General features: G+C 37.3%; 2 protein-coding genes across 2 annotated transcripts; one reads left to right on the forward strand and one right to left on the reverse strand.

Moving 5' to 3' along the window:
- Window positions 1-3,173: 3,173 nt before the first annotated feature.
- ERCC5 (ERCC excision repair 5, endonuclease) lies at window positions 3,174-24,655 on the reverse strand. The gene is made up of 16 exons (XM_039335734.1): window positions 24,503-24,655; window positions 23,118-23,236; window positions 22,468-22,643; window positions 21,466-21,581; window positions 21,277-21,369; window positions 21,085-21,145; window positions 17,185-17,328; window positions 15,271-15,478; window positions 14,212-15,108; window positions 13,539-13,786; window positions 12,805-12,924; window positions 9,058-9,271; window positions 7,756-7,900; window positions 7,455-7,655; window positions 6,889-6,973; window positions 3,174-5,446 (listed from the first exon to the last, which is right to left on the reverse strand). Exons 2-16 carry the CDS (start codon window positions 23,203-23,205, stop codon window positions 4,895-4,897), a joined length of 3,348 nt encoding a protein of 1,115 aa, XP_039191668.1. The 5' UTR covers window positions 23,206-23,236; window positions 24,503-24,655; the 3' UTR covers window positions 3,174-4,894.
- A 3,749-nt stretch (window positions 24,656-28,404) lies between these two features.
- Window positions 28,405-60,532, forward strand: IPO5 (importin 5). The gene is made up of 26 exons (XM_039335735.1): window positions 28,405-28,608; window positions 33,625-33,705; window positions 35,625-35,817; window positions 36,778-36,880; window positions 37,542-37,638; window positions 38,049-38,153; window positions 39,793-39,915; window positions 40,011-40,131; window positions 43,083-43,170; window positions 44,323-44,429; window positions 45,112-45,236; window positions 45,322-45,411; window positions 45,491-45,664; window positions 45,780-45,998; window positions 46,223-46,306; window positions 47,434-47,566; window positions 47,649-47,770; window positions 48,168-48,264; window positions 48,932-49,104; window positions 50,667-50,778; window positions 52,134-52,189; window positions 53,165-53,287; window positions 54,254-54,473; window positions 56,928-57,156; window positions 58,367-58,508; window positions 59,824-60,532. Exons 1-26 carry the CDS (start codon window positions 28,516-28,518, stop codon window positions 59,908-59,910), a joined length of 3,297 nt encoding a protein of 1,098 aa, XP_039191669.1. The 5' UTR covers window positions 28,405-28,515; the 3' UTR covers window positions 59,911-60,532.
- Window positions 60,533-60,948: the final 416 nt, after the last annotated feature.

Here is a 60,948-nt window from a genome sequence, read left to right on the forward strand (position 1 = left end):
GACAAACAAGCCAGTCAGACGCTGGCCTCAAATTAGCAAAATCATACTGCAGTCTTACTGTGTATCCCAAGTTGATGAAGACCAACTCCATAGGGTTTAATTCTGAGTTGATACCTAGTTTTAGAAAATGGTATTTTAATGTCTCGTATCCCACAGCCAGATACACCATACCGGGTGAAAGTCTTTGCAGAAATACGATTCTTTTCTTATTTTAGAACTTACAAGGCAGGTCCTGAGTGAAACTGAAGTTAAAGCATCTCACAGTCCAGATATCATTTTTCCCAAGAAGATTTGAGATGACACCAACATACAAGAACAATTTAAACTGCCAAGTTTTAAACTGTTCAGAAAAAATGAATACCTACATCAGCCTTTCTCTGCCTCGTGTCATCTTTCAGAACTACCAAACAATATGGCTTTGGTACAATAGTTGGGAGTTTCTGAGAATTGTCATCTATATGGCATCAAGTTGGAGAAGGTAGGAGTAAAAAAAAAGTTAGAATGAAAAAAAAAGTTAGAATCAAGAAACTGGATGGTATGGTATGGTTGTATTAAGCAATATCTGAGAGAACAGGGCAATCATAGAACTGGGATAAAATGAGATACCTCTAATTTTCCCTACCTGTTGTACACCAGCTGTATTAATTCCATCACTCTCAAGATTCATGTTGGCTAGAAGTTATAAAAGCTGGTAAAAATGGACTATAACATCCCTCCATTTCTCTTCCAACTTCATAAACCAAACTGAACAAAGAAAGTTAGAGAAACATGAACAGAGAAATTCACTAGCCTTTTCTTCTTCTCCTCAGAGGCAATTCTGGTTTGTTCATATCAAATAAGCTGAAATGTCACACAAACGTTTTATAATGCTCCAGATCAAAATACCACATTTTGTGATCATAGGGATGAAAACAACTAAAAGTTAACATATCTTATATCCTGTGAGATAATCAGTGTTTCTGTCCATTGTATCTTTAACACTTTATTGTAGTCACGAAGCAGGAAGTCAAGCTGTACAGTATTCCAAATTCACGTCCCATTTACTCCCAACTGTTTGTTCACCAAAGTTAAGCAAAGCCAGGTTGATAATTCTTGATCCCATTATTTGCTTGTGGTACACAACACAGCCTATTCAATAACTAAAACCACTTTTCTATGTCACTCAGTAGAATAAAAAAGGAGGTATATCACTTCATAGCTACTATTGTATCTTTTCTTCTCATTTAATAATTTTGCAAGTAAAGGTAGTCCTTGAGTATGAATCTAATGGAGCCTGTCAATTACATTCGCAACCCGAGAATTCGTTGGAGTGAATCAAAAGGAACGTGAAAATTTCCTGCTTTCACCCACACATTTACTAATCTTTTTTTTAAAGCAAGTTTTATTGTTTTTTTTTTAATTTTTACATCAAAATGCTTGAGAAACAACGTGGTGGTGGGGAAATCAATCATCCAAAACCAGAATCATACATATATAACTCAGGTTAATTCTTTAAAAGTTCCCTCTCTGTTTCCCTCCTATAGTATAACATATTCAAATTAATGCATTTCTAAATAAAATTCAATCAATCAAAACAATCATCAATAACATTTCATCTATAAAAATCCAAATCCTGTTTTTAAGCTTTACTAATTTAGAGTTACCATATTTCAATTTAGCTTTAAATAAACATATTGTTAACACTTCGGGTATCCCTCGTTTCCCTTTTTTCCTAATATAATCGATATATCTAACATGTATATATTATTCCAACTGTAACATTCTTGTATTTTCCACATATATTCTATTTCTTAATCTAATAATTCATTTATTAATACCATTTTTTTCTTTTGTCACAAATGCCTCTTATCCTCCTTCCATTATGAAATGGTTATCCTACCTAAAATAAAAATATTACTCAGAAAATACATTTCTACTCTGTTTTAAATATATATTCTATCAATCAATCTATGTCCATAAAAAAACTTTTTAACCCATTAGGTAAAGTTTAAATCCCCTCCAAATAATTATCATATATAAGACAAGCATATCATTACAAAATATATTTTCTTAATGAATTCACATACTCCATTAATTATTAAATCAGTCAGGATCTCTAAAGCCTTTTTAACCCATTAAGTGAAATTTTAAATCACATTTTTAAATCTAACTCTGGCTTTCTTTCTGTGCCAAACCGGTTTCCATAATAAAGCTTCTATATCATTGAATCTCAATGTTTGGATAGGAGTATTTATTGACACTTCTGTCTGGTCAAGTTTCTCTTCCTCTTCTTCCAGTATCATCTGGGTGGTGTGATCAGTTTTATTCCATGTTGTAGTTACTAGTTGATTATCACATATTCGCTAATCTAATGCTCAGGTGCATGAGATATCTCAGGATAGGGAAGGCCATGGGGGCAGGTCCTCCCCCAACCCACTGAGAGATTCCATGCTCTTCCCACCCCTTGAGGTTGCAAGCTGCTAGGCACTTTCCTTCCCACCTAGTCATTAACCATTAACTTACTTTTGGCATGTTTCAGAGCTCTGCGCTGCCCACACTCGCCTCCTGAGCGGCCTTGGATGCCAGAGCCCTTATGCAGTCAGGCGGAGAAGTGCCAGGCTGGTCCCTCGCCTTCCCTCCTGAGCCCCAGCCTCTCTCACAAGCAGGCACAGCACTGCCCCACCACTTGCTAGAGTGCTGAACCCGCCCGGATTTCACAAATTGCACCGCTGAGGAGCTGGAGAGCTTGGCGTGCCATCACCCTGCTCCCCTTGCTTAAAAATTGCCAACAAACCTGCTTTTGGGGTGAGAAAAAAGTTAAGATCTCGCAAAGTTGGAAAGGCTGATTGTATTTTTTTTTTTTTTTAGCCCCATGAACCTTTTTAATTTCCCTGCACATATCTGCCATTTGGGAGCCAGCTTTTCCATTTCTCCAGCAAAAGAAAAGCATCTTGAGCTGCAGGGAGAAATGGCACGGAGCTGGAAAGCAGGTTTGTTGGCAATTTTTAAGGAGTGTTTTTAGCAAGCGAGGGGAGCAGGGCAGTGGCATGCCAAACTCTCCAGCTCTGCAGTGATGCAATTTGTGAAATCCAGGCAGATTCAATACTCCAGCATGGCAGAACAGGACAGGGCCCATTTGTGAGAGAGGCTAGGGCTCAGCAAGAAAAGACCTACCGGACTGATTTTTATTTTTATTTTTTTTGCTACAATAGACTAACAGAGTTAACCTAAGACAGTAGAACATACTCCTACGATTTGCTTTCTCATTCTTCTATGGAAGGAATTGTATTTTCAGTTGGTGGCATGCAGAGGGATACAGAATTCTTGTAGCTATTACATCCAGAAACCTAATTCAGTATACCTTATTATGGGAATATAAAGTTTAGCAATATTAACAAAAATCTGACAAGCTAGAACGGAACATTTATTTCATTCTATTGTAAATCATTTCCCACAACTGTTAAGACTTTACAACATGACATGACATCACATAAGAAAAATGATCAAGTATTACTATAGCATTTTCAGGAATATTTTGAGAATGAATTGTCTATTCCGATAATCAACGCTAAAATAATATACCACCATTAAAAGATCTGATGACAACCAATTTGGTCTAGTGGCTAAGGCATCAGGCTAGAAACTGGGAGCCTGTGAATTCTAATCCTACCTTGCAATGATCTTGGGCAAGGTCACTTTCTCTCAACCCTAGAAAGAAGGCACTGGCGAACCACTTCTTAAAAACCTTGCCAAGAAGGAATTTATAAAGCAGTCTCTGAAAATCAGACATGATTGAATGGAAAGGGGGAAAAAATCTGATAACCAATTTTCTCTGAGAATAATACTGACCAAATATATTTATTTCATTGATATTGTTGCATATTGATCATTCTCTTTGAATTCTGCACTCATTTAATCACTCTTTAACTTGTTCACTTTGGGAATCAAACCTCCCTTGATTTAAAAACTCTAATAAATGGTCTTAATTATATGTAACACATTTTGAAACTCAGATCTCTAAATTTTATCCTGGGAATCTCATTAGGCTATATATACTCTTTTTTATTTTTTTGCTGCCAATCATTTAGTGTATTTTCATCCATTTTTATTGGGATCTTTTAGATCAAAAAGATTGACACAGCAAGCTTCATAATTTAACTATACAGAAAATGAAATTTAAATCTGATCTAAACTTTGAGTCTATTCTTTGCTTTTCTTCAATTTATTTATGCCCCTTGTTTGATATCTCATTTCCATTTCATTTAATATCCACTTGTAGCAAGATCAAAATGATTAACTCTCCTCTTTCCATCAAAGTTTCCTTGCACCGCAAAATGCACAAACTGATGTTTAATATAAGTGGCATGGCAAGATACGAAGGAAATTCAGTTGTCCCACTTATTTCCTACTAATGAACTACAAAAGCTCTGAACAGTAGGTCACTTGTGCGGTTTTGATTGTTTTTTTTGTTTTTTGAAGTGTGAAGCTTAATGTCAATTAGCAGCACCATAAATTGAATTCATTTTCCTTCTGAAAACAATACAGGTCACAAATTATCTCAGATAATTCTCAAAGCTAACAAACTTTAGCAGACACTTTCTTGAGGAGAAAACAGATGTTTACCTTTTTTTAAAAAAAAGGTTTTTTTTAAACATTCATATCATGCTGTTAAGTATGTGAACAGTAACAATATATACAAAATTGATAAAGAAAGTGGAAAATACCTTTCTAATGAAAAGAATATTATGCATTTTATAAGATAATGCAGTGCTTCTTAATCTTAGCAGCTTGAAGAGGCATGGACTTCAAGTCCTAGAACTCCCCAGCCAGCCTTGAAGTCCACATGTCTTCAGGTTGCCAAGGTTGAGAAACACAGAGATGATTTTTAAAGCCCCATATATGTTTCTAGCTAGCATTATTTCTTCCACCTTCTCCTTAAACTCTTGCCTCGGGCTTTTTTGCCCTCAAACACTGGCCTGGCTGTCACCATCTGCATTTCCTCCTCTGCACTGGCACTGCTACTCTCTGCTTCACTTTGTGCAGATGCAACTTCTAGAGTTGTTTTGTGACTTGCCACTTTTGTTTCGAGCATCTTTGCATCCTCCCCTCTTCTGTGCTTTCTGGAAACTTCCTTCTCCAAATCATCAGCTGAAGACTCGCTGGATGCCTCCGAGAGCAGAACCTCTCCTATGAAGCCACCACACAGAAAGCTCGGTTGCTCAGATGGTGGACATTTTTTCCGTTTGCTTCCTCGTCTCTGGCATCCAGCCCTTCCTTTATTGAATGCTTGCCCTTTCCTCTGTTTCAATTCTTCTTCTAGGACAGCAGTTGCCTCCTGGACTTCACTGTCTTCTTCTTCCTTCTCTTTTCTCCTCATGCAAGTCACAGCTCGGCGAAGCCTCTGACTCTTGATGGCTTGTTTTTCATGTTGTGCCTGTCTGAAGAATGAGTCAATACGCAGTTGAGTCTACAAAAGAAAGAAAAGTACCCCTGTGAGATTCAGTAAGGGTTACCAAGAATACTACCTGCAGCAAAGAAAACATGCAACAAAATTCACATCCTTGACAAGAGAATATTTGTTCAGAGCTCCAGCTGGTTGTGCCTAGTCCCGATACATTTAAGATAGAGTAGGGAATATCTGACCCTCCAGCTTATGCTGGACTAGAATTCTAAGTGCCTCATCTAGCACTGACAATGGTGAGAAATATTAGGAAAAGAATTTCCACACCACTTGGATTGTCACATTCTCTACCATCTCAAAGTGCTTTATGGAGGTCAAGCAGGCCAATTCACCCCAAGTCTACCTTTGGCTTCCATTAGGGTTGCCCCAATTTTCTAATATCCCACTCTAGTCTTTTAGTAGCCCTACTGTTGGTACAGAGGGATTCAATTGAAATGAATTACAGATTCATGTCCTGTAGATGTTTTGACTCCACTACAGGCTGCAATGGGTAGTTGCTCTTAGAGGTACCTGCACAACTTTCCCAGAGCTTAATATCAGACTGCTTTCAAAGGGGGATAGCAACCTATTTAGATAACTTTTAATAAGCATCCATTTAGTACAAGATGTCGTTTGTACTGCTATTATGTCACTAAAATATTAACTCTTGATGGCTTCATGTTTACTTTATGCTTCCTGTCAGAATTTACTTGGAAAACGTATGAATTATAAATTATTAGAAAAAAGCATGCAGCAACAACCAACAACTTATACAATTGCTAAGACTGCTATATTTTTATGCTTTTTCTACAGATATATTTGCCTAAATTTGACTCTAACAAAGTCTTGGATATAGAAAATCAGATTCCCTTCATCCATAACGTTTTTTGCAATTTCTAATCAGCTACTACATGACTGAAGTCTGGTATTTTGACAATGAACCCTACATCTAATCAATTCTAAATGTTGGGATTACAAACATTGTGCATTCAAAACATGACTCTGCCATTTCCTGTGGTTGCTTTTAATCTCTGAATGAAAGGGAATATTCTGGGGAAAGTAATCTGCTTTATTCCAGGACACTGACCCATGAAAGCAAGTGGCCTAGATATAACTTTTGTCTACTCAGTATTAAGATTCAGTACTGCTCTTTTCAGACTGTATATAAAATAAGAGTTCTGAAATTGTGAAACACATAGCTTACTTCTTTACTATATTTTCATTTATCCAACCAATTTTTATATCAAATTCTAATTAATCATTTGCTTTTTAAAATTTTATTTTCAGAGATGCTACATTCGCACAACTGATATACAATAACTTAAATATTGATTATATATTTTATGGAAGGGAGAAATATATCCTTTATTCATTATTGCACATACATAGATAGTTTTATAAGCTTACGACAAACCTTATTTGGACACTTCAAGTCCATCAAAACCACTGTCAAAAAAAGATTTCAATACCTGTTGAATATTCAGTTGTTTGAGAACAGGAAAGAGAACTTCGTCAGTTTTTAATTTAGTCCATCCAAAATGACTTTGGCAAAATATGCAAACAGTTAAGGACCATAAGCAAACACTCCCAAAAGATTTCTAAAGATGTGTCTGAATTAGACATTCTGAATTTTAATCTTACATTACTTTTACATGCAAAAACTGTACTCCCAAATTATTTCATACTGACAACTGCATCAGGCAAGTAAACAATGATCACTTTTTTTAAACCAATAAAAAACAAACATGGGATTTAATACACTGAGCTTCCTAGTTTTATTTATATAGGGTAGAGACTCTGCATCAACCAAAAAATACAGCTAATATATAAGGAAGTGCTACTAGTTAGTATTCAGAAAAATTAAATTTGCTCTCACCAGATAAGTAATTTACTAACTATAGAATCTAAATTCTTCCACGCAAAGAAGGAAACAAGAAACCACTATACTGAAGCACAGTTCACCTATGCAAATGTTTGCACTAGAATATCTTTCTTTTTAACAGTTTGTTAAGGGAACAAATGGGGGAAAGGATATTCTCTAATTTGTTCCACATCAGGTCTTCCCCAAGTAAAGGATCCCTTTGACTCATCCACCACAGGGTGCAAATAAGCTTCCGCCACAGAAGGATTTGGGAAACCAGTAGCAATTTCTATGTTCCGCAGTTTTTTCTTCACTTTAGTATCATATGGATTGGGACGTATTTTCTTATTCTTTTGAGCCTCAGCCCACCATTCTCTAAAAAAGAAGAGAGAGAAAAAGAGGCATATTTAGAAAATGATCTTGACTTAGGCTTTGGAAAGGAAAAACGAAAGCCCCCAAAGTGAAAGCTGCCTACATGAGTTTCAAGAGAGGCTCTAGTTCTCGACCAGGGAACTCATTCAAAATCTCCATTGCAGTTACATAGCCAACATTAGGGATGCCCTCAGTGTAGTCGCTGCCCAGGAGATAGGCCAGATTAATCAACTTGTTTCGATCCAAGCCTGAGGAAAAAAAGGAAGTGATCATCTGCAAGTTTCTTATCATGTAGCAGAAAAAGAGGATTTGTTTATTTCGTTCTTTCAGAGATTCAAACAAAGTAACTGGAGGCAGAGTACAACAAAAACAAACAATAAACAAAGGAAACTAATTATACAATGTTAAAAAAAACAACCCAGTATAGAAAATATAAAATGATGACCAAAAGGGATAACCAGTCAACTAAAACAGGACTGTGCTCAACTGAACCAAAATATCTGGGGGTGGGGGTGGGGGGAGAAGCCAGGTTATAGCCACTTACAGCAAGCAGAATTGGGGCCTGGTATATATTGGGGAAAGAGATTGTTCCAGGGGCAACTACAAATCCTATGCACATGTCCTAGGTACCATAATTGCGGGACAAGGTTTAAAAGGCACACGTTCCATAAGCCATAATGTTTAAAAGGGGAAAGCTGGAGCACACCCACCCAATGAGAATATTGTTGAGGGAGGGGGAACATGCTTATATTTTGATACATGGAAATTAGCATTGGGAACGTCAGCAAAAACTTCAAAGTAGGTTAAACGAAGCAGGAATAGCATACTTTAGAAATATTTAGGGTAAACCAAGAAGAGATGTTACTCTGTTATTCTTTACAAATAAATGGTTTCTAATCCTGAATATATAAAAGTGAGAGATCACTTTAAAATAGTATGTTGAAGCTGTTTAATCATACAGAGTGAATAAAGGCCAAACCACAAAGAAGTATATGGAGGAAGGATTAATAAGTCAAGAGGGAAGGGCAGACTAAAAAAGTTGTGTTGAACTGATAAGATCATGAAAGAGAGAGAAATAAGAATCTAAAGAACAAAAGGGAATGTATCACACAGTGACAGATAAAAATGAAAGCAAGAATTTTTTGTGGCGCAGAATGGTATGAAGAGGAATAGTTATTCGTTTGGCGTAAAGTAGATCTAGCCTCTTCTTTTTCCTTCTCTTATGATTCAATTTGTTTGATTTTCTATTTCTTGTTCATTTTTCTTCCCCTTTGTTTTGTTTGGTTGTTTGTTTACCTCAAAAGAGAATAGTGTAATGAGTACATAAGTTTACAAGTGAAATTAAGTTATATATTTGGAAAAAGATAAAAGAAGCCAAGATTCAATGTTTCATATAATCAATTACCTAGCTGATTTTGGAAGTCCACATACTGATAATATTCGACGTACTTGCTTTGACTGAAGAAGTTTTTGTACACATGACGTCCTCCAAACAACCAAATATCACTGTCATCTGTGATTGTCCCAGACGTTTGATCAGTAAGATCCAAGACAGCACACTGAGCTTCTGCTTCCATTGGAGCCTCAATGTATGGAATGCCAAAGAGGCGCAGAAGTTCCTGTGAACAAGCACAGGAAAAACAATTCCAAAATTAGGTGGTGGTAAAATCTGCTAAGGGTCAGTTAATCCATCTCATTTGCTAATTCATTTCTTGGAAATGAATATATGGACTTGGAGAAGATACATCTTTAAAACTGCTCTTAGAAGTGACATTTGGACATTATTTCTATAATCAGTCAGCTACATTCACCAGTACAAGCAATAATTAGCATATATGGATCAGATACGGTTTTTGTCAGATGACTAAGAGCAATAAAGGCTCCCATTCTCTTTTATTTTGCTTCATCTTATTCTAAATCTTCTAGCACAAAAGTTAGGGTCTAATAATAGAATCTAATTGGCAGATAATATATTTGTTTTTGTTAAAAACCTAAAAGAAGCATGAGTCAGCTACAATTTGTAATTGTTATGCTAATACTGATAGTTACAGGAACAATTTGTAGCATTCTTGATGAATTTATACACCTAGGACAGGGGTGTCAAACTCAATTTCACTGAGGGCCGCATCAGCATTGCGGTTGCCCTTGGGGGGCCTGGTGGGTGTGGCCAGGGTAGGTGTGGCTACTGGGTGGGCGTGGATGGAGTGGGTGTGCCTAATGGGTGGGTGTGGATGGAGTGGGTGTGGCCTATTGGGTGGGCATGGCCAGCTCAACATCATTCGTGTCAAGGGTGCCTGTGGGGGCCTGGGCAGGAGTGGGACAGATCTGAGGGTCTCTGGCAGAAGGGGGTGGGACTAGGGCAAGTGCCAAGGCATGGTCCACTGGAGGAGGCTCACTGTTCCTCTCAGGCCATGCGGGGGAGGGGCTGGATGGTGGTGTGGGTTGCCCGGAGCCCTGGGCAGCAGAGGTCAAATGCCTAGCCTGGCCCTCGAGCAACCGCGGCACCAAGCCCAGCCCCACTTCCCCAGGGGGCGCCCAGCTGCACTTACCTCCTCCTCAAGGCTGCTACTGCTGTGCTTGCTCTCCTTACCCAGGTTGCTCATGATGGGTATGAGGGCAAAGTCAGAGGGAGGCCCATTCCCTCTCCATGGGAGTAGACCTGGCTTTGTATCCAAAGCTTCCTTAGCAATAGGATGGGAGACCTCCAGGATAGGCCAGGAGGAGGGGGCAAGGGGATGGTGAAAGGGCAGCAGGGCAGGACTAAGGCAGAAGTTCCCTCAGACCCTTCATCTCCTTCTTTCCTTCCTTCCTTCCTAAGTACAGAGTGGTGGGAAAATATTTGAGATGAGAGAGGGAGAAAAATAGGCAAGAAACGCAGCTGGGGAGGTGTCACCCTTCATGAGGAATGAAGAAATGCACCATCACCTGGAAGTAGCCAGCACATGGCCCTCACTACTTCACATATCTGGCTTGGTGGGCTCTGGGAGAGGGGATGCCATGAGCAGTGTGAGAGTCAACATTACCTGCGCAATGCCTCCAGCCTGCCCGGTTTTGGCAGGCAGCGGGGTGCTCTCCTCACAGCGCCGAGAAGTTGAGCCGGGCGGTGCAAAGCTTATCAGCTTTGCACCTTTTTGCCTGCTGAAACTGGGCAGACTGGGGGCTAAGCAGCATTGCACTTCTCATCAGATTCGTGCCCCGGCTCAACTCTTGGTGCTGTGAGGAGAGCACCCTGCTGCCTGCCGAAACTCCTCCCCCGCCCATCAAGCCAGATAGGTGAAGTAGGTGAGGGCCATTTGCTGGCCACTTCCAGGCGATGGCGCATTTGTTCATTCCTCACAAAGGGTGACACCTCCCCAGCATGCACCCAGAGGGCGGGGGCGACGCGGCAGGGGCTGGTTCCTCACTGTTTCCAGACAGCCTTGTGGAGCTAAGACTGAATGTGTTTCAACATAGATGGCCACCACAAAATTGTACATTGGCTCCCAGCCAGCCGGGCCAGTGCCAAGGCAGAGGGCCGTTCCCTCACTGTTTCCAGGATGGCTTCGCGGGTCACATGAAACCACTTTGTGGGCCGCATCCGGCCCCCGGGCCTTGTGTTTGACATGTCTGACCTAGGAGTAATTATTATTAAAATTGGCACCAAGTAAAAAATAAAAAACTACTTTCATGTAGTGGTTAAGGCATCAGATTAGAAATCAGGAGACTGTGAGTTCTAGTTCTGCCTTAAGCATACAGCTAGCTGGGTGACTGTGGGCCAGTCACTGTTTTTTAGCCCTAAGAAAGAAATAATGGCAAGCTACAGTACTTCTGAAATCTTTGCAGAGAAATGCAGACTTGTCCATGCAGTTGCCAGGAGTCAATACTGACTCTAAGATACATCCCCCCCCCCCAAAAAAAAATAACTGTGACTCTCTACAGTTAAAGATTCAAATGATATTAAAGTCAGCATTTTTTATTAGTACTGCTTGATAGAATTGTGATATATGCTTATTTTCATTTCCAAAATTCTCAATTCCATCATCATGTTTTATTTTCTTTAACACAAAGAATGATAAGCAAAATACATTCAAATCTGAAATATTGTTTTGATGGATTTCATTTAAGATAACTCATATTATTAGGAATTCAAATATTTCTCAATTCTGGTCTCAACTGTGTCGACACTGGATTTTCTATCAAATAAGGTTATACTATTATATCCCAGTATTAAAAAAGTAGCATCAACTATTTCAAATTGATGCTTAATATTTATTTGGGAAATCTAGAAATGTGAGAAAGATGGCTAAATTTCCACTTCCTTTCTCTCTTCCTATTTGTTTTTTGAACAGGAAGATTAGTTTGTTCAATATGAGGAATGGAACTGATCTCTAGATTGAAAACTATACATAATTTATAGAATTAGACATTTAATTCTTGAGTCTCTGATCCTATTACCACTGAATACAATTTGCAAAATGAATTGGAAACAAATTCCAACTACTTGAAGTGAATTAAGATTAATCGTTCCTTCATAAAGCATCTAGATATTATCAATTAAAGAAATAAACAATGCTTAAAAATAGTACAACCTACTGAGTTTAGAATTAAAGGAATATTTTCAGTATTATGTACAACTTAACATTAACATATTATACATGATACATTGTTTTAAAAGCTTAATCAAATTCAATGGAATTTTTTGATCCTTTTACATTTCAAAGGTCCAAGTATGTTAAAAGGGAAAACTGGACATGAGAAAAACCTAATGCTACTATGTCCCAAAGGTGTTTTTTTCCAAAAGGAACTGGATTGTTTTTTAATTTGAAAACGTTTCGCTTCTTATCCAAGAAGCTTCTTCAATTCTGAACCACTACTACTACACCTACCAAGGTGCTTTCAGGTTGAAAGGATTAGCCAGTGACATCACCCGTGCCCAGGCGATTCTGAACTGAAAAAAGCACCTGTGGGATAACCATGACCTGGATGATTGAGAATCTTCATAGATACTACTGCTACTATGACAAACCACACTGTTCAGGCACTTCACCTCCCATCTAAAATACAGATTTCTCTAGACAGTCTTGCCCAATCAATATTCTCATTTTCCTCTTCTATATAAGAGACTGTCTCCATCAACCACTGAGAACAAATGAAATAGATCATAAACACAAACCTGACTTTCTAAGAACATCTGCCCTGTCACGGTGGCAGCGGTACGTTCCTGCTGCTGTTTCTGAGCCTGAAGGGCTGTTTGTTCAACAGACAAGTTTGTTTCCAAGACTTCCAAATCCTCCTACAAAGATACAAATCAAAACACTGTTAAATCTAAAGTACTTAGGTCTGTTAAATGTCTTCATTTAAGCCTCTTATAGGTATAATTAGAATCCAAATTTCTCAATTCCTCCCAAAGGACCTCATAAAATTTCTATCTTAAATCTAGAACAGCGGTTCTCAACCTTTGGGTCGCGACCCCATTTGGGGTCGAACGACCATTTTACGGGGGTCGCCAAACAACGCGATCCGCCATTTTTTCCCCTCAGGGGGCACCGCCGCGCATGCGCACCGCGCATGGGGGCGCCACCGCGCATGCGCGCCGCGTCCTTATGATCGGGGGTCACCGTATAAAAAGGTTGAGAACCACTGATCTAGAAGATATGCCATAGATAGTAATATTATGTGCCACCAGAATCCAGAATTTTCATCTTTAAACCCATAAACACACACACACTTTTCCAATGTTCATCAACATGAACATTTATCCCTATATATTTATCCCTATATATTTCTAAGTTATTTCATTCTTCATTATTTCCATGTGTCTCCACAAAATTTCCAAAATAAAAATGGTTCATAGCTCATAGTTCTGCCTTGTTATTCTTCAAATATAGGTGGTTGCAAAATAATTACCATACTAATATTTTGCCATTCATTAATTTCAGTTTTCTCTGTGCTTTCCATTCCAGAATTTTGTTGCATAGCAAGCTCTGCATCTTCACCATTTTTTGATTTATTCTCTGTAGCACCCTCACTCTCTTCTCTCATTTCCAATGAAGTTTCAGCCACCGCTCCAACCTCCTCTTCAGCGGAGGCAAGCGATGTCTCAGATGTCCCATCTTGTTCACCACTTGGTTCAGTCTCTACTTCAATGAAACTTCCTACAAATATATATTGCATTACATATATAGACATAACATATAAATAGTGTATAACCAGTTTAGTTGCATTACATTAGATGCCTTCTAGCCATCGCTTGCTACAATATTCTTTGCATTTTACCACTACTAAGTAAACAAACTTTGGCTGTAGTTATAATGTACACATCTTCCTATCTGTATTTTACTTCAGCTTTACCTTTTTTATGAAACTAAAACATTTTCCAAAGCATAAAATAAGAAGCCAACTTAAAAAATGAAAAATGCATGCCTTCCTAAACTGAACAATGAGTTTAAAACCAATGTCTGAATTAGCTGAACATGCATATTCACAAGCCAATGTGCCAGGAAAGTTCGTAGAATTTCTTTGCTTTTATATACTTTTAAAATCATTCCAGTAATCTAATGTTAAGTTAAAACTGACATACCATCAGAATCACTTTCTTCAGACTGTGATTGATGTTCCAAACACTCTTCACGTTTAGGAGTATCTAAAGCAAACAAAAATTCATTCTGTGTACTGGATATGTTTTTTTCTGAATGGCTAGCCAATTCCTTTAAACACTGAAGTCTTCCAGTTTGGGCTAACTGTGCAAATCCTGAATGACTTGAGCTAACTGAAGGAATTGGAGACAAAGAAATTTCTGGCTGCTTTATCCTGCTGTTTGGACTCTGACATTGTCCAGGACTTACATCTGTTTGAGAAATCCTAGTTTCCACACTTTTTTCTTCATTTTCTGCCCCAGACAAAAGTCTTTTTTGCACAACAGGAATGCATGGGCTTTTTTTAATATTTCCACTTTCCAATTTCTGTACCGGTAAAAGTTGTTTTTCATTCTGATCTTCAGGAACTTGGTCTCCTTCATCTGAACTGCTGGCAAGATGGTCCTTCATGGACTTTCTCTGTCCTTGAGTAATAGTAGTCCTATTGATAATCTCCTCCTCCTCCTCCTCCTCCTCCTCCTCCTCCTCCTCCTCCTCCTCACATAATGCCTGCTGAATAGCCTTGATTGTTCGTGGAGACATGTTACCTCTGCCTACACTGGGCATGGACTCACACTTGTCTAAATTAGGGCGGTTCTTGTTTCCATCTTCCAACTCATCTTCTGAACTGCTTCCCAACATAGCAGCCTGGATAGCAAGCATTGTTCTGGGAGAAGGGGGTGTTGAGTAAGTACTACTGGTTGATTCCATTGAAAGGTCACATGAGACTGGCTTAACTTGCAGGTTGTTAATATTTTTGCTAGGTTTTAAATCTTTTGGCATTGTAGAAGAATGGATTGCAGATGCCACATAACTAGAAGTATCTCCTTTGGACTTTGTACCTGAAAGAGAAAAGGCATAAACAAAGGAATTGTATTCATAAGTTAAAAGAGACTCAGTAAAATTCAAATATAATTTTTAAAAACATTAATTAAAACTAAGTTACAGTAATCAGTTATTGCGGATCTCAATATTACTCTGAATCTGGAGCATTCCCGTGATACCTTTTAATAGGATGTAATGAGATGTATCTTCAGATACAACCCTCCTGGTTTCCAATTCTTTCAAGAAACCCCCATCTTCTTCGTACTGGTGCTGGATTTGGCCAGAGTGTTGTTCATTCATCTCCTTCTGCACTTTTTCTATGTGTCGATTTAAACTGCTTTTCTTAAGCAAACCCTTGAGCTGATACCGGGAGAAGTCATTGGATTCCTTAAAAGAAATACTGGAATTAAATGACAGGCTGAAAGAAAGAAAAGATTTCTGGAGGCAAAAGCAACATCATTTTTAAAATTTTAATTCATTTTTTAATAGTACCAACATTTTGTGTGTTGGTGGGATGAACACATTTAACATGAAAGAATATCTACTGACTTTGAAATACTTGAACATGAGTAGGAATAGTTCTTCCTCATGTATGACAAGTCCTTACCGTAGTGGCATACAATTGAGCCCAAAATTTATGTTGCTAAGTGAAACATTTGTTAAGTGAGCTTGCCCCATTTTATGACTTTTCTTGCCACAATTGTTAATTGAATTATTGCATTCGTTAAGTTAGCAACATAGTTGTTAATAAGTGAACCTGGATTCCCCATTGACTTTGTTTGTCAGAAGGTCTCCAAAGCTGATCACATAACCCCAGGATGCTGCAGCCTCATAAATACGAACCAGTTGCCAAGCATCTGGATTTTGATCACATGACCATAAGGATGCTGCAGTGGTCGTAACTGTGAAAAATGGGCATAAGTCACTTTTTTCAGACTATTATAACTTTGAATGGTCAAATGAATTGTTGTAAGTTGAGGTCTACCTGTACTAAGTCCCTTGCTGGAGATACTGCAAATAGAGAGCAAGGAAGTCTCTGTAGCAGCACATGCCCACAGAACAGCATCCCTTTGGAAATCCAGGTGGCTGGTTAGCCTTTTGTAAGGCACTGAAGAGCTGTCTGTTCCCCCAACCATAACAGATTGGGCAGGTTTTGCTGCTTTTATGAGGTGGGCTCATTGGTTTGACCTCAGCAGTCATAGTTTAGATGGTTAAATGAAATACATAAATCATTCTTGTGTAGATTTGTATATGTAAGATTGAGTGTGATTACCCAGGAATCGACATCATCAGTGCTGTCATTATCTGTAAGTTGGGCATGATGATGTTACCTAGCTGGGTAATGAAATGTCTGCCAGCAAACACCAAGAACTCCACAGTTCAACCCGGAGCTAGATATTCTCTTCTACTCAAACACTAACACACACACACACACACACACACACACACTATATGTATACAGTATGTGTATGTGTGTGTATAGACAGACAGATAGATAGATATAGAGATAGAGATATATATACACACACATACATGGTGTATGTATGTCTGTGTGTGTATGTGTATGCACACATACATAAGTGTGTATATGAAAAACAACTCACTAGGGAGACACCAAAAATCTCCTTTTGCTATTAGTTTCACAATTGATAGTTTAACTGTTTATGCTAGGGATGTTTGATTTTTACTTCTTGACAAATGTTAAATATGAGGTCAACTGTTTTTATTGCTTTACAGAACAGCAAGATAAAAATGTAATAAGAATCTATAGATAAGCACAAATCCAGAAGTGAAGTGCCCAAAGAATGAAATGTGTCTAGAAGAAAACTTCACTTACTGTAAATTGTCACTGAAACAATCCAGAGATGATAAATGATAACAAATACCCTATTTCCCAAGTATCCTCATTTAAGCAGTCATAGTATGAATGCTTTATTATGGAAATACTGTTGAGACCTGTACATTGAGAATTGTTACCTAAGTATTTTCAACATTATTACTTAACAAAGATACAGGATTGCCTAAGAGAGATTCATCAGCTCCAGACAAAGCACCCTTCTGCTTGAAAAGGCAAAGGAAAGTTTGTTCATTACCTCAGGCATTGCTTCAAATATTGTTCTTCTTCGTTTAGTGAATTCCTTCATGTCAGTGAGGATCTCATGTTTTATTTCAGGAGGCAAGCTCAAGAAATCGTCTGATTCAACATCTACAGAATGAGGGTTTTCAAGCAATTCTTCCTTTGTAAAGGAGAAGGAGCACAAAAACATTTTGTAAAAAGAGTGGCATAAGATTAGATGCATAGAAGCATAAAAAGGACTAACCAAACCTCATTTACAGTGATTGAAGATGGTTTTCTGAAACAGGTAGCAGAATGTTATAAACACACATTAGGAATTGAGTGGAGAAGCATTAGAAATGAGTCCAGACAGTATCAGCCTTTGTCAATAAAGTCCAAAGCACGGGGCGGGGCAGTAGTGTTTTCAGATTAAAGAACAAATCTCCTCCTTAAGTTTTCATGAAAGTCTGAGACAAAATTTGCCCTAAGAACATTTTTTTTTAATTATGAGAGAAAAATCAGACAAACCAAAGGGCATCTCTTATGCCATGCCAGAGACCACAACATGAAAGTATGTATGAGATATGAGATATAGCATCTTCCTGCATATTTAAGGAGGAAGAGCCAAGAGACCTGGGTTGTTATCACGAGGATCTGTTAATATACTTTGAAATATCAGTTTCTAGAAATAATGCAAAAAGATGCATATTGTCCTCACAAATCTTCCCCTATGACAGTGGTTCTCAACCTGTGGGTCGGGACCCCATTTGGGGTCGAACGACCATTTCACGGGGGTCGCCAAACAACGCAGTCCACCATTTTTTTCTCCTTTTCCTTAGCTGTGCTACTCCCTTTTATTCTATTGGCTTTTGAAAGCCAATAGAATAGACTCTCTTGAATAGAGTCTAATTCTATTGGCTTTCAAAAGCCAATAGGAATTGTCCAGGCTGTCTCTGCCCTGCTGAGCCCGCCAAAAGTCCCATTCTGCAAACGGTGCTGCACCAGCTGAGTAGTCCTCAACTTACGACCAGTTGAGTAGTTCTCGACTTACGACCAGTTGGGGGTCACGGCATTAAAACGGTTGAGAACCACTACCCTATGAGCTTCCCAGAAACACTTGGTTGGCCATCATAGGAAAACAGGATTCCGGAGTAGATTGGAGTGTATAGTATAATTATAGCAAAAATTATTAACAAAGTCATTAAGAGTCAGCATCAAAACCTTTTCCTCCAAATTTGCAGCTTAATCCCTTTTTGTTACACTATCCTATCCTTATTAATTACATTATGAAAGTTATTTAAAAAAAAATCCAGTATTTTATAGATCCAAAAGTTTATGCACAAGTTCCTTACTTACAGATTGCAAGCAATTTCCTCAAAATTCTTCTCCATTTATGCTATTGCCCGAATCCTGCAGCACAATAAACTGAACTTTGGACACTTTCAAAAATAGAAATAAAGTACTTTTATTAAATTTCAAACAGGACCAAGCCTATGAAGTTGCCTTTTAGAGGGTTAAGCCTCTCATTCAACTAGACTAGTATTGTCTGCTCTGTCTAGAATGAGCTTCCAATGTTCTCCTGCTGAAGGCAGGACAAGAAGCAACGGATGGAAACTAATCAAGGAGAGAAGCAACCTAGAACTAAGGAGAAACTTCCTGACAGTTAGGACAGGAACAACCAGCCTCCAGAAGCGGCGAATGCTCCAACACTGGAAGTTTTTAAGAAGAGACTGGACAGCCATTTGTCCAAAATGGTGTACGGTTTCCTGCCTGAGCAGGGGGTTGGACTCGATGACCTTCAAGATCTCTTCCCATTTTTATTTATTTTTATATTATTATTATTATTATTGTTATTATAACAGTTCCACTGCTTTTAAAATATATAATCGTCTAACTTCACACAGCAAGCCACTTCAAATATGAATATGATAGGGACAAAACTATAGGTAGTACTCAACTTACAACAGTTCATTTGACCATTCAAAGTTACAACGGCACTGAAAATAGTGACTTATGATCATTTTTCACACATATGACCATTGCAGCACCCTTGATCATGTGATCAAAATTCAGAAGCTTAGCAACTGGCATGTATTTATGATGTTTGCATCATCCTGAGGTGATGTGATCACCTTTTGTGACTGTCTGACAAGCAAATCAACGGGGAAATCAGATTCACTTAACAACTGTGTTACTAACTTTACATTCCAGTGAATTGCTTAACACTTGTGGCATTGTGGATTGTAAAATGGGGCCAAAGTCACTTAACAATTGTCTTGCTTAGCAACATAAACTTTGGCCTCAATTATAGTTATAAGTTGAAGACTACCTGCATACTCATTTTAACTATAACTAAAGTAAACCAAATACAGCTAACATTAGTTCCTCCCGACATTTAATACATATCCTGTCATTAAAAACAACAATTTGGAACCAACTTTTGGAGCCATCTGAGAGACTCACCCTGAAGTCATTCAAGGCCCACAAATCTAGCACTATGTGCAATGCAAACAGCTACAATTAAGAGAAACTCTGGCTTCAAATTCTGGCATATCAGAAGAGCCATGGTTCCTAGTTCTAAGCCAAAATTGAACAAACCATGTGAAGAAGTTATTCAAAGTTCTAGCTTAATGTGCCATGAAAAGTGGTCTAGTGTTTTTCAGTGCAGTATATGGACCTTATGATCCTTATGAATCACAGGGAGTTGGGCAGCAAATAAATGCAATAACTTTTAATATTATTATGTTTGTTCACACAGTCAACCTCAGACTGGATTTGGCGTTTCAATCAGTTAATGAAATTCAGAAAAAAAAAACACAATTTAGTATAGGTCTGATTATTATTATATACACAACAATGTGAAGTCACAGCTGCCAGTTCTTTAACTGATGTTGGCTTTCATTTACAGCAGACATGTCAAACACAAGGCCCGGGGCAGAATGTGTCCCACGAAGTGGTTTCATGTAGCCCGCAAAGCCATCCTGAAAACAGTGAGGGAACGGCCCCCGCTGCCTTGGCCCTGGCCCAGGCCAGCCGGGAGGGAGCCAATGTACAATTTTGTGGTGGCCATCTATGCTGAAACGCATTCAGTCTTAGCTCCACAAGGCTGTCTGGAAAGCCCTACTCCCTGGGTGCATGCTGGGGAGATGTTACTCTTTGTGAGGAATGAAGAAATGCACCATCGCCTGGAAATGGTCAGCAAATGGCCCTCGCCTACTTCACATATCCAGCTTGATGGGCTCTGGGGGAGGGGTTTCAGCAGGCAGTGGGGCGCTCTCCTCACAGCACCGAGAGGCTGCCGGGCGGTGCAAATCCAAAAAGAAACACAAGGCCGCTCAGCTCCCAGCCTGCCCAGTTTCAGCAGGCAGTGGGGCGCTCTCCTCACAGTGCCAAAAGCTGAGCTGGGTGGTGCGAATCTGCTGAGAAGTGCAATGCTTCTAGCCCCCAGCCTGCCCAGTTTCAGCAGGCAGCGAGGTACAAAGTTGGCAAGCTTCACACTGCCTGGCTCAATCTCTCGGCTCTGTGAGGAGAGCGCCCTGCTACCTGCCGAAACCACGCCCACCCAGTAGGCCACATCCACCCCATCCATGCCCACTCAGTAAACCGCACCCACCCTGGCCACTACCCACCCGGCCCGAGGGCAACCGCAATGCTGATGCGGCCCTCAATGAAATTGAGTTTGACACGCCTGATTTACAGTGCGTTCCTCCAAGAACCTAATATGCCGTAACGTATCAGGATAGTATACCTGCAGATCCAAACAGTGTGGCCTTTTATAAATGACAGATGGAAATTTTGCCAATGTGCAGATTTTCTAAGTGCTATTCAAGATCTTTTGGTATGGCACCCAGTATGCCAATAATCACTGGTTTTATTTTGAAAGGATTGCAATTTATTTTGAAAGGATTGCAATGTAATATAAAATACTGAGCCTTACTTGCAATATTTTCTTCTGGGTCATCCTTTCTTCCCACTCTTTTTCCTCTTCCTCTTCCGAGCTAGTCATAAAAAAACAGAATTAGTTTGCTAAATGTCAAAATTTGTCCATAGAAAATGAAAGAGTATTTTGCATTCTATTGCTTCTTAATGTTTACATAACAATCTAATTTTTTTAACTTGTTTCACTCACCTATTTTTTTTATCTTCTTGTAAGGCAGGGAGCACATAAACGTCATCCACCTCTTCTCTTCTTACTTCTGCAAGACTAGGAAATTCAGCATTGCTGGGAATATAAGGATATTTCATGTTATGGAAACCAAAATACTTAAAAACTGAAAGCTCCCATGGACATTTATAAGCAGACTAAGGTTGTTCTTGCCTTTTGCCTGCTAAAGCAGTCTTGATCACTTGTCGTTTCAGGAAAGTTTTCAAAATCTTCTCCTTAGTTTTCTTTGAATCTGTGGCTGCAGCTTCTTTTTGCTGCTTTCGTTTAGCCTGCAACAAAATAAAATTGAGTAAAATACTTTGTAGTCATTAATTTTATTAAAGCCTTTGTCTACCATCTTGTTGCTAGCAAGGCTGCTCCAGCAACTTGGAGATCAAGAAAAGGTAATTCTTGTCCTTGGAATTAACACACAAAAAGAAAAAGGATTGGGAAGAGTCTAAGGAAAAAGGGATATTCAGCTACCAATTTTTAATGATACACAAATCTTATAATTACTGGAAGGGATTAGTGCATACCCCACTGGAGTGGAAATTGCTCAGAGGAAAAGCCCCAATTAGTGGTAGCTCATCTGAATGCGGGCATGACCCTATTCCATACTGGAATGCTAATGTAATCGCTGTTGGAAGAAGCAGCAAAGCCCAATGAAGCTAACTTCACTGTGGTCATTTTCCTAAATTTCTTATTTCAGTGAAGACAGTAGATTGACAAAAGCCTTTCTTTTTAAAGTATTTCTTAGACTGCTAACTGGAAAGACAACTGTGCTGGTCTAGAGATTGAAATTACTGGTCTTTCTATGGGTTCCTGCATCAGATGGCTTTTCTTCTGTATCTTCTTGCACAGCCTGGCCAAGTAAGGCCTTAGATTTCTAAAAGAAAGCCTTTGAGCACTTCTTTCTCCCTCTGCCCCACCCTACATCTTCTGATGTAGCCTAATTTAAGAATGCTCTTTCTTCTTTCTAGACGAACAGCATATAAATTTAATAAATAAATAAGTGGCTTGCCACTGTCAGTCATTGGCAAGGAGATTTTAATTCCAAAGTTGGTAAATTATCTAATCCTTGGTTCCCCTAAATTTGCTTATCTGAAAGTAACATGCACTGAACTTAGTAATCTTACTTCAGTGGAATTATGAACGGGATAGGTATGGCTTACATACCAAAGTTTGCCTCTTCAATAGAGGAGCTTCTCCATCAAAAACAAAAATGGGGTGGATCCGAAAGAAGAGCAGTTTGCAAAGTCGTCGAAATAATGTCAGGAGATGCGCATTATGAACGGAATTTCCATGGCGGTCTCTTGCTCCTTTAATAGCTTGATTTAACCAAATGCTAATATCTTAAGAAAGCATTTAAAGGAAGACAACAGAAAAAATGACATATACAAAGCATTGATCTGTTTAAGCATATTAGTCATTCATGCTTACATAACCAGCATTTTACAAAGCACACTTTATTACAAAAAGCTTATACTATACTAGTATAATAATGAGATGTTTTTCCTTATTTTGCCACTTCTGCATATGTGAGGCTACATCTCTCAGAAAAGCCGGTAGAGCTATCTGACACAATGAAATTACTGCTATGAATCATGTTGGATCCAAGTAGCTAGGAAAAAAATACTGCATTGCTGTTAATTTTAGCTGATGTACTAGTTTTCCTGAGATTGTAAAACCCAACACACCAGGTAAAATTAACAAGAAGACTGAAAATAAAATATTGCTTTTCAATTTTTATTGACTGGACAAAATCAGCAATTGTACATGCAATCTATAAAAAAAGTTCTTAAGAAAGCTCATTTTTAAAAGGATACCAACAGCAAGAATTTTTCCTTCCAGTGTTTCTGGGTTTATAGGTCTTCCTGTGCATTCCAGTAACTTCCAAAGCCCATGAACTCCCATTGTTCATTAGGTGATATAATGAAAGTTAAATCTGTTGAAAGCAATAAAAATATTGGTCAATTGCTTATATATTAAATATGGCAATCATAACATCTTACTGTATCTATTAGCTTATTGTAGAATTACAATCTTGCTAGACAATTTACAAATATTTAACTCAAGCTTTTTCCAAACTTGTGCCTTTCAAAGAGATTTGTTTTCTCCCCAATTATTAGCCATATTGAATAATGACAATCAGAGTTAGGAAACCCACAGATAACTGCACAATTTGGGGAAGGGATGATTTATCTGAACAAGAACTTTAAACACTTATTTATTAAAATGTCAGTTTTTCTACTAAGAACATTGTGAGAACAATAGTATTTAGATAAAATAGTTTAATGAAAAAAACCTGGTCAAGAAGAATCAAACACACACACACACCTCACATCATTACCTATAAACCATAAATCAATAGTTAAACCTTACCAGAAAAAGAATAATGCTTATGAAGTATTTCTTTTTTCATATATATTTTGATTTAATCAAACCAATTATGAATATTGTTTTAAATGAGCATAGTTTAAAAAAAATAGAAATAATATCTAAAATATGTCTCTACCTCAGGATGGCAGTCACAGCTTCATTAGCTAACTAGCATTAGTATTCACATGTAACACTGTGTAAAATAAATATTATAAACAACTGTGTAAAATAAAATATCCTGCAGTTTTAATATAATAATTCACTCTAGCTCCATTTCCTCAACAAGATGGTACCTGACAACTAGAAAGAGTTCTACTCAAATTACAAGATTGTGTAAGGGTTTGAAGTGTATTTTTTAATTAATCCTAAATTAGCAGTGGTCTGAATTATTAAGAGGATTTTTTTCCCCTACGGACAAATAAGACATTTCGTGCCATTAACGCGCTGGTAAGGCAATGTTCAAGTAGTCTTGGAAACGCTATCAAATATCTTCGTTTTGAAGAGGAAATCCAAACTTCGTCAATCCTAACTCCAACTTTTTTAAGTGCTTTGCCTTAACAGAACAGATACAGGCCCCTAACTAAACCGGCTTCCATATTTTGCATTTCTCCTCTGTATTAGGCCTCCTAAGACAAATTCCCCACTGCAATCTTCTTCGGGACACAGGGATTTTCTTTTTATTTTTTCCTATAATTCCTGATCTAAAACATTATGGTCATTGTGTAATCGCTCCTGCTGCCTTCCTCACTATCGACTTCCGAAACCAGATTCACATGGGCGAAACTTCTAATAAAGAGAATTGCTGCAACGCAGGGCGAAAAGACCAACGAACCTGTTTGTATAAAGCGAAGAAGATGGGATTCTTGAGTAAAATACGTGAAAAACGGAGGACGGAATCCAGCCGGGAAACTAGAAGATACAGGGAAGAGCGTTCGAAAACAAAGCGTCGCTCAGCCAGCCGGCGCCACGTTATTACGTCACAAATATAAACTGCTGCCCGCTGGGAAATGTAGCTCTTACACAGAGACTGTGAGTGTATCAGGACTGATAGAAATATATCAGTTTTGCAACCTCAGCAGAATTGTCCTTTCTTCTGCTGTTCCTTAACATCGAAGGAAAAATTTTGTATGAGAAACTAGGATCAAAAAGCAGCTGGCATAAATTTGTGTGCCTGTCTGCACACCAACACAGACACTCTCAGTTACCTAGAATAAGGGTAGAGGTCCAGACAGGTTTTTTTTTTTTAGCAGAAACACTAAGTAATATAATTTGTTGCTTCCTTTTCCTGCTCCCCCCCCCCCCGTTTCTATTCCGACCCTAGCGTTTTCTGACTTTCCCATTCATATGTTATCAGCTTTGCTCTGTTTAGTTAAGATCAGGCTAGCAAGCTGTTATCAACACCTGATTTACTTTCCAGTAAACATGTGCATTCCTTCTCCCCCTTCCTCTACCGTGGGAGAGTGGCATGCTAAGGCTAAACAAAAACTAAAATCAGCTCAGAAGAGTAGGGTTTTTTTTCATTTTACTGCCTTTATTTAGAATTGAAATGTTAACAATCTTCCATATAGGTAGTCCTCAAATTATAACAATAGGGACCAGAATTTCTGTTCCTAAGCAAGACAGTTATTAACTTCGGTTTGCCCAATTTTACTTTTTTGCCATGGTTAAATGAATCATTGTTATTAAGTGAATCACTTGACAATTAAGCAAATCTGACTTCCACCACTGACTTTGCTTATCAGAGCTAGCTGAGAAGATTGCAAATGGTAAAATAGTATGTGCCCAGGACATTGCAACCAATGTAAATACATGCTGGTTACCAAGTGCCTGAATTTTGATTACGTGGCCATGGGGGTGCTGCAATGGTCCTCAAATGTGAAAACCAGTCGTAAGTGTGAAAACAGGTCATAAGTCATTTTTCAATGCTGCTGTAACTTCATACAGTTGCTAAACAAATGTATTTAAATCAAGGACTACTTTTAATCAAGCAATCAAGCAATCATGTTTCTAAGCAATGCTGACTTTTACCAACAGATGGCAGTAGGGAGTTGGAAAAACTTTATTGAGGAAACTACTGAATGAAATATAGCCAAAATTCTATAAATGTTAGGGGAAACTACTAAAATCAAATACATGCATTAAAATATGAATTTGTGGTTTTTCTTCATTATATTTTGAAAGATCTTGGATAAGTGTATATACCAGTCATTGCATTAATTGTACAGAAGAATATGTCAAGAATCTTGAAATTGTTTAGGTTTATATGAACTTACTATCATTATCATTAGATGAAGTTATTATCGTTCATCTAATTACTGAAAATAACAGTTTAAACTCTTTTTGAATGTGAGCAACTAGTACCAACCCACTACCTATTCCCAATATTTTGAATCATCCACATCTGTAAACCCATTCTGGTGATATACAATGTTCACATTTTGTTCTTTAAAAGATTTACTAACAATTTTCCATACAGTTAATAGTTGAGCTAGAAAGTTTGCATTGCAAAACTTTAGAGACTATCAGATATTATATTTAATCTGACGCAAACAAATCCTACTTTTAAATGCAATTTCATTTCTATATCATTACATCAACTTGTCAAAATAGATTATAAACTGAAAGACTTTGTAACTACCAAACTTACACTTTAAAGACTTTAAAAACAAAGTTGTGGGTACTATTTAAAAACGGGTGTCAAACTCGCTGCGTTGTGATGTGTTGCGACGTATTACAACTTTTTCACATTGCCGGAGCTGGAGTGGGTGCAGTCTCCGCAGGATGCAACCAGCCCGTGGGTCAGCAGTTTGACATCCCTGATTTAAAAGATTACTTATTAATTCAAACATGTTAGTCATCTTAAACAGAAGGGGGCTTAATCACTAAAGTTTAGGCATCACAAATAGCCATAAAATAACATCTGATTATCAATGAATAGCTAACTATTGCAGTGAGAGCTGTTTAGCCTAATACCTACAAAAGCTATTCCTGCAAAATTCCCTTAATCTCTTAGATCCCAGATACGCTTCCATCTTTTGCTATTTTTCTGTAGCCTTGGAATCAAGATCATTCTGTTTTAAAGCAAAGATTATACAAGGGCAAAGCTGGGCCAAGAATTGCTCACTCCCCTTAATAATGGTTTATATTGCAAATTGTTAATTAGATTAAATATTAAGATTTTTGTAACCAACAACTTTGTCATTGCCATGATTGTAATATAAAGTTTAGAACAGCTAGGGTTAAGTTCGTCCAAACACAAGGTGTTGCTATTTTATGTTTCCCAAATGCTCTTGGGCTTTAACAGCTTTCACTTTATTCATCAGAAGATTATTAACCTGATGTCCACAGCTCCCTTGGGGAGGGGTACCTGAATTTTTGTCCATGGAAGAAAATTACAACCATATTTTCACCAACTCTTAACTGAAGTTTAATTTTTCATTCAATAACATATGCAAATAAAGTAATTCCCTGCTTCCAGAATTCCAAAAATGTGTTAACACCCATAAACCTCATGAGCAAATAATAAACAATAGAAAGCAATGATTAAGCTCGGACATATTCTTTTAATAAGCTGTTTTCTTCAAAGCTTACAAGTGTAGGGCTTCCATAGCAGACTTTCTGAATTTGTGCCCGTTATGTTCGTTAATCTTCAAAGATCCTTACTTGAATCTATATTCTTCCTTTCTCACACTCTGCACCTGTTTTGTAATCATTCAACTATTCATACAGTATTGAAAACAACTTTCATTGAGGGTAAAAAATCCTTAAAATTAGGAACCTTATTTTAAACATTACAACCTCAGCTATGCCCATAATGCAGCTGGCTATCATTGCCATATATTACTTTTCGTTTCACTGTTTATTGTGCCAAGGCAGAAACTATCCGGAGAGATAATTATGGGAGAGAGGAAGACCTCTTTTGCATATCTATACACTCTGAGACTCAAGTCAAGAGACAGGTAAACAGACTTAAATATTTTACTGCATACATTTCTACTCGAAAGTACAGCATCCGTTTAAATCCATGAAAACGCCCCAGGGAATTTCAGTGTAGATTTGGAATCGTCCGGATGCGTCGAGATATGGAAGAGGCGATAACGAGGTCCTGCCCGATACGGTCGCTCAACTCATCCGGGGCAGGGCTGATTGGGAGAGATCAACTTTGGCACAGAATCCCCATAGCAAAGAGGCGCCCTCATCCTTTCAAAGGACTCACACACACACACACACACACACAACATGCAACATGGGAAGCGGCAACCCGGATCACCATTTCAGCAAACGGGTCGAGCCCCGCTTTATCACGGTCCCAGGAGAAAAGTAGCAAAATAGTACCAGAACTACGCCAAGGAACCTTCTGGCTCCCCTTGGGGAGCACCCACGGGCACGGGTCCCGTCTGCCCCGGCGCTCCCTCCTTTCGCCGAACAGGCTCCCTTCCCAGCCGGCGTTTTTCCCGCCATCAAGAGCGCGGCTATTCCAGCCCACCCACCCCCACTCCCCTCCCAATACCAACATCACCCCCGGCCGAGAAATCCCTAGGGGGAAAAAAAGCGCCGGAGTAACCAGAAGAGAAAGGGAAGTGACCTCACAATGGGTCTTTCCCGCCCAATCATAAAGCCCCTGCTTTCGCCGCCCAATCCAAGCACATGCCCGCCAGACCGCAGCCAATGAGCGCGCGGCATTCCGGCGCCGGCAGGAGGGGTTTGTCTGGCCAGGAGGGAGGGGAGAGGTTCCCAAGAGCTCGGCAGTGGCGGCGGCTCCGCCTTCCTGTGGTCGGTGCGCGGCCTCGCGTCCCCTTCTTCCTCCTCCTCCCCGCCCGGCTGGCCCCTCTCTCTTCGGCAGCCATGGCGGTGGCAGCGGAGCAGGAACAGCAGCAGTTCTACCTCCTTCTCGGCAACCTGCTTAGTCCGGACAACGTCGTCCGTAAACAAGCCGAGGTGACTCGCGTACTCGCGTGGCTCTCTGTCCCTGTCCTCTCCTCCAGCCCCGCCGCGCACGAGGTTTCGCTCCTGGCCTTTGCCTGTCAGCAGTGGCCTCCCTCCGCGTTGCGCAGGGCCTCCGCCGGGCCCACGTGCTCCGGCCAAGCCGGCGGCCGTTAACAGCCGTTGGCTGGGAACTAGAACACCGCTCCGGGAGGAGAGGCCAATTGCTCTTCCCTCCACTTCGCTAAACTCCGGCCGAGTCTTCTCCTTGCTGTTCTCTTTCGCGCATCCTCGACTCCGATCCCGGTTCAAACGCTCCCTTCTCCCACCAACCGATCACGTGGAGGCTTTCTCTCCCTCACCGATGGGGTCTCCACTGGTCCGCTCGCCTTTCCCTCTTACCCCGGAGCCGGCTTCTCTCCTGTTCGGTCCCCATTTTCTCTGCCTTTCCCCAGCTCTTGTTAGCGTCGCGACCCCTTGTCGACAAATACAACCTCCACCAACACTTTAACAAATGCAGGAGGAGACCCTTAAAAGAGTCTCGCTTTTTCTTAAAGTGTCTCTTTTCCCACCATCCCTTCCTGTTTGGGATGAATGAGAATGATACTGTACGTGGAAGAGCTAGGGTTGCAGTTGATGACTAATTAATTAGGGGTAGTAAGTTAAGTAATGCTTACAAAAGAGGGAAACTCCTCGGCTGGTAGGCCGCACAATTGATCTCTGTTTCTACGGTGCTTCATACTGTTATTATTAGTATGCTGGGCTTGGAAACCATTAAGGAAGCGAGGAGTCAGAACTGGTCTGTTGGCTCGGTATTCTGGTACCATACTCACAGTAGAATGAGCATTGTGACTAAGTTCGTTTGCTGTAGAAGTTTCCAGTAGAAAAAGCAGAGAAATATTTCAGCTTCCCAGAATATTCTGAGCTCAGGATGCTGGCCATGAATAAAGGAATTATGGAGATAGATTTCATCCAGAAACTAGCTGAACTGGAAATGATATAGAAGGGTTGCTGTTTCCCACGAACTGGATCTGAAACCAGGATTTCTTTTCATAGTACAGGAATATGCTTTACCTAATTGCTTTATTATTCTGTTGTTCTGAATAGTCTTTTTTATTATAAGTTAAAATTCCAAACTACAGGATTTCTCTATCATTAGTATAAAGGGATAATACTTTTTCCCCTTCTGTAGGACTGCTCTTCATTCTTTGCTATTAAAAAAAAATAGTGCAGAATCTTTGTCTGTTGAAATAAATGCCAGTGTCTGGGTTAGAGTTTTCTCATTGTGTGGCTTTGGCTGGGCTTTTATCATTTACATCACTTCAGTGATCAGCAGAGTTCAGCACATTCTTTTGTTAATAGTTGTACAAAAACCTATTCTCAGTACCCAAATGTAAAACAATATGGTCTGGTTATTTTTCTTCCTGGATCTGAAATAGGCATTCATCATTCAGGGTCAAAATTCTGTATATCAATGTGAGCAGTTTAAGTGCTATGGGTATCAAATCTGCTGAAAATTAGACAAAAGAAGAGGCAAATTGGGAAAAACATTCTTTGTGTTACACTTAGTGTGGCCAGATTCTAAAGAGTGTGAATTAAGGTACAGAAAAAGGCATATTACTTATATATGAATAAGATGGCATTTGATAGGTATAAATATTGCCCAATTGTGATAATACCTCAGTTTTACTGTGGCAACCTATACAAAACTTCCATATCTGAATATTTAAATGTTAGATACAAAAGTAGGGAATTGTTGCCTGAATGGTCTTGGGAGTTTCCAGAATCATTGGCTATATAAATCCTATTCATTACCATATAATTCTAAACCACAGTGGAGGACATCACTGTAATGAAATCCTGAAAGCACAGATCGATAAAAACATTCAGGTTATATGAATAGCAGTATCATCTGAAGAAGTTTATGAGCCACTATGGTGACCATCCATGTGTATGTTAAAAGAAGGGAGAGTTTTGTTTTTTTTCATTAGTGACAGCTGCTTCATTAATACCATCAGTGCAAAGTTATGACTGTTTGTGCAGGTTACTGACACAACAATGATGCTTGTATGAGACAAATACAATCCACCAGGATTTGCATTTTATGTCATGTAGCTGAATGACGTATATTCACAGACTTTGTTAAAGCACATGTATAAGAAACGAGACCTTGATTGCATTTATATAACACCTAAAACTAAAAGCTACTGTATTTATAAGTCTCAGGAGCTTTAAAATTTGATAAAGAAACCAGTTGAGAAGAACTAATCTGGCATGTCTGGAATCTTTAATCTCATTTTTAACCATTATAATAATTTCTTGAGTAATTTAATGATGACTTTTAAGCCAGGGATCCTCAACCCATGGGCCACAGCCCATTTAGAACTGGGCTGTGGAAGCAGCAGGCCAGCATGTGTGCACCTGTCACTCACATGGAACCATTCCCACACACAGGTCCACAAAGCCAGAAAGGTTAGGGACCACTGTTTTAAGCTATGGTTGCAAATTCCACAATTTTTTTAATTAGCTCTTGGGCAGAAAGAAAACAGCTGTGTTGAACTGTAATCAAATAAAGACTCTCACTCACTCTGCTAATGCTGATAGTTCTGTCTTTCCATTCAAGGCATAAGACCTGGTTTTTGAGGAACCACCTGTGCCCCATAATTTTCTGCTTGCCCTATGCGATCTTTCACCATGCTTGAAATCTCAACTTTTAAACAGTGTCACTCAGCAGGACTGTCATGGCATCTACCCTCTGGAATACCATTCCTCCTGATATTATGGGAGGAGTAACAACATAGTTAAAAGAGGTATCACCCTAGAATCCCTACATAGCCATAAGTAAACTAAGTCCACCACCACCCCCAATTATGTAGATCCTTATCTAACTGCAAGCAGGTGTTAACCATTAATTGAAAAGATTCCTGTGCAAAGTTTGTTTAGCAATAAATCAGTTTAATTGGACCTTATTCATCCTGATCCTTAAATAAGCCCTTAAAAATATAATCCATAAGACCTAAGTAAGAGTAGGTAATGAACCTGATGCAATGTTTTGATTTTTTTTTTTTAATGTTTGTTGCTTATTTTCTGAACTTTCTGGTTTTTATTATGTATTTTCATTTTTTAAAATAAATATTGCAACTTGTAAGTTATCCAGAGTTGTAACAGATTGAAGTGGCCTATAAATCCCATAAATAAGTTCTATTACTGTTGTATTGAATGTGGCTTTCAGTGGCTGAAAAAATATAAACTGCAGCCCCTGGATGGCAAATGTTGCGCGCTCATGCTTCAAGTAGCTGGAAGAGTATTCCTTCAAAGAAGGAAAAAAATCAGACCAGGAAACTACAGACCAATTGGTCTAACATAAATACCTGGGAAGATACTGGAAAAGATAATGAAAAAACAGATCTGCAAATATCTAGAAAAAAAGTTATAACTAGAAGCTAGCACAAGTTTGTTAAAAACAGATCGTGCCAAACCAATTTCATTTCATTTTTTGACAAACTGACTAAATTAGAAGACCAGTGAAATGCTATGAACATAGTATACTTAGACCAGTAAGGCGTTCAACAAAGTAGACCACAACCTACTTCTTGATAAGGTAGAAAAAACTGGGATACTTAGCATTATCACCAGATGGATTTGTAACTGGATGACAAACTGTACTCAACGAGTAGCCCTTAATGATACTACATCTACGTGGAGGGTAGTAAGCAGTGGGGTACCATAAGGTTCTGTCTTAGACCCAGTACTCTTCAGTATTTTCATAAATAACTTAGATGAGGGAATAGAAGGGGGAACTACCGTAATCAACTTTGCAGATGACACTAAGCTGGCAGGAATAGCCAACACCCTAGATCCAGATGGATATCGACAGACTTGAACATTGGGCCCTATCTAACAAAATGAAATTCAACATAGAGAAAAGTAAAGTTTTAGGCAAGAAAAACCAGAAGTACACATACAGACGTATTAGTACCACTCTATAAAGCTTAGTAAGGTCACACTTGGAATACTGCATCCAGTTTTGGCCACCACATTATAAAAAAGACGTTGAGACTAGAAAGAGTGCAAAGAAGAGCAACAAGAATGATTGGCCTGAAGGCTAAAACATAAAGAGCAGTTAAAGGAATTGAATATGTCTAGTCTACTGAAAAGGAGGAGTAGGGAAGACATGATAGCAGTGTTCCAATATTTGAGGGGCTCCTACAAAGAGAAGGAGGGTCAAACTATTTTCCAAAGGACCAAAAGGCAAGACAAGAAACAATGGATGGAAATTAACCGAGGAGAGAAGCAACCTAGAACTAAGGAGAAATTTTGATCATGTGACCATGAGGATGCTGCAATGGTTGCAATTGTGAGAAATAGTAATAAGTCCCTTGTTCCTTGTCAGAACAATCAACCAGTGGAACAGCTTGCCTTCAGAAGTTATGGGTGCTTCGTCACTGGAGGCTTTCAAGAAGAGACTGGACAGCCACTTGTCAGAAATGGTATAGGGTCTCCTGCCTGAGCAGGGGGTTGACTAGATGACCTAAAAGTCCTTTCCAACTCTGTTATTCTAAGTGTTAGAACATTTGGCAACCTGACACTTTCCAGATAACTAGGGCTATTTTCCAAAATTTGTAACGATTCACCCTGATGTATTAAAAAAGGTAAATTTTGTTTTAACCTGTCCTAGAAAGAAAAAAATAGGATTAAAGAAAAGAAAACAAAGTTATACTTTCTTTTAATTAGCTGCTATATATCTTCATGTCCTTCATTAGCAGGATAATATTTGAGAGGAAGAAAAAGGCTGAAATGTTATTTTTTGTGAATTAAAATTTCCTTTCATATTATAATTTCTCTGCTGTTTGATATTTGAGGTACTGTATCTTGCACAATATAGAACTTCATATTCCTGTTTTGAGTAAAATTACTTCTGTAATATATTTTTTGTAAATATTAAACAATTGTCTACTTAGAGCATATTAAATGACTGTTGATGCCTCTTATTTTTTAATGCTAACCTGTTTCTGGTCTTTTCTTTTTTAGGAAACATATGAGAACATACCAGGCCAGTCTAAGATTACGTTCCTTCTACAAGCTGTCAGAAATACTACGGTTGCCGAAGAGGTATTTTTCACCCTAAGGTTTTATGTTGTAAAATATGGTTTTGTGATTGTGACTCATGGTCATACCATCTATGATGGAATATATTATTAACATTACAACTTTGTTAAAGAACAAATGGTCAGGAAATTACATCATTAGTATTTGCTGCTCCTGTATTGCTAAACCTTAACTCATCATATGTATAGAAGCTTTCATTCCTACAGTGGTTTTGTGACAAGCCAGTGTTTAATATTTTGAGTTTATAATTATAAAGTTGATAAATACTCTTGATTTCAATTTTCTTTTCATGAACAGAATATGGTTTTTCTGCTTTCTCTTTATGGCCCGTTCTACTTCCACAAAACCCATTTCAGCTAGGTGCAAGGGCTTTGAGATAAAGGAGGCAATATATGCTACATTCTTTACTTGAATGGAGAAGCACCTTGAGCTATAATTCTATGATTAAACTACATTTCAATCTTAATATTTATTTTCATAATCCCTTTAAGTAATTCTTAAGATTAGCAAAGATTAAACATGCAGACAGGAGGGGAAGTAGCATTTGAAATACAGATAGAAAGCAATTTAAAATTCATGAGCATCTTTGAAGGCTTGAATGAAATTTGGAGTATAAAATTTATAGATTTCGTTCAGAGAACATGATCTGGTATGAGTCGCAGCAAGGGGTGAAATTTTTTAGTCTCATCATTTGATGCTAAATTATTCATTTAGGAAATACAAGAAATGCATTTGGTGAGGGTTCATTTAAAAAGTGCATTACTACAAATTACACATATAACTTTATTATAAGCAAGTGTTGTCCAATAACACACATAAAAATCTTAGAAAATTTGATCAGAAAAATAAGTTAATGGATGTAATATGGAAACGGACTAGATATAATAAAGGAGTTTCCTACCATATCTTTTTCATTGTTTGTTATAGATTGTATTGTGGCTTTTCCTTATTTAGCAACTAATACTAAAGAGAAACAAGAAAATAATAGTGGTTTAAGTAAGGTGCATGTAAATGAAATGAAGCATATGTTGATATACAGTCAATAGTATAGTGAATAGGTTGTCTAATCTTGTCTTTGGAAGAACACATACAAAAATATATTATGATGAAAATTTCTATATACTACAGGTGGAGATTGTTAATCTTTAATGCAATAATCATTATGTTTATATTTTGGCTGTTCATTTAATTACCTGCCTTCTTCCTCTATCCCTATAACTTATTACAATGTTTTAAGCTTAATTGAGATATGTTATCTAATTGTGCACCTTGTACAGACATTTATTTAGTATTTAATGAGTATAATGGAAGTGAAGACTAACATTGAATTAAAATAGCTAATATTTATATTGTTACAGCTGCAGTTGGTATAGACAACAGGGGATTGAATGATCCTTACTCAAATTTTTATTTTATTACTAAATTTATATGTTGTTCATCTCACTATCCAAAGTGACAGTTTCTTCTATCATTTGTTATTTAACAACACTTTCTATAATAAAAAGTTATATTTTAGTCCTGGAGTTTGAATTTTACTACCTTTGCATTTCTTCACATACTAATCATTCAGCTATTTTAAAATAACACACCTTATTCCTCTATATTAATAGTTTTTAGATTGTCTAGAAGTGATGTTTACATTTTAATGTATAATAGAAAGTCATTCCTTAATTTATTACTACATGCTTCTTAGTTCATAGTGCTTTTGCTATAGAGTCAGATGTCTTATTTAGTTCTTATATTAGCTATGGAGTGAAATACTTGGGGGGGGTGGAATAACTAAAGATACCAAAAATAGATCAGCTAAGTCAGCATTTTGGCTCAGTTTCTAGATTTTTATACATGCAAGAAAAATGTCTTTATAAAATCAGTATTGGGCTTTTTAAAAAATAAAATAGTTTACCATGTATTTGTCTTAACAGGCTAGACAAATGGCTGCTGTCCTTCTACGGAGACTTTTGTCAGCTTCTTTTGAGGAAGTTTATCCAACATTACCCTCTGAAGTCCAAACTGCCATCAAAAGTGAACTGCTTGTGATTATTCAATTGGAAACACAATCCAGCATGAGGAGAAAAATCTGTGATATTGTAGCTGAACTGGCCAGGAACCTAATAGGTATAAAATCTTATTTTGATACAGATGCATAAAGGAAGAATATTTTGGCTGACATGATAGTTGGAGAAACATTATGTAAAAAAACAGATCTTTTCTGTGTCTGCAGCTATGTTCATAGATTGTGCTAAGTCATAAGAGGGTTCATTTATCTTTAGATTAGCATGTTGTGTAAACCAAGTCAATTGTGGTTTACTCTTTAAAATTAGCCCATGACATAATATAAGCATGGTTAAGCCACGACATAGTATCTGTCTGATCTGGAATGTATATTTTCCTTGTACTCTCTATCATGCTTTGGCTCCATTATTGGCTTTGAAATGAAGATAAAACTTTTAAAAAATGATTAAACATCTACCACTTTAAATATGCATTTTCATATTTAGAAATATTATCTTTAGATATGCTGCGCAAGCCTTGAGGAGTGTAGCAATCCACAACCTTATGTGATCTCTGTGCAGCCTTTTCTGTTTGACATTAGTGAGTATGGCATCTCTGCACGTGACTTTTCTGCATTGGTGGAATGATCTCTTCTGAAATAATGGGGCATTCACAGATTATTTTTTAATTTAGCATTTTGATTTAGCGAAATAGTATGCAACCACTATACTTTCAGTATTATGCTTCATGGGTGCTTTACTTACTCTTTTCCATTTGCTTTTTCAACAGCCAGTATAAGTTCAGTTGAAATCCTAAGTATAAGGGTGGAGGTTAAAGATCAAAAGCTGCAGATTTTCTAAGCATTGTGAAATTACTTTAGTCAGCCAGGCTAGGATATGATAAAAGTCTTAGGAAGGAAAATTCCCTGTGTTCATCAGAGTTCAGAGCTAACAAGACATTGAAGCAGAAGAATATACATCAGACTTCACTGATCTAATTTGGTTAACTGCTATGATTTCCATTTTATTTTTATTTAATTTTAAAAATTGTACACCTTAAATGTTAATTTTCTCTCTCACACAGATGAAGATGGCAACAATCAGTGGCCAGAAGGTCTGAAATTTTTGTTTGACTCAGTCAGCTCTCAAAATGTGGGACTGCGTGAAGCTGCTCTACATATCTTTTGGTATACGATCACTCTTAAATACTTCATGACACCTTTATATACTCTGAAATAAATTGTGAAGCGAGAGGTTGTCAGTTTGTTTAAAGAGTTTGTTGTCTCTGCCTTACATACATTATACATCTGGACAAAGTTTCTTCTGTTTCAAGACCATCATTCCTGACCATTATTTCACAGAATGTTCAGAATGAAAAATTCATGAGTAAAACGGGAGGGGTCTGTCAGGAGCCATCTGTGCCACTTTGCTTGCCTAGTTAGGAAATGTCTCTTTACTATCGTTGAATAATTAGTGCAAAATTTATATCTTTATCTTGATTAGGCTTTTATGTACATTGCTTCCCAGCAGGGATGCACTTCACGTCATGGAATTGCAGGATGTTATAATTTAGAATTTTTTATTAATATATTTTAGTCCTTTTTTTTAAAAAAAAAGCACTAAATGTGCTACAGGTCCCATGACAAAATAGTGGTGATAGACTTATTTTCTTGCATTTTCCATGCAGAATAGTTGCAATTTTGTTTAGATGGACACTGAAATTCATTTAGATTGCTTTGCTGGATTGGGTCTTCCTCGGTGAAATAAGTAATGACAAAGAAACAGCCACAGGTGAATTTTCAGTATATTTTAATAATTCAATGTATGTTTATTTAATTCTCTGTTTAGGAACTTTCCTGGTATTTTTGGAAATCAACAGCAACATTATTTGGAGGTCATCAAACGAATGTTGGTGCAGTGTATGCAAGATCAGGAGAATCCAACAGTAATTCAACATTTATTTAATTTTGTCTTTTATTTTAATGCTGTTGCAAAAAAAAAAATCTGTCTTGTTCAAGACAGATTTAGGAATTTACATGAAACAACACTATTGGGATTATTTTAGATAAATGCTTTTGGGGAAATATTGTAATCTGTTCTTCGTGGAGCTGATGTTTAAGAGATTGTCAATTCAGAAGACTGAATCCCATAGAGAGCGGTATTTTCTTTGCCAAATTAATGGAAATCTGGGTGATGGCAGTATGCTTCACTTAAGTCCCTTGTTGACTTTCATTGGATTTGGACAGCTATATATACCCCCTCGCCTCCCTGCTTCAGTTTGTCCTCATCCTGACACTGATAGAGGTTGAATAGAATTAAGCCCCAACCTGTACTGACAGTTGGTTTTCTTTCCAGATCAGGACACTGTCTGCTAGGGCTGCCGCTGCATTTGTTCTTGCTAATGAGCAAAATGTGCCCCTTCTTAAACATTTTGCAGACTTACTTCCTGGAATTTTGCAGGTAAAATCTCAGAAAATTATGGTGACTGAAATGCTAAGGCTGTTGCTGTTATTTTTGTTGATAATACATGTATTTCCAGTGTATCTGTTAGTACAGTGGATGTCACTCAAAATAACAGGATAGTTGTTTTTAAATATATAATTCATGCAGCTTGATTAAACAATAAATGGGACTTATACAAGAGCAACTACTATATTCAAATGCTGGAAGGAATAAAGCTTGAAAAACCAAGATGTTATTTTTGTTGATCTAAAAATCTACCGTATATGCTGGCGTATAAGACGACTTCCGGAAGCGCTAAACTTGGCACCAAAGACGGGGGTCGTCTTATACGCCGAGTCGTCTTATACGCCAGAAATACTGGTAGTTTCCGGCGTATAAGACGACGTTCTAGGAATGCGGCTCGGCGATAAAAACGGGGGTCTTATACGCCAGGTCGCCTAATACGCCAGCATATACGGTAACCCTTTAGTTCCTAACTGCATAGCACAATATGCAGTGCAAAAATTGTGGTCCATTTAATAATCTTCAGAAAGACCTGAAATACACACATAAATGCATTTATTGTTTTCATAATGTTTAATTACAGTAAATCATTTTGAAACTTGTAAACAAAGTGTCAGTTGAGAAAATTAAAAGCATGGACTGTATTGATAAATAACATGATATATCCAACACAGATGTATCATTTATCCCAGCGGTCCCCACCCTTTCCAGCTTAGCGAACCATTGGAGGGGGGGGGGGAGAGAAGGGGATGATTGTCTGTGACTGGCATGCACTCACTGCTTGCACAAATGGAACCATGCGCAAGCACTCACCACTCAACGCAAGTGAAGTTTCACACTCATGCTCACCTGTCATTTGCACGGCCCAGTTCCGAACAGGCCATGGCCTAGGGGTTGGGGACCCCTGATTTATCCTATTGTTAGTGACAGTTTCCAAGTTTGCATATAGCTAGTTTATTCTATCAGATATTCAAAAAAGTGAAATTATTGAAATTTGTTATCATATACAACACAGCAACTTAACAGGTAGAAAAAAATTCTGAAATTCTAAGCAAAACTAAAATCTCTTTTTTTCAAGAATATATTTGTTTTTAATTTACACAGATGCTGTCTGTTGCCTGTAGTTGTAACTACATAATTCTGAAAAATTAGGGCATAATTAAAATAGATGATGGTTTCTCTAGAAAAGTAATGATAAGCAACAAGAAAAAAATCATTGAACAATTATTGCATCACATAAGTTATAGAAGAGGTGAACATTAATAAGTCTCACTTGGTTAGTTTGTGCTAAAACAGTGCTTCCCAAACCTAGCTTAAATTACCCAAAATTTGGTAAAAGTGTTTTTTTGTTTGGGTAAGCAACATGTGAACTCATTGCCAAACCACAAAAGGGACAGTTAAAGCATTTTACCTGCATTGGATAAAAAGGACTTTCTAGTAAAACAATTTTGGGTATTGAAAGAAAAAGTTTGGGAAGCATTGTGCTAAAATTACATTGCCCATACTAAGGTGAACTTTTGATGCTAAGGTGAAATGCCTCTGTTGTAGAAACTTGCAAAATGTTGAGTGGTTTCCTTTAATGCTTTTGAATGCAAATTACAAGGAAAATACATTAATTACTGTTTTTCTTCAGGCAGTCAATGACTCGTGTTATCAAAATGATGATTCGGTCCTAAAGTCTCTTGTAGAGATTGCAGATACAGTTCCAAAATATTTACGTCCGCACTTAGAACCTACATTACAACTGAGTTTGAAAGTAAGTTTTTATTCTAGCACTTCAATTTAAAAATTTTAGTTGTTAGAACTCTGGCCTTGATTTTAGAATTTTCCTGAAATATTTTTCAATTTCAGTTATGTGCAGACACAAATCTCAATAATATGCAACGTCAGCTGGCCCTTGAAGTAATAGTTACATTATCAGAGACTGCTGCTGCTATGCTGAGAAGACATATCAACATTGTTGCACAAGCTAGTAAGTAAGCCATTTTTGTTATTTTAATCAGATTTAAAATATATAAAAAGGGGTTTTTTTAAAAAAAAAAATGTCTAACTTTGGATTTTGAAAGCCAAAATCTTGATGGTCAAATGTAGCAGTGGTCCCAACCTTTTTGGCTCGACAGACCAGTGGCAGCATAAGAGGGAAAGGTTTCACGCACACAACCTAGCTGTCGCACATGCACAAATGAAGCTTTACTCACTTGCCCACCACTTGCACAGCCCAGTTCCTAATGGGCTGTAGACCAGTACTGGTCCACGGACCGGGAGTTGGGGACCCCTGAAGTATAGAATAGAATACTTTATTGGCAAAGTGTGATTGGCACACAATTTTTCTCCAGTGCATTAACTCTCAGAATACATACAACAATAAAGTAATATCATAAGATACCACTAGGAGAAAATAATAGAAAAATGAGAAGGCTAATGGTAATCCAATCTGGGTCGGTCACCGGTAGAGAGAACTTCCCTGAGGATGGGTTTCAGCACAAGTCAGAAAGCTTGGAAGAATAAACCTCTGATTCCGGTTGGATCCAGATTGGATCCCGCAACATTATCCTGAGACACATATATTTGTCTTCATTCATGTAATAGTAATGTGCAAATTATAATCATACCTTAATTGCCCCCGATGACCACCAGCACTCCAGAAATTCCTGTGGATATGTATACCCAAAGTCAAGGCTTTTAAGAGTTGCTTACTGCATAATTCTGTTTGTTACTACTATTTTATTTACACAGAGGCTAATTAAGTTCCTAGTTTAATGTTAAAGCTAAGTTTGCTATTTAAAGCTATCCAAAATCAGGCATATACAAGATTGCAGTACTGAAGCAGAGAAAGCATAAAATGTGTAGTGTATAGGAATATGTAAGCCTATAGAGGTAAAGATAAAGATTTCCTCTGTCCAGTCAAGTCTGATTTTAGGAGATGGTGCTGATCTCCATTTCTTAGCCGAGAGAGCCAGTGTTGTCCAAAGACATTTCTGTGGTCATGTGGCCAGCATGACTCTATGCCAAGGCTCACAGAACACTGTTATTTTCCCACTGAAGTGGTACCTATTTATCTACTTGTATTTGCATAGTAACGGAAGCTCACCCTGTTGTGCAGCCCTCAGGTATCCTGGGCTGTCAGCTTTTTTTAACCACTCATACATTCATACACTATAAGTCTAGTTTGGGCTTGGCTATATTATTGCTGATTTTAAATCTTTTTTTTTTAAAATACTGTTAGGACAGTATCTAAGGGTCATTAAAATATGTAGGTTCTATTTAGAAAATTCTTGGAGACCTTGTTTCATTACCTGTAAATTAATAAGGGGAAAAATGATTAAGAATGAAATATAATATTAGCAATTCCCTATTTGATCCCTATTATTCAAATGTCACTCAGTCTATTGAATTAAATCCTAAATCTGAGTTTACAACTGTTAGCATACTTGGGTTAGAGACATTGCAACTTAATTTCTTGCTTCCTGTAGGTTATTTTATGAATTTCCCACTTGCTTCTTTCTAGAGTATTTTGAAAGTAGCATCTCTGTTTAGATTATAGTGATCAGATGTTGTCCAGACAGGATCGTCCTGCTTTTTAATCAGGGTTATGACCTGTTCGCAATGTATCTTCTGTTTAGCTTTCTGGAAATTTGTACAGTTCAAGGAATTAGTGCATATCCAGAAACCTAGTGTTTGTTTCAGTAGGGCTTTTGTGGCATATTAATGCTTTTGCTACCGTTTGTTGCTGCTTTCATAAAGAATTTTCAATCTCCTTTTATTTATTCAATATATGGCTCTTTTCAGCTCTGTAATTTTAAATGAGAAGTCAAATATATTCTAGCCTAGCCTCCCACCTTCTCTCAAAATATAAGCTACAAAAAACATAAAGGGAAATGGATGAAAAAACATTTTAGATTAATGGAAATCAGTATGAATACAGACTTACACAAATTCTATATACCAAACATCTTCATGAGTAAGGCATAGATTAATGGTTGTAATTAAGAACAGAAAGAAGTAATTATAGGTAGTCCTCATTTTAAAACAGTTCATTTAGTGACCATTCCAAGTTACAGCAGCACTGAAAAAAGTGACTTATGACCATTTTTCATACTTATGACCATTGCAGCATCCCCATGATCACGTGATTTACATTCAGATGCTTGACAAATGGTTCATATTTATGATGGTTGCACTGACCAAGGTCCTGTGAGCCCCTTTTGCAATCTTCTGATAAGCAAAGTCAATAGGGAACCCATACTCACTTAACAACTATGTTATTAATGTATCAGCTACAATGATTCACTTAACAAATGTGGCAAGAAAAGTCATAAAATGGAGCAAAACTCACTTAACAAATTTCTCACTTAGCAACATGAATTCTGGGCTCAGTTGTGGTTGTAAGTCAAGGACTACCTATACTTTATAAAATTCTGACTTTTCTGAATCATTTTGCTTTAACCAACTTCAAATAATAGCTGCTCATTAACACTTTTTAGCTGAATCTTTTAATTACCAATTAATTAAATGAGCATCTGCAAATACACTATATATAAAGAGAGTATTTATAAAATAATAGAATGGTGAGATTCTCAACAGCTTGGACCAAGCCATTTAAAATATCAATATTTTGTTTCAGGTTCAGAACAAATGTATTTTGGGCTGAGGACGGGATAAAGTCAATATGTCTTCTTTTGCATCTTGACAAATGTTGAGAACGTGTATGTTTTGTTCCAACTACAAAGCACTCAGAACATATTGCATACCCTTATTTTACCTTACTTAGCTATAATTATTCCAAATAATTGATCAGCAATTTTTCACAAATTGTGTCAGTATATAATGCAATAAGTGAAAATCCCACAATTCCTTTTGGGATTGTTAGCATCCAATGCATTGTTAGAAATTTGTTAATAAGCACTGTTAAATTTGTTTTAGTCCCTCAGATGTTAGCAATGATGGTTGATCTAGAAGAAGATGAAGACTGGGCAAATTCTGATGAATTAGAAGATGATGACTTTGACAGGTAAAGATGCATATTTTAGAAATTCAATTTAGGATGCTTGATTTTTCCCAGGATTTTTCCCATTTGTTTAATAAAGTATAAAGTGAATCAAAAGTGAGAAAACATCCTCACAGAAAGAAAAATAATAATTTCCAATGTGGTACAAAAAAGAATCCATACAAAGAACAAATCTACTCTAGAAATTAAACATCACATGACGTATTCTTTATCCATGGTGGCGCAGTGGTTAGAATGCAGTACTACATGCTAACGCACTGCTCTCTCCAGGAGTTCGATCCTAAGCAATTCAAGGTTGATTCAGCCTTCCATCCTTCTGAGGTCGGTAAAATGAGGACCCAGAATGTTGGGGGAAATATGCTGACTGTGGAAAAACTGCTTTGAGAATTGTAAAGCACTGTGAAGCATTATATAAGTGCTATTGCTATTGTATGAAGTTCTTAAAGTTTCCTTCTAGTTCACTCCAAGATTCTTGGTCACAATTCATTGTATTTAAAAACTCTTTGTTATTTGTGAAGTAGTATGGTAGCAAGTTGACAATTATGTAATGGAGGGTTTTTCAGAATAATTTTGACCATGATTTTATGCCACAGTACTCACTTAATTGGGGAGAGGGAATTAAAATCTTCACAATATATACAGTAGGAAACAAAGTCCAGGAACAGAATGCTGAAGATGAGATGAGAGATAGAGAGTGAACATCAGATGGCTCCGTCTCTGAAGTATTGCAATGATTTAAAAGGAAAATGCAAAGTTTGCTGAAGTTCATAGCATTCCAAAGCAGAGTCAAAACTAAATCAGATGAGGCCCCAGGAACAGATAATATGTATAATAAATTGGTACGGAGCTGACTCCAATGTGGTTTGAAAGCTCTCTGTCATAACAGGAATGCAGTTGAAGCAACTCTATATTAGCACCAGGAAAGCAGTGGTAGATAAGATGTATATACTATGCAATGTAAGACCTTCTGCAGGTTCAGTTTTCACTTAGGAAAATGTGAAGGATAAGCAAACAAAATATTTGCAGTATTTTGATATTAAAAGATTGTATTTGAAACTATGTTAAGCATAATTTTCTTTGAAACAAAAGTCTAAAGAATAGGAACATCAGTTGATGTCCTAAATATTGTTCTTATTGATTTTGTGCGTATTTTAGCAATGCTGTTGCTGGTGAGAGTGCACTGGACAGAATGGCATGTGGCCTTGGTGGAAAACTTGTTTTGCCTATGATTAAAGAGCATATTATGCAAATGCTTCAGAATCGTAAGTAATTTTATTTTGGATTTTGAGCTGCTGATTAAATGATGTAGCAACTGAGCGGTTAAAAAGGGGGGTTAAATGAATTTATAGCTAAGTAACTCTTACATGAAAACTAGTTTGGTATTGTGGTTAGGACACTAGACTAGAAACTGGGAGTCTTGAGTTCTTAAGCAGAAAGCCAAGGTGACTGGTTCAATAATTTGGCTAATAATTCACTCTCAGACTTAGAAAAAAAGCAAGAACACACCCCTTCCAAAAATCGTGCCAAGAAAACTGCAGAGATTACTCCAAATAGTCCCCAGGAGTCAAGTGCTAACTTGAAGGCACGTATAATGGTTGCAAAGTGTCCAAATCACAAGCACGGGGGCAGTGCATGGACCAATCATGAATCATTTTTTCCTGCACCATCATAATTTGAAATAGTCACTAAGCAAATAGTTGCAATTGAGAACTGCCTGTATCATGAAGGTTTCTTCCAATTCATTGAAATAGGCACCCATGAACACACACTACACTCTGAGCCAATTGTATCAAATTGCCAACTAGGGTGCAAGAGAGGAGAGAACAGCCATTCTGGAGTCTGGAATGGAAGAGAAATTAATTTGAACAGATTCATGTTGTGAATAAAAATATATCTTCTGTATGCCTTTTTTTCCTGACTTTGAATTCTTCCATTTAATTACAGCCGACTGGAAGTGCAGGCATGCTGGCTTGATGGCTCTATCAGCTATTGGCGAAGGCTGCCACCAACAAATGGAGGGAATTTTGAATGAAATAGTTAACTTGGTATTGCTTTTCCTTCAGGATCCTGTAAGTTGAATGCAATTTTCCTTCTCCAAATGTTGATTTCTGTGCTTTATTTTATGATATTACTAATTACATGTGAATATTTCAGCATCCACGGGTAAGATATGCAGCTTGCAATGCGATTGGTCAGATGGCTACAGACTTTGCACCAAGCTTCCAGAAAAAATTCCATGAGAAGGCAAGTATAAAGCTTTGTGTTGCTCATTAACAAAGCTTATTTAGGGATCTGTCACTCATGGTTGCCATCTTTGTTATAGGTAATTGCAGCTCTTCTGCAGACAATGGAAGACCAAGGCAACCAACGTGTTCAGGCTCATGCAGCTGCTGCTCTGATCAACTTTACTGAAGACTGTCCAAAATCACTGCTTATTCCATATTTAGATAACTTAGTGAAGCACCTTCATTCCACTATGGTATTAAAATTACAGGAGGTAAGGATGTTTTAAGATAAAATTGAATATAGTTTATTTAAGTTATTAAATATAAATTAAGTTATTTCAGCAAGACTTCAATTTTATTTTTATTTATTTGCTGCTTTTTTCATAGTTGATAGAAAAAGGCACCAAGCTTGTTTTGGAACAAGTTGTTACATCCATTGCCTCAGTTGCTGATACAGCAGAAGAAAAGTTCGTTCCATACTACGATCTGTTTATGCCTTCCCTAAAACACATAGTTGAAAATGCTGTGCAAAAGGAACTCAGACTCTTAAGAGGCAAAACTATAGAATGTATCAGCTTAATAGGCCTTGCAGTAGGCAAAGAGAAGGTAAGTATCTATTTAATTCTGTACTGTCTTCAGCTTTGTAGGTAGATTGGGTTGCTTCTGTATTCTTAAATTGAAACCATTCTTGATTTTTAGCTTCAGCTTTAAAGCTTTGGTAATTTCAATATATATTTTTAACTTGCACTCTTCAATACATTATTGTAAGGATACTATGTGTCTGTTTAAAAACTGCCACAGCTTGATTTGGGTTCTCTATTTGTTTCTAGTTTATGCAGGATGCATCTGATGTGATGCAACTCTTGCTAAAAACACAGACTGATTTTAACGACTTGGAAGATGATGATCCTCAGGTATGTTAGGGAGCAGATCTTGCTTTGGGCCAAATTTCTGTAATTGCATATATTCGAAACAGAATTCCTAAATGAGGTTATAATAATCTGCTTATCACAGTTAATTCGAGATTTTGCAATACATGTATGATAGAAATCTACATTTTACCCAGTGACAGCACAGTTTTAATTGACATGCCGCAGAAGGGATAAGGAAGAATTTTAGCTACCAAACCACCTAAAAGCTTACTAAGTAAATTTTGAAGCTTTTCTCCAAATGCACCCAACATCTTCCAGGCTTTTGCAACTTCTGCAATTTCAAAATATTTTTGTTTGCCCTTTTTACTCACGCAAGTTGTCCTTAGGTAACTACTTCTCGTTCAGCAAGCATTGAAAGTTGCAGTGGCACTGAACAAACGGTACTTAAAACCAGTCCCCAAAGTTCCATCTCTCACCCTACCTCCTTCCATAGTGCTCACCTACCTTCCCACCTGCTGGCAAGCCACCCAGGACTTGAAACTTCAGCTTGCTTGTGGAAAGCCAGGAAGAAGTCATAAGTTGCAGTCATGTAAGGTTCTCACTTAACAACCTTGTGATTTTCCTTAGCGGCAGCAATTGGCAGAACTACTGTCACTAAGCAAGGTGTTGTCACAACGTCACACTATATTACTGCATCCCTTAGCAATGGCAATTCAGCCCCAGTTACCATAGGTACCTAGGAAACATGTTCGCATCCAGAAACTATTGTACAAAAATGCACTTTACAGTTTTGATGTGATAAAATTTAATTGGATATCTTTTAGCAAAGTGCTGTTGCAATGCTTATGCGAAGCCTCTGTAATAGAGACTTCATATTCCACAGTGATTAAAACTGACCTGTGAAAGTTTCTTTTTCTCTTCTCATTTATGCCATGAATTTGTTAATTCTAGCCCAATTAATTTTGGGAGGACACTAATATTTTCTAGTGGTTTTGTAAACATAGTATTTTTGAAAGGCATTTCAGATTTTTCAAAGTACTACACAAATCTGTATACTTAACATTTAAAGCAGGTTTGTTAGGGATTGGTTTTTATACAATCCCAGCCATAATATAGCTGTATAGTCATTATTCTTGAAGAAAATGAAACCTCATTTTATTAATTTACAGATATCATATATGATTTCTGCATGGGCTAGAATGTGCAAAATTCTTGGAAAGGAATTCCAACAATATCTTCCTGTTGTTATGGGTCCTTTAATGAAAACTGCATCAATTAAACCTGAAGTGGCCCTTCTTGACAGTAGGTTCTGATATTTTAATTTATATTTTTAGTTAATAAGGAATAATACAACTCTACTAAAATTGACCTTTTTTGTCACTAGCTCAAGATATGGAAAATATGAGTGATGACGATGGCTGGGAATTTGTCAATTTAGGGGATCAGCAGAGTTTTGGTATTAAAACGGCAGGTCTTGAAGAAAAAGCAACTGCATGTCAGATGTTGGTAGGTACTATTTTAATTACATTTTTTAAATAAAAATTTGGCTCCTGATACCCAAAATGTTTGGGAATGAGACTCCTCAAACTTGAGGAATTGAAAGCAAGCTGGAACTCTTTGAAGGGAAGTTATTGAAACACCCACTAGTCTTAAGAAATATTGGGTTAAATCACTATTTCCAAGAAAACATATTTTTGTATAAAAGAAATACATTCTTTCACTATTCATTTACTTTCAAATGTATAGTCTATTCATGTTCAAATAGAATTTTACAATTTGGGGAAATACATTTACTTGTTTATATTCTCCTTTATCCATTTTATTGGTTTTAGGTCTACCTCTAGTAGTTCGTTTATTCATGATCCAACTTCCTTTGCTGAAGAAATTTATGTTTGGATTTTAGGTTTGTTATGCCAAAGAATTGAAAGAAGGATTTGTGGAGTACACCGAACAAGTTGTGAAGCTAATGGTTCCTTTGCTGAAGTTCTACTTCCATGATGATATCTTTTTCTATGTCTGTTCCATTTTCCCTGAGAGTCCTATGGACTGTTAATGTGACAGTTGTTAGGTTTTGTTATCAAATTCTTTGCTGCCACTCTATATATAGCTTGTTGAGGAAGAGGGCAATATTCCATCCTTTATATTAATCCAAGTAAATCATTTTGTTGCAAACCCAGATCAATTATGCAATTCCCACCATTTTATTATGGTGCAAATATTTTTTAAATGCAATACGAGACCTAAAATAGAGTTAATGTAGCTTTTTTTTAAAGAAAAGAAAAGCATTCTCAGTTTCACTGGATTTAAAACTGGGTTGGCTAAGCAAAATTAAATTGTAACAGTTACGTTGTTTAATCCTTAATTGTTATTTAATATCTATGACTAGTTTGGTCTAGTGTTTGAACCATCAGACTAAAAAGCCAGGAGGCTGTGAGTTCTAGTCTTGCCTCAGGCATGAAAGCCAGCTGGATGACTTTGGACCCGTCACACACACACACACACACAGCCCAACCCACCTCTCAAGGTTGTTGGAGAAAAGAGGAAGGAATATGGTGTGACATGCCTTGAGTTTTAAACTAGAAAAACAGGGTGGTACATTGATCACATTTTCTGAAATAATCTTTATATTGCTAGAAAAATATAACAGTTTCCCTTAATGAATTTAACGTGTTCGTGTGGCAGCTGCAGAATCAATGCCTTTACTTCTGGAATGCGCAAGAGTTCGTGGCCCAGAGTATCTCACCCAGATGTGGCATTTTATGTGTGATGCTCTTATCAAAGCCATAGGAACAGAACCTGACTCAGATGTTCTATCAGAAATAATGCATTCTTTTGCCAAGGTAAATTTTAATTTTATATGGGTAGCATTTTGCTGATCTCCTAAGATCTTTATTAAGTAAAAATAAAGTAGCATATACATAATTATTCAGAATAATTTAACTTATGTTTATTGGCTGAATTTTTCTATCCTATTATTCAAATATTCATGAAATACATGGATAATTTTAACCTTCCAGTTTGCAGAATTGTTCTGCCATTTACTTTTGTAGTATCACAGTGGTTCAGTCCACCACTTCATTGAATTTGACATAAAACTTTTTTTACCATTTCATTTTCTAACTTTTTTGGGTGGGGGAGAGCTTCCTTATAGAACTCTCTCTTTTAATGAACTCTGACTCTATCCAACTTAATGTGGTATGGCGTAACACCTATTTATTCTGTGACTCAAAATAACTTAATTCGCCTTTCATCATCAGCAGGATATTGTTCTTTTGATTTTTCATCCATCAAATAAGATAAAAATAGCATTCTTATTTTTTTAAGTAGTTGTTGAATATTGCCTTACATGTAGAATAGCCATTGTTAAAAGTTTCCATTTTATGAAGGTGCTTTTCCTTTTCCACCCAATATTTTTTCCAAAAGGATGACTACCTTAATTATTGTCTCATACCAGTTGCTGAAGTTACCTCCTCACAACTCAATTGGGGGGGGGGAGACTGGTGGAATTTTGAATGCAGGTCATAAGTAGCCCTGGGAAAGTCCATCATATCTTTGAACAGTCACTAATCAACCAGTCAGAAGTTGAGGACCACCTGTACGTGAAATTATTATCTATAGTTCCATTAATTCACATTCCATCCTTGTTAAAGGTATTTTGTAATGCTGTTAGGATAGTGTGTACAATTTTGAGCAGGATGCACAGGAGACATACATGCACACATAGGTCTAAAGATAGAGGCAGGTTCCTACCAAAAATTTCAGATTTGGAACATTCCAAAAATATACATGAATGCATAAATTGATTGCTGAAGAACCATGTTTATAAATAAGCAACTTATCCAAATATTTCCTCTCCCATGCCTCACTCCATTAAAAGATCTGTTTGCGCTTGAATCTGAATGCCATTTACCAATTTCTAATCTTCTTCCCTTACAATGTAAAGAAAGGGAGAAGAAAACATGAAAAAATTGCTGTTTCTGATCTTCTATTTCTTTAATATAGTCTTTATCTTGGAATTTCTACATGTGGACAGGACAGTGTTTATCAGTGGGAAGAACTAGATCTGTGCTTGTAATTTTATTCCAGACAAATGTGATCAGTACAGTATGTGTATTCATTAAAAAAGGGGCAAATATTTCCTTACTTAATCAAAACCCATGTACTTTTATTACCCAAAACATTTTATTTCCCTGCAACATATAAGAAGGAAGCTATTTTCCTTTTGATTATTTAATTATCTCCCACCCAGTATTAAGTTCTGTGTGTTATACAAAAAAAAAAAGTTCAATCTTGCAAGATCAAGCTGTCTTTTTATAGTATTTAGTTATATGAGATGCAAGAAATTATTGTGATAGCAATAGTTATTGTTAAATATATTTTCAAATTAATGTTATTTCTTTAGTGTATTGAAGTAATGGGAGATGGCTGCCTAAACAATGAACATTTTGAAGAACTTGGAGGAATATTGAAAGGAAAATTAGAAGAGCACTTTAAGAATCAAGAATTAAGACAAGGTAAATCAATTAAACATTGGTTGATATTAAATAAATATGAATTTCAGGGCAAGAGTTCCAAAATGTAAGCAAGTATTCTACCAAATTCCAGTGTTTTATGGAAATTAAAATGTAAATACTTAAAGAAAAATAATGATCACGCCTAACGTTAAAATAGCAATCTGTGGGCAGTTCCCAAAGTTCTTCCAAATATACCTTGTCGTTCTTAGTCTGAATGTACCACAAAACTACAAAGAAATTAAGAGTAAATGCAAGATAAAAGTTCCTCCTTATTTACCCTATTGCTAGGAAGAAAGTGATTATTAATTAACTGATAACTTTGTGATTTTTCAGTAGAATAACAAGGTATCATGATACATTTTTAAAAAATCTCCATAGCACCCTCCTATTATGTTACTGTTATAAAGAAAAATTATGAGTAGGTTATTAGGAGTGGGGAACCCATTTCAATTTTTGTACTCAAAATAACTTTGGATATTTTTATTTCCTGATTTTATACTGTATATATGTATTATCATCCATGACTATATTTTGAACCAAATTACGGTGGCCAAAATTGTGGAAACCTTGTGGGAAAAGTGTATTTTTGAGGTTTGATGGCTAATAACACCATTTTTGGGAGTAGTAACATAAAATTACATATCAGTGGAAAGATAATTTAATCAAGAATGTAATGCAACAAAGTTTGTTCAATTATCTGTACTGTATTCTATGAAAAGTTATAGCCAAATAACCAGAAAAAGGAAGCACAACTTGCTTAGGTTGATATCGGGTAGCTTTCCTTCATCTGATTGTAGCCAATGAGCATGAGTGTTTAGAGCGCCAATCAGGTGTCATCTTGTTTTGGCAATAAGCCAATCAGATCACAGTAGGATTCAGTTATTGATGTCATGTATTGAAGCTGAGAGGAGGACATTTGTCAGAGTGTTATGTGATCACTATCAAGTTAGTTGGGGTTTTTTGTGTTCTTTCATTTAGTGAGCTTGTAAAACGTAATAAAATTAAAGTAATGGTGCAAAGAGTTGACTGGTTGCCCAGAAAGCAATGTAAAATAGTATTATTAAGTGAACAAGGCTACATTTATAAAGAAATTAGAAGAAAAATTGGTGGAAACTTAACCAAAGTTGGCATTTCTACTGTATACTTTTCCCAAAAGGTTTCCACAATTTTGGCCACTAGTTTCAGAAGTTGAGGTCCTACAAAGCTGAGCCTACCATGATAGCTTGGTCATAATTTATCCATAATAATACCAGATAATTCACCTGTGTTCCTTTTGTATACCTTTCTTACAAGCAAGCTGGAATGTTTATGAAAATAGGCCATGCTGATACATTTTCAATTTATTTTTAAATTAGTGAAAAGGCAAGACGAAGACTACGATGAACAAGTTGAGGAGTCCTTGCAAGATGAAGTAAGACTCTTATTATTTGTTCCTTGTTGAAGATATAATTGTTGAAATGTATAATTTCATGTTGCAAACTTGAGAATTTGAAAAGGAAATACAACTTTGGAAAGCTTCGTTCATGTATTGCATCTCTATGAAAATTTCTTCATGTGGTCAAAATCAGTGCATACATCAGCAATATCAGCTGTTCAGCAAAAAAAAAGGAAAAAATTGTCCAGGTTCTCTCACAGTAATTAAAACTGTTCTTCTCATGTCATTAGGTCCAGTATAGTGACAGAGGTCACTAACAGTATCTGGAATGTCAGATTATTCACCCTTGCTTTGATCTGCACACAATTTTATTTATAGCTAAAAAATCATTTGTATGCAGAAACAGCAGAACATAAAATGTATAGCCTACAGGGTCTACTTGGGCAAATCAATAAAAAAATGTTGGCAGAAAAAACGTAGTGCATTCTTCATTATCACCACCATGCTGCCTTAGCACCCAATAAAACTAGATAATCCTAGTAGCACTTTACTTGCTGTAAAAATCTTTCTTTCCAAGCAAGTCATGAAATAAATTTATATTAGAACAATGAATATAGTGCAGGCAATGATGAATCTCATTCCCAAATGTTGGGATAATCAATAGAAATGAGTACTTCACAACCATGTCTTTGACTTTTTATCCCATGGACCAATTAACACAACCACAACTGGAAACTGGAGTACAATTTAATCCTCTATTTTCTGTCAAGCTAATATATTTTTGAGATTTTCCATAAGTCACTAAATCCTTGCTGACAGCAGTGCTATAAATTTTGTATTTTGAGCTCACCAAAGTGCTTACTCAGTGAAAACTAGCCCATTTGTCAGTTCTTCCTCTTAAGAGACACAGAAATTGTTTTAAACACAACGTTTGTGAAGTTTAAGAGAGTTATACAACTCTAGGACACAATTATTTAGTACTGATCAAATTCTCCTTTTTTTCTCTATCAGCATGACAGTGATGTCTACATTTTGACTAAAGTTTCAGATATTTTGCACTCAATATTCAGTAGCTACAAAGCAAACGTGCTACCATGGTTTGAACAGCTATTGCCACAAATTGTCAACTTAATTGTAAGTAGCCTGAATTGAGCAATGATGTATCACTTTAAGACCAATAAGAAAAGAAAGAGAATGCATGGTGGATCTGCGGGGGGGGGGGTGATGGTTCTGTATGAGTGGTGTACATTCACCACTATCACACAAATGGAGCTTCATGCAGAAAACATGGTGAAAGTAAAATGGTTTGTACAAACAAAAATGGATGGAAAGGATTTGTGAGTGCAACTGATGAACTAGATTTAGATTTCTTTTTCTTATTTTGTGCCGTTAATTTGTTTTGTCCAATACTGTACTTTACATACAGTACTTAATCTGAAAGAAAAAGTATAGCAGAATGTATGTACTCTTTTGAAATGGAAGCATTTTATGCTGTTTTAGACAGCATATTCCCAGAACCCTGTGAATTTCTGGTTCAGGACTAACTTGGGGGAAACAACTGATCCACACCCAAACTTAGATCAACATGGAAAAATGAAACATTCTGAAATACTGTGAACTGTTCTTTACCAGATCAGTAGTTTTTATCCATCCCTAGCATTTCCTTTGGTCTGGAATGATTTCCCATATTGACTTCAGCAGAATATGTTCATCCATAAGGATTTAGAAACCTATAGAATGATATTGAAAAAGGCAAAGAAGTCAACTTTTGTTTTGTTTTGTTTGTAAACATGTTTTTAATATGTTTATTGCAATGTGGTTTTTGAGATCTTAGCAATAAATTGTCATATGTTCGCAAAACCACTAAGGAAAAGTTTGTGTGTGTGCTGCATTCAGAAAATATACAGCTGAATAAGCAACAAAGCTGTTAAAATGGCTATGCTCTGACTTATCACAAGAATATTCAAAGCTATGAAAGGCATTTCAAATAGCAGGCAGCCTCCTGTTCATACAGGGTGAGGTAGGGTGGTAAGAGTTAACATTCTGAATAAACAAAAATGCTGGATATTTATTTCTTTGCTTGGACATTTTTCTTCATAGTGTCCACATAGGCCATGGCCTGACAGGCAGTGGGGTTTGTGCATTTTTGATGATGTCATAGAACATTGCAGTCCATCCTCATTCAAATATGCAGAATACTTCTTGAGACCTATGCTACAATCTGTGTGCGATAACAGTCCAGAAGTTAGGCAAGCAGCTGCATATGGTATTGGAGTTATGGCACAGTTTGGTGGGGACAACTATCGGCCTTTCTGCACAGGTATGTACTCAAGATATTTCTCAGCATGATCTAAATATAACCATTATTGACTGATGTATTTCTTTAAAAAGTGGCACTTTATCATCTTTAGTATTTAGAATGATGCATTGCTTCAGGCTTAAGATTCATTGTCTATATTCAGGCATAGGTACCTGAATATAGAATCTGTCTAACTTTTTAAAGTTTGTGTGCCCATCCCTGGCACCATATAACAGGCATGGAGGATATTTCTAATCTTAAACACGCTTGCTAGAGCAGGGCTTTTCAACCTTTTCACCGATTGTACCACTTTTAGGATATGGCAGTATTTGAGTACCACCTAGCAAAGTGTCAAAAACTTTATGACCAAAAAAAGGAAAAAGGAGTTAAACTACAGGTAGTCCTCGACTTACAATAATTCGCTTAGTGACCGTTCAAAGTTACAATGGCCGTTTTTCACACTTATGGCCATTGCAGCATGCCCAGGGTCATGTGATTTATATTTGGATGCTTGGCAATTGATTCATATTTATAATGGTCACAGTGTCCTAGGGTCGTGTAATCACTTTTGCAACCTTTTGACAAGCAAAATCAATGGCAGAGCTGCTGGTGGCCAAGTGCTAAGGCGGGACTTCCTTCAGACCCTTCCTCCCTTTCATTTCAATCTCCCTCCCTCCTCTCTTCCTTCCTGTTTTCCTCCCTCCCTCTTTCTCATTTCCATCTCCTTCCTTCTGAAGGAAGAATTTGAAACACCCCGCCCCCATATTTTCCCTCTTCCATATATTTATCAAACAAGGAAAAGCCTCCAAAGGCAGAAAAGACAAGCAGCTGAGGGAAGTAGCTTTAAAAGGTGCATTCCCCTTTAAGAATTAGGTACTGGCTAGAATGGAAAGTTAAGGCAACCTTCCCAAATGTCTTCATTCATAATTAAAGGAATGCTATGTCAGAATCCATTCAGGACAAAAATACTTCAAAATCCCTTGCAACAAAACTTACAGCTAACAATAGCAGAGCCATAGAATTAGAACCCAAAATCCAGCATGGGACATCAGCCACAATATAAATTGCCAAATACTCCTTAAGAACACAAAGTCCACATTGCACAAACCCCAGAACTTCAAAGTCACAAAATCATGTAAGAATCCTTCCACTGAAGGATTCAGCTGACCCAGAACCAAACTGCTGAAACAGCACTTCGCTTCTGCCAATAAACATCTCCTCAAGTCAGCTTCCTCTCGCCTATTTCAAACAGCAGCGCTTTATTTTTTTCTTTTCTCTTAAAGGTATAGCCTGGCTAGAAAGCAAGCCCCCAGCTTTTTCTTCCAACACTTACTTCCTCCTTTCCGTTTCCCTCCCTCCCTCCTGCTCTCTACCTCCCTCTTTCTCATTGCTATCTCCTCCCTTCCTTCCTCCCTTCGTGCCTCACCTCCAGCCAATGCTGTCTTTCTTCATTCCTCATGGAGGGCGACCCCTCCCCAGCTGCCTTTCTTGCCTGTTTGTTGCTGCCACCTGTATGCACGCCCAGCGTGGATGGCTGCCACAGAAGTTGTAGATTGGCTCCCAGCCGATTAAATTAAATTAAATCAGCCAATTAAATCTCCTCTCCTCTCTCCCCCCTCCTTTTCTCAGTGCAGCTCCAGCTGACTCCTCTTCCTAAGGCTGTGTCTTTTTTTTCTCTCCCTCTCCTGCCCAAACTGCCTCCTTTTATAGCCTTTCCTGTCTCCGCCCCCCCTCCTCCACCTTTCTCTTCCGGGTGAGCGGGAAGTGCCAATCCTAGGGCCTTTGCCTTACCCCAGCCTCCCTGCAGCTCCTGAGGATTCCCTCATGGCAAGTCCTGCGCTGCGCTGCTTGGCTTGTTCCCTCCCCTGCTGGGCTGGGCTGGGCTGGGCATGGCCGTGTACCACCTGTCAGGTGCCAATGTACCACCGGTGGTATGCATACCACTGATTGAAAAGCCCTGTGCTAGAATGTTTGTAATTCAGTCAGTGATGAGCACTGCTAAATGGAAAAAGTGAAATTTGTGTACAGGTTACAACCACTTGTTCAACAACTGTTCAAACTTGCAGGGATGTCGAATGAGGGGAACTTATGATAGGTTCTTGGAGTTCTGCCTATCGCAGTGAGCCATGGTCATATAATCACGATTTTCAAAATCCCCTGCTGATTTCCCCAAGCAAAGTCTATGGGGAAACAAGCAGGAGGTCAAAGTTGTAGTCATGAGGTCCTCACTTAATATTATCTTTATTTATTGACGGCACCCATGACTGTTCCTTTTTCACTTTTTTTAAAAGATTATCGAGAAGAATGTATGTGACCATCTTTTAATTATGTTGTGCAGTACCACGATTGGAAGCCATATTCTGGCTGGAAAAGTGCACTTTATTCTCCAGTATTCTCCTGCAAGCCCAAATAATCAGAGTGCTTTAAAATGCTATATTATTACTCAAGATATTTTTTCAAATTTTACCTTATCAGAGGCGCTTCCGTTATTGGTGCAAGTAATTCAGTCAGCAGAAGCCAAAACCAAAGAAAATATCAACGCAACAGAAAATTGCATTTCAGCAGTAGGGAAAATCATGAAGTTCAAACCTGACTGTATAAATGTTGAAGAAGTTCTGCCTCACTGGTTATCATGGCTCCCTCTTCATGAAGACAAAGAGGAAGCTGTCCATACATTCAATTACTTGTGTGACTTAATAGAGAGGTAAGAAGAAAATGCATACGTAGACATAACAATTTGTTTATTATCTCATCTAATTTGATGGCATATTTGAATGTTGGGAATTTTAAAGCTTTTTTCCTTTTTGGGAAAATAATTAGGGATAATTTACACTAGTGGTTCTCAACCTTTTCTTCACTCTATTCCCCCTTTAAATACCTTTCGTGGCCAGGACCACCAAGACTTAAGATTTAAATCATAACATTTCTTCAAGCCTTCACAGACCTCCTGTGATGACTTTGCGGCCTCCCAGCGTTCCTTGGACCACATGTTGAGAACCACTGATTTACACCATTAATTACTGGACAAAATAATATATCTGTATCTCCTAGGCAGAATTACTGATTTCATTTTAATGAATCAAATTATTGTTTAGCAAATGCAATTTTATACTAAATTATCCTTAGATGTTTTAGAAACAGAAGAATCTAATGAACTGATTTTGAATTCTTATTGCTACATTTTTTTTCGGGAAAGCTGTTTGATGCATACTTTCATAAATACAGGCTCTCAGTCAATGATAAAATATTTTTAACATAAGAAATTTATGACTGTTAGATCAAGGGATCGAAATTGTCCAACGTTTACTGAGTATTTAATGCACTTAGTACTGTTGTTTTGACAGACCTAGTAAAATCTGGTTTATATTGGCTTACCTTCTTTTTGTACACTATTATCAACTTTTATCATTCTAATGACAAAAAGAAAAGAAAGAATAGTATTGATCAGCTTTCAGATGACTTCTGGTGGGTGGAGCAAGAGAATAGCGTGTCCATCCTTGCTCTTGACCTATCAGCTTTCAATACCGCTGATTCTTCTGCCGCAGCTCCAGAGGTTGGAAGTTGGGGGCACAATCTTGTGCTCATTCTCCTCCTTTCCTCGTGGTCAGTTCCACTTAGTGTTGATAGAGGGCAAAGGTTGACCCCATACCCATTTCTTTGCAGGATGAATCAAGGCTCAGGGCTCTCCAAACTCTTTATTAACATGTACACAAAGCACTGGGCAAGGCCATTCAACAGCACAGGGTGAATTATTATCAATATGCTGATAATAATCAGATGTACATTTTCCTTGAGAACTGGCTTTTCTCCCAGGTACATGGGTCGGAAGGTTAGGTGAACTTAAAATTATTGTTACTGCTGATGGTTATTCTCAGTTTGCATTAACAGTAAACATTTGCTTGTATTCTCAACAGTAATAACCCCATTGTCTTGGGTCCTAACAACACTAATCTGCCCAAAATATTTGGTATAATTGCGGACGGTGAAATTAATGAAGCAATCAAGCAAGGAGATCCATGTACCAAGCGACTGGCAAATGTAGTTCGACAAGTACAGGTAAATGCAAATTAATATATTGACAGGCAGTTTATTGTATTGTTTGATACAATTGTATCTTCATTTCCACACTTCTCAGTCAGTGGATGGGGACTATAGAAATAGACAGTTTTCAAATTTTATTTCAAATAGCAGATTCAGTGCTTTTGTGCTCAAATCAGCATATAATTGCATTTTAGAAGTAGCAGATAGTAGAAAGAAAGGACTGATTGGGATGAGATTGGATTTCATCAACCATAAGCAGCTTGGCTGAGGGATTATAGGCAACACAACTGAGATTCCAGATCTTGATATTTTCAGATTTGACTAAAGGCAAAAAAGAAAAGCTTTCCTAAATTAGGAATAAGGAAGGGAATGTGATGTGAAAACCAGTTTTGGTCACCTCACTTAGTGTCATGTGGAGAGTTGTTTACTCATTAGCTCTAGCAAAGAAAATTCTGGTTTTGGTTGAATATTAATTTTTAAAATTCTTTATATCACTATATATATTTGAACCCAAAATTTTCTATATTACAATTCCACCAATCATAATAAAATGACTCTTCATGTTTTTTGCATGTTGATTTCCTCATTTAGAGCATAGATTTGTATTTGTATATATTTTAGGTAATTTTTCTGGTATCATATACCAATGGTACATTGTTTTTAAAATCTGAGGAGCCAGATTGTTGGGGGCAATAAGCTGACATTTGTAAACCGCTCAAAGAATGCTATAAAGCACTATGGAGTGATATATAAATCTTAAGTGTTATTGCTATTGCTATTCCTATTCTATTAAAAAATTATAAAAATGTCATTTTAAGAGCTTCTTTTCATTCTTGTATGTTAAAAGCATCTTACACTTTCTCTATAAGATACTGAATTTTGAAAAGAAATAATAGCACTGTTGATTATATTACATTTTATTTCTTTTATCAGTCATAACATTATATAAATCTGTTTTGGATCATTTAAAACTAAGATGGATATCTGAAACACTGGAAATTTTAAAAGAAAATGTCATTCCTTTTATGCTGTTTGAAATACATTTTGGATATATTTTGGGGGTTAATACTTGATATACTGGAAAAATTTTAAAGACAATGTCATTTGCATGTTATTACGTTTGAAATACGTTTTGGATATATTCTTGGTGTTGTGTGAATAGATTTTCCATTCTGTTCTTTAGTTTCTATCTTGTATATTGTTATTTAATTCTTTTTACCTGATGAGCCACCCAGAGTTGATTAGGAGTTGGTCAAAAAGTTTAGCCCATGTGGAGAGTGTGCACATGTTCACAATTTATCTGTTACGGTATCTCTCTTTTCTTCTCTAGACGTCTGGAGGCTTGTGGACAGAATGCATATCTCAGCTAAATGCAGACCAGCAGGCAGCCATACAGGAGCTTCTGAACTCTCCATAAAGGGCCTTAATTATCATCCACAAAAACTCCAAATAAACATTTACCCTTCGGTTTAGGTTTCTTTGTTTTGTTTCTAAGAGAAAACTGCAGTGCATGTAAGTCATTCTGCAACCTACATGCAGTAGCGGCAAGAAGAAACAGTTACAAATGGTGTTGCTAAGAATTTCTACCCCATCAGCACAGACGCAATTCCCTATAAATCCTACAATAGCACTGAAGAGTATTTTTCTAATGGTATGAACCAGCTATATGGCAATGAAAGGGAAACAAGTTGAAATTTCTTTAAGCATAAACTGATTAAGACAGCTTTAAAGAAGGTATTTCGTAGGCACCCATTATAAAACAGATTACATGCATTTTTAGCCTCTAGTGTTGAAACATATTGGAGTGTGAGTATTTTTGTAAGGTAGAAAATCTGCCCACCAATTCAATAGATTAAGGATCTATAAATTGAAGGCACCATCAAGCATGAAGACTTCATTGATATCGCATTCAGTTTCCTGAAGCAGGCTTGTATAATGGCTCAAGAAAATCATTGAGTTCCCAGCCTTGAATGTGAAGTGTCTGGCATGTCTGACGGTATCTCATCCACTCACTCAATAAATGACATTGAATACAATCAGAGCTTGTGTAAAAGTCCAGTGCTGTGTGGTTTTTTGTTTGCTTTCCGTAAAAACAGATTGTTTCCAAATACATGTATTATCCATGTCCCAAATGGTTACTCTTCAATCATTTGTGTTTTTACCCTTCCTAATACACTCAAAAGTTGTGGAGAGCCCATTTATGTTTGTATTTGTTTTTGTACTTAAATTTTTGTGTTGTCCTAATTTCATATGCCTTCTAAAAGTGATATAAGATCAAATCTTTGGTCACCAGGACCAAAGATCTTCCGAGCTTTCAGACTCATGCTTGAGCCCATGTTAGGGGAGTTTCTCTCTACTGGAATACGTGCTTTGGGCTATTCTGTGAGTCGTGTTTATGTGGTGCCTTCCTACACTGGGCCTCTTTTTTTTTTATTGAAAATTTTTAAATTTAACA

The sequence above is a fragment of the Crotalus tigris genome, unplaced genomic scaffold (assembly GCF_016545835.1).
Source record: "Crotalus tigris isolate CLP2741 ecotype Arizona unplaced genomic scaffold, ASM1654583v1 scf7180000017658.5313226, whole genome shotgun sequence".
Classification (NCBI taxonomy): domain Eukaryota; kingdom Metazoa; phylum Chordata; class Lepidosauria; order Squamata; family Viperidae; genus Crotalus; species Crotalus tigris.

Bases quoted from the DNA above. Each gene is read 5' to 3' on its own strand.
- ERCC5 (XM_039335734.1), bottom strand. From the start codon at position 23,205: ATGGGAGTTCATGGGCTTTGGAAGTTACTGGAATGCACAGGAAGACCT. The intron at 15,479-17,184 runs GTAATGAACAAA...ATTTCTTTTAAG, and splicing joins TATTTGAAGCAATGCCTGAG to GAATCCAATGACTTCTCCCG. The intron at 7,656-7,755 runs GTAGGCAGCTTT...CTTCTTTTTTAG, and splicing joins GAGCCTCTCTTGAAACTCAT to AGAATGGTGGGCTGAGGCTC.
- IPO5 (XM_039335735.1), top strand. From the start codon at position 28,516: ATGGCGGTGGCAGCGGAGCAGGAACAGCAGCAGTTCTACCTCCTTCTC. The intron at 53,288-54,253 runs GTAAGTAGCCTG...TTTTCTTCATAG, and splicing joins CACAAATTGTCAACTTAATT to TGTCCACATAGGCCATGGCC. The intron at 54,474-56,927 runs GTATGTACTCAA...TTACCTTATCAG, and splicing joins CTATCGGCCTTTCTGCACAG to AGGCGCTTCCGTTATTGGTG.